Source organism: Schistocerca nitens, chromosome 1, assembly GCF_023898315.1.
Source record: "Schistocerca nitens isolate TAMUIC-IGC-003100 chromosome 1, iqSchNite1.1, whole genome shotgun sequence".
Taxonomy (NCBI): domain Eukaryota; kingdom Metazoa; phylum Arthropoda; class Insecta; order Orthoptera; family Acrididae; genus Schistocerca; species Schistocerca nitens.
In genome coordinates this window covers 1,069,754,443-1,069,826,531 of record NC_064614.1, presented here as the reverse complement: position 1 = coordinate 1,069,826,531, position 72,089 = coordinate 1,069,754,443, and positions in this window count along the sequence as shown.

Here is a 72,089-nt window from a genome sequence, read left to right as displayed (position 1 = left end):
CATTGAAGTCTGAATTTTGGTTTCGATTCGACCGATGTTTCCTCCCACTTTGTCCATCGTCATTCCTCTCTGGCGAATCTGGCCAGTTACGGTCATTATTTCTACTTCTTTTCCGCGAGTTGTGAATTTCACCACGTACTGTACTTCGCACGGTGCAATCTTGAAAGCCTCGATTGAACCGCTGAACTACCGATGAGCAATTGCTGGTAATGTAAAGGTAATTTAGTGTAGCAGTGCCTAATGATTTCCTTGGAACTGTACGGTTGATCCAAGAATCGGTTCTTCTTGACTAGGGATTAGAAGAATTTAACAGGACTGCGGAATCCTGACGCATCTAAATCCTTTCCTAACATGATCTCCTGTTTTATCCCCTCCAGTGTGTCTTGCGACCAACATGTGCTAAGGAATGCGTCCTTAAATTCTTGGTAGCAGTGACAACTCTCCGCAACTCCGCACATATGTTCAGCAATCGACTCTTCTAAGAAACAAACTGGAGCTTGTACTTCAGTGGCCAAGATTCTGGTAGCATGTGATCGTACTGTGCCATCCAGGTCTTTGGATGTTTGCCACTTTGTAGACTTAAAAATTCTGGATGGTCAAGAAAAGTTTGTGGTCGAACGGTTCGATGTATCCGCCGTACGAATTTTCCCTCTCGTCTGCAGCGCGTGATTCCATGTATCCTTGCCTCAACGACCCTCGTGCACTCTTATGGTATCGCCTCATGTTGTCAGATTCACGTAGTAACATTTATGACCTCAGTAGACGTGTACAGTTCTTTTCCGGCTCTATCTCTGACATGCTGCGTGTTACCGACGGAGCATTTTCTATTACGTGTACCGCCGCGGCAGGAGCAAATTCCTGCTGCATCGCCCATGTGCAGGGGTGTGTCCTCCCACTCGGCTCTGCTGATTTCGGCTTGTTTGATTTCTATCAGTTCGATCCGCTTAGCAGCCTCACACATTTTTTCTTGCGTTACCTGGAGTTTTTTTTTCCTTTTGGAGAGTAGTTGCAAGTGCCTTTTTTTGCACATCTCAGTTCTTGTCAGTTTAATCTATTCTTTGGCCACTGATGCGTCTTTTCGTGGTACTTGCGCTACCAACTGCGCTGTTTTGACATCGCGCTTCGCCTGGTCTCCGACCTCACGCGTTTCTACTGTCGTTTTCATAACATTCTCTAGCTCTTCCTCGATTCCTGCGATCTCTTTCTTGACTTCATCTACTCCATCTGTGACCGTTCTTGTGACTAATTTATGTCTTTCCCCCTCTCCCATCTCTTTTTCTCTGCATCTTGTCTCTTCCATTCTGTCTCTTGCCTCTTGGTTTCTGCCTCTGTCTGCCCCTTTCTGCCTCTTGCATGAATTGCATGTGTAAGTAGGCTGTTTAGGTTATTGTATTAGTAACGCCGCCACCACGTAGCGCTCTGTATGAAAATCACTGGCTGTGCTGTGTGCAGTCTGTGGCTGGTTTGCATTGTTGTTGGATATTGTAGTGTTGGGCAGCTGGATGTTAACAGTGCATAGCGTTGCGCAGTTGGAGGTGAGCCGCCAGCAGTGGTGGATGTGGGGAAAGAAATGGCGGAGTTTTGAGAGCGGATGATCTGGACGTGTGTCCATCAGAAACAGTACATTTGTAAGAATGGATGTAATGAACTGCTATATATATTATGACTTTTGAACACTATTAAGGTAAATACATTGTTTGTTCTCTATCAGAATCTTTCATTTGCTAACTATGCCTATCAGTAGTTAGTGCCTTCAGTAGTTAGAATCTTTTATTTGGCTGGCAGTAGTGGCGCTCGCTGTATTGCAGTAGCTCGAGTAACGAAGATTTTTGTGAGGTAAGTGATTTGTGAAAGGTATAGGTTAATGTTAGTCAGGGCCATTCTTTTGTAGCGATTATTGAAAGTCAGATTGCGTTGCGCTAAAAAATATTGTGTGTCAGTTTAAGCACAGTCATAATTTTTCTAAGGGGACGTTTCATATGGCGACCCTGCCAGGATACCTCACTGGAATCGTCTGATTTTTTCTTGTAGTTTGTGAAATTAGTGTAGCTTTTGTTTATTGCTAGCGCATAATTGTAGAGAGAATCCCCTTTGTAGTTGCAGTCTTTCATTGTTGTACAGTAAAACAGTTGTGGCATGCATGTAGATTTGCACCATGTATTTCGCAGCTGCGCTTGCAATTAACGAGATATTATTTTCAGTGCTATGTCAATGTGTTTTCTTATTTTGCTCTTCAAATTGTGCTTTTCTGTGTTGTCGTGTGAAATATTGTGACAATAATGGCGTGTGAAAAACGTAATACTAGGCTCCAAAGTAAACTGAGAAATGACATTGAAGACGAAAGCAGTGTGTTAGCGCCACCGTGTAATGAATTAACTAATGTTCATACTAGTAATTTGGTAACTGTGCATAGGGAAATGGAGCGGGCTGCAAATAATGGTGTAGACAATGAAACAATTAGTGAACAGGGAAGCATTATCGATCGATCGGTCGGCAACAGTTCGCCTCAGGAATCCGAAATGACAGGAGACAATCTTGCAAATACTGTAGATTCAGGTTTTGCGTCCTCGCCGTTTTCTCAAATAAGTCAAGATACATTTTCTGCTTTTAAAAATGCGAATATTGCCGGTTCAAATGCATTGCCAAATAGCAATGAGGAACATGTTTCAGACACCAGTGCATTGTTATTACAATTAACGCAACAAATGGGACAAAAGCTTCAAAAGTTAGACACAATGGAACAAAATCTTCAAAAGTTAGACACAATGGAACAACACTAGAGACAAACACAGCAACGGTTAGACACAATGGAACAAAATCAGAGACAAACACAGCAAAAGCTTCAAAAGTTAGACACTATGGAACAAAATCAGAGATAAACACAGCAAAAGCTTCAACAGTTAGACACCACACTTGAACAAGCACGTGAAAATTTAACTACTGAGTTTCATAACATTGAATCGAAATGTCAAAAAGTCTGTAACGGCATAAAAACACAAATTTGTGAGCATTTTCAACTTATTTCTTCGCGGCATGAAAATGCATTACAGAATCACGAAGCAGCCGTAAAAGAACTGCAAACCATTATTCATGAAAATCATGAGACCTTGTGGGCTAAAATTGACTCAGTTGCATCTACCGATTTGGTTACGCTACTTGCAAAAACTCAGGCAAACCTAAAGGACACAGTAGATACGATTTCAACACAAATGGACACTCTGAATCTTGGTTCAGAAAAACACACTGAGGAAATAAGTAGACTATCGGAGAAAGTAGCCTAACTTTCGGATCAGTTCACTAACTTATCTGCAAAGGTAGATGATGATCTGAATGACACAAGACCTGTAGCCATCACTGACACAGAAGAGTATGAACAAATTAAGAAATTCAAACAAAATCAGAATCAAATTAATACGCAACACAAAAGAGAAATCCGGGAAGTACAAGATCAGTTGGCACATGTAATACAAAAATTACATATTTCAGAGGACACTCGCGCTCCAACATGGGAAGAGGAACTTAGAAATACAGAAAAGCCACAAAATAATAACACAGGGAATTTCGGAAATTATGAAAGAAATTGGCAAGGTGCACCGAATTTTGAGATGGAACCGCCGACACGACGTAACAATGACCGATATGCTACTCGCCGACACGATGATTTTGACTATAAGCTGTTCATTACTACACGTAAATTCAAAACATTTAAGAATTCTGGCAACGACATTCATCCACAAGCGTGGCTCCAACAATTCTCTCGTTGTTTTCCTCCCAACTGGTCATTAGAGCACAGATTAGAATTTATGTGTGGCTAGTTACAGAATGAACCAGCTGAAAGAATGCGATCGGTCATTCACGATTGTCACAGTGAAGGAGAATTTTATCATGCCTTCCTCTCAGCATATTGGTCTCAAGCTACACAAGACCGAGTAAAACATAGCATCATAATGATGAAACATTTCGAACAATCTGAATTTTCCAGTCTTGTGAAATATTTTGAAGACATGTTGCACAAGAATCAGTACCTGTCAGACCCATACAGCCCCTCAGAACTCATCCGCATTTGATTAATGAAATTGCCTGAACATTTACGACACATTGTTTTGGCAAGACGTTGCAAAGACGACATTGAAACATTTCAGGGACTGTTACAAGAATTGGAAATTGACACTGACAATCGCGGAACGCGAAAACAGGAGCACAAAAACTACAGGCCACATCCGTCACAATTCCGCGATGACAGAAATAATAAATGGACACGACAAGGCTATTCTTACAACGTAAATCGTGACCAAAACAGACACCACCCGTATGACAACCGTTGGCAGAGTAGTAATAATTACAGGGAAAGATCATCTCTCCGCGATAGTGACTATCACAGAGACAATCAGAGAAACAGACAATATGGGAACCAAAATAATTGTTATCAAGGGAGACAGAATAACTTTAGACGCAACGGTCCAGCGCGCAGTTACGATTCAGAGAGAAATTCTCCACCACGTGACCGACAAGAAAGAAACTATGGAATCTACCGACATGACGACAGACGATATGATCGTAACGACAGACCTCAATTGCATCAGAACTGGCGGGATTCAAATAGGGCGGGGCCCTCTCTGCAAGGTGAATTTGTAGACGTTAGGTCTCCAAATCCCAATAACGACGCGCGCCAACAAAGACAATAGGCAATGACTCATTCCGCTGGCAGCCACAAAACGTACTTCTGAAACTGACGATGCAGCTGCCGTAGCTAGTAATTACGTAAAAATGTAAGACATTAGGGACATCTTACTCCAGGAACACGACGTAAAACATAACATTATTGCATATCCTGTGATTCACATTACAGTAAATGACGTAAAATTTACGGCAGTACTTGACGCTGGCAGTCCCATTTCAGTAATTAGTGAAACAGCCTATAGCAAATGAAAGATTTTGATACAGAACAAACAATGTATTTACCTTAATAGTGTTCAAAAGTCATAATATATATAGCAGTTCATGACATCCATTCTTACAAATGTACTGTTTCTGATGGACACACGTCCAGATCATCCGCTCTCAAAACTCCGCCATTTCTTTCCCCACATCCACCACTGCTGGCGGCTCACCTCCAACTGCGCAACGCTATGCACTGTTAACATCCAGCTGCCCAAGACTACAATAGCCAACAACAATGCAAACCAGCCACAGACTGCACACAGCACAACCAGTGATTTTCAAACAGAGCGCTACGTGTTGGCGGCTTTACCAATATAAGAACCTAAACAGCCTACTTACACATGAGAGCCTCAAGCTTGAGATCCACCGCTAACATCTCCAGGACTAGATGAATGAGATTCCATCATGCTGTGAAGTTTCGTTCGTGATTCTGGTCTGCCGGTCTCATTGATGGTGCGTCTCGCACCAGCAGCGGCTACATTTTGTTCTGCTGCGGTCTCCCGCTCACTTATTTATTTATTTATTTTATTTAGCTTATGGCATGTAACACATCATATAGAAAAGACATAAAAATCATAAGACACAGAAATAAAGAGTAGTCACAGTGTGTAACATATAGTCGTAGATATAAAAGTGTTTAAAAATAGTGTATATAACAAACAAAAGTTCACAAACAGACATCCAGATTTGTGACATAGTCTATTGCACTTTCAGTCGCGGTCAGAAACTCATTGGGGTCTCAGAGGGCAATCTTCCACGATGTGACGAATCGTCTGCCGGTCCGCACCGCAGTCACATCTCGGGGTGGTGATTTTACCCCACCTGTGGAGGCTGTCTGCACATCTGCCGTTATTTGTCCGAATTCGATTCAGGGTCGTCCAAGTCTTCCTTGGCAAATTGAATCCTGGTGGTTGGACATTGATGCATGGCATATTCTGCAGGTTTTGGGGCACAGATTCTCTCCACCGCATTTTCCAGAGGTTGCCATAATCCGGGTTGAGAGGATGCGTATTTTTTGCCTTTTTAAAAGAGGGGTGTCTGGAGCGCAATCTGTTCATCTCCAGGGCAGGAACATCCTTATGGATTGGCAGTTTCTCGTTGTTCAGCACTTTTCCATACTCGCGTAAGAGAGCGTTCTCTCTCCGCAGGTCCGGTGGGGGAATGTTGCTCAGTATAGGTAGCCAGTGTAAAGGCGTTGGCTTTATTGTTCCTGATATCATCCTCATTGTGTAGTTTAGCTGAGCATCGATCAAGCCTGTGTGTTTACTGTTTAGCCATGCCGGTGCGGCATATTCTGCTGTTGTGTAGACAAGTCCCAGAGCCGAAGATCTCAGTACAGCCGCGGAAGAGCCCCACGTGGTCCCACATAGCTTCTGTATGATATTATTTCGAGTTTTAAGTTTTGCAGCTGTATTATGTAGGTGTTCCTTGAATGTTAGGGTTCTGTCAAAGGTGACGCCTAGATATCTGGGGTAATTATTATGGTTTAGCTGCCTGTTTTCGAAATGAACGTTGAGCTTTCTTTTTGCTTGGGCATTGTCGAGGTGAAAGCATGTCACCTCCGTTTTTGTCGCGTTTGGCCGTAATCTCCACCTTCGGAAGTAATCTCCCAGCTTTGTTAGATCCGCAGTTAATGTGTTTTCCGTTGCCTCCATTGATCTGCCTCTTGCAGCTATTGCCCAGTCGTCGGCATATCCGAATTTTTGAGAAGTGGTTTCAGGTAAGTCAGATATGTAGAGGTTAAACATCAATAGCGCCAGAACGGAGCCTTGTGGTAAACCATTGTTGAGCTTCATTTGGTCACTTTTTAAGTCGCCCATTATGACTCTGAAACTTCTATCTGTGAGCATGTTATCAATGAGGTTGGCCAGCTTATTACATGGTATGACCCGCAGCAACTTAAATATCAGGCCTTGTCGCCAAACGGTATCATAAGCGGCTGATAGGTCAATAAAGGCTACTGATGTTTTGAGTTTTTTCTGAAAGCTCGCCTCTATGTGAGTTGCTAGGGAGAGGATCTGGTCGGTGCAACTGCGGTTGGGTCGAAAACCTGCCTGTTCAATCGGTACCACTTCAAGAATTTTTCCGCTTATTCTGTTGTAGATGATACGTTCCAACAGCTTATAGACACAGTTCAGCAGAGCGATAGGGCGGTAGTTTTGGGGCAAGTCATTAGGTTTGCCTGGCTTTAGTATCGCTATAATCTCTGCTCGTTTAAGCTGGTGTGGGATATTACCCAATTCTAAAATATCTGTTAAGAAGTTTGCGAGCCATGTTCTAGTATATTTTCCACAGTGAAGTAGGAATTCCGGGTGGATGCCATCGAAGCCAGGAGCCTTGCCACTTTTGATTTTTGACAAGGCTGCTGCAACTTCTTCCGCTGTGATAGGCTGGGTAAATTCGGAGGTAGGCGATGCCCTTCGTTTTAAGGATCTTAATTCACGTTTGACGGTCGTGGTGTGTGTTCTGTCCCTTGGTGCTCTTGAGGTTCTAACTATGTGTGCGGCCACATTGTTATGGGTTATCGGGTGGGTGTCTTTTATTTTACGTTTACTGCCTCCCAGGTTACGAAGTAGGGTCCATGCTTGCCTACTGGATTTAGTGAAATCTAGATTCTCCACGGTGTCCATCCATTTTTCCCGTCGAGCTGCGTCTAAGCTGTGCAACAGTTCGACCGCGATTTCTTGGTTGTTGGATTCGGTAAATTCCTGGTACAGGTCTTCGCAGCTCTCATTCCAGCCTGGGATGTACTCTTTCCGGTAGCCTCTGGGTACATTCCTCTTAGCCGTGGCGATGACTGCTCCCACAAATCTGTCATAGTTGTCCCTAGTCGGGGGTATCCAACCTAGACACTTGTCAAGGTTTTCTGCAAAGGTGGCCCAGTCTGCCTTCTGGAAATTCCATCGTGGGCGAGGAAAGGATTTTATGATTGGGATGTTAATTCCGACTTTTAAGATAACAGGGCGATGCTGGCTATGTGGGAAATCAGACAGAACTTCACGGGTTGCGGCCAGCGGTTGGTTGTTTTTGTTTTTAGTGACAAAACATAAATCAGGGTTATAATCTCGTCTCCATGCTGCTGATCGAAATGTCCCGCGGTCCTTAGCGTCGAAAATCAGGTGGGTGTTAGTCTCCTCACTCCAGCTCATCAGGGATTCACCGTTATGGTCGTTTCGTGCGTACTTCCAGTTCTCATGGTGACTATTAAAGTCTCCTACGTAGATAGCAGGGTGGGGATATTCTTGGAGTACTTCTGGAGGCCATGGACAGCTGGGAGGCTTATAGATGTTAACTATAGTGGTCTCGCCAATTTTGACAGCAACTTCACGTATGTTGTTGTCTGTAGATATCTTACACAGGGAAGCATTTTCTATCTTATTTCGTATGTAGGTTGCCACACCGTAATTGCGGTGATAGGTGGCTCCCAGTATCTCGAATCCAGGGATTTTTCCTCTAGAGGCCAGCTGATCTATGTTTTCCGCATGAGTCTCTTGTATCGCGACTACGTCGATTTTGTTCTGAGTGAGAACTCTTTGGAGAAATTCACATTTGCTCCTACTTATGCCTTCAATGTTTAGGTGGCAGACTCGGAGGCACGGTCCGAGTGCTCTAGTCAATTCTTCATCGTTCATTTGGTCGGTATCATTCATGATGTGTTTACCAGGAGATCCAGCACAGGATTATCTGGATTATCTGGTTGCCTTTAGTGCTAGTTCATTTAGCGTTACCCAGGGTGCACGTGTAGTATTCTACTACGGACGCGAACTAGCCTTACACCCCTCCCGCTCACTTTGGTCACATGACTGAGACATGTCGTCATACTCTGCGGGCTCTACGTTTGACATTTCTGCCTGGCCCGCAACCGCATTTACCTGAGAATTCCGTTTAATATCAGCCTGGTCAACGCTAATAATCTGACGTGGATCCATGATTAACAAAACACAATTACTTCTGCTACTCTATAGCAAATGTGCCTTGCTTATTGTAAGCATGCACTCTAATTTTGACCCAAACTAATTTAAAAGCTACACATTCCTATGTCACGCAGACTCTACTCTAAATTACGCTCCAGTGATCTACTGATTCCTAGTTCCTGACAATGAATTCTAATAACGGCACTCTTGTCTATACTCACAAACGAAAATCTCAATCTATCATAACAAAGCAGCACAACGCCGTTCGCTGTCAGAAACATACAATCAAGTGACGCAGAAGTCACAACCACAACATGAAAATACACACATACAATAATTAAGTATCAGTAAGGTGCCATCAATCCGAGATCCTGGCATGGAACGCCACAATGAAAGGTAGCCCGGTGGGGACTATTTAAATGATTGATTTCGTTGACATAATTTTAGTGTTCTAACAACGTTTATTGTTTCTTTAGCCGGCCGGCGTGGCAGAGCGGTTCTAGGCGCTTCAGTCTGGAACCATGCGACCGCTACAGTCGCAGGTTCGAATCCTGCCTCGGACATGGATGTGTGTGATGTCCTTAGGTGAGTTAGGTTTAAGAAGTTCTAAGTTCTAGGGGACTGATGACATCCGATGTTAAGTCCCATAGTGCTCAGAGCCATTTGAATCATTTTGTTTCTTTAAAACAGACATAAATTATGCTAAACAAGTTATAGTTTGAATACCATAAACAACAGGTGATTCAAGGCTACACTGGACAAGGATCCTGGGTGGCAGAGACGGTATAACTAGTGGAGTGAGTAAAGTACTCTGGCCCTAAAAATGTGGATAACGCAATCTTAATTGATCTGACGCTAAGAAGACTTTCATTGATCAATTCTACTGAAGTTTCTCTATGTAGGTGCAGCTGAGAGCAAGTGGCGATTGAGATCTGTAAGCCCTGACAATGCTGGAGCGGTCTAGCGATCAGGCAGACAGACTGAAATTAACTCTCTACCAGAACCCTGAAATCACAATAGACCAATTTGCCTCACTTATATGACAGAGCACAAACGTCAAGACTGGTAAACCAAAAACGAATAAGTTTGCCCCCGGCAAACGAGTAGTCTGAGACGTCTGAATTCACACTGTCAGTACAGTAAGAACTTCACCACAGGCTCTCCAGTCTAAACTACTCGCAAGTAAAATCATTCTTAGGACAGGTTCCAAGTACCAACCATACATGCCAGAGCCTCTACTAGAAATGCTTCCAGACCAAAGTCCCGCACCCGAGTGCTTCTCACCTCCCTAGAAAAAGTTCTGTTTTCCCGCAGAGTGCATGAACGACACCGTCTTCACCCCGTCTTGAGCCATTCACAGGGCATTAGAGGCGCTAAATCTCCCATCCCACATGACAGCACAAACGCATGTTGAACCAGGGCAACAGTGAAGAAACCTGCATCTCTGAAAAAAAAAAGAAACCACCATATACTGTTTTTTTTTTTTTAGTTTTTGCAGAGGGGGAACGTGATTTTCTCTAAAGTCGTGTCACTTCCGACACCAACAAGTGAATGGATACAATCCTAGAAATCTTCATCTAAATACCCTGTGACTTGGAGCTTGTTAGTCCTAGCAATGGGGTGTAATAAAGATTGTATCTCTAAACCTTTCTCAGACACCGGATTTTTATTATACAACCGAGGCGGCTGGGGGAATTGGTTCATTGGCCTATTTGAGCTATCGGCAAACACGATAACTTGTGAATTTGTTATTATGCGTGGCTCTGCACAGAATTCCCAATTTACAACTCCAGTGTGTGGACACGTTCTTTCATACCGTCACCCCCAGCCCAGCTTCCACCAGCGCCGTGGCAGTTATAGCGGCATTGTTCTACCCTGTATGGCAAGATTTACTTAGTGATGGGCTCGCTGCGAATTGCTTTCAACTACCAACATGTCATTTGTATGAGTTAAGGACCATAAAAATATCTCATGCTTTTGTCGCCCTACTGAGCTCCATTAACGTCTGCTCAGGCCATTAAATTTGTAGAGTTTCACTCAAGGTGCGTCAGGTTGTAATGAAATCATTAGTAACTATCCGTATGCGAAAAATAGGTGAGATAGTAACTTGTCCTCTCTCAACCTGCCATTGTAGCAGTAGTAACCGATCTAAGAACTGGATAGGACACCTGTTATATAGGCGTGGCCGACCACTGCGCGCTATTCTGCCTGTTTACATATCTCTGTAAAAATTCAAATGGCTCTGAGCACTATGGGACTTAACATCTGTGGTCATCAGTCCCCTAGAACTTAGAACTACTTAAACCTAACTAACCTACGGACATCACACACATCCATGTCCGAGGCAGGATTCGAACCTGCGACCGTAGCAGTCCCGCGGTTCCGGACTGAGCGCCTAGAACCGCGAGACCACCGCGGCCGGCTGCCCGAGGCAGGATTCGAACCTGCGACCGTAGCAAATCTCTGTATTTGAATATGCATGCCTGTACCAGCTTCTTTGGCGCTTCAGTGTGGTAGTCATGTGGTACCTAGATCTATTAATTCTCGGACTTATTCTTTGAAATCTTCACCATAGCAGTATGAGGTCTCATATCTTTAGCATACATTGCAACACGCCTGGCTAACATACTTTTAATTATATGGGTATCCTTCGATTAATGCAGTTAGTGTGGGATTTCTTCGAACGAGGTTTCTTGAAATCGATTTTTAATTACTGTGGGTATCCTTCTATTAATGCAGTTAGTGTGGGATTTCTTCGAACGAGGTTTCTTGAAATCAGTCGCTCCCGAATGGAAACAAAATAATGTACAGCGATTAATGCATGATATGCATCCAGTAGACTTGATGTTTTCGTTCACAATGAACAGAAATTTATCCCATTCTTCCTCACTTTGTATGGTTACAGACAGATACACCATGAATGAGACAAGTGAGTTGAATGTGCTCATACGCGGATAAAGAGACGTCTTTAGAGGCAAATACTACATAGAATTTGATCATGGTGTCTATGCTCGGGCGCAGTACCTAGTTTGGGATACCTATCCAGTTAGGCCTTGCTCACCCCTTCTCGAATTTTGTTCCTGCTTACTCGGTCTTGCAGACCTCTGATATGGAGGTACCGTACAATTCTTGAAGGCCGGAGCGACTGTGGTCGCTACATCCAGCGTCGACATGTCACTGGCTTGCTGGATTCCATGAGCACTTCGTTACACACTGTCGCTGAACTCTTCGCTGACCCCTGCGCTGCAGGTACGCCATTGGATCTACTTATTATTAGCTTTATGGCACTGAGCTACCCACTAAGGGAAAAAAGACGCTTCGCTATGAAATGATCCGACGGAAAAAAGTAGATGTAACGTACATGTACAGACAAAGAAATGGCTACAATTTCAAAAAAAATACATTATATATTCATGAGAAAGACCTACACAAGTTGAGCAAGTCAATAAGCTTTTGGGCAACAGTTATTTGGCTTGGCATTGGTTGACAGAGTTGTTGAATGCCCTCCTGAGGGACATTGTGCCAAGTTCTGTCCAATTGGCGCGCTAGCTCCTCAAAAACACTATCTGGTTGATGGGTCCAGCCGATAATGCTCCAAACGTTCTCAGTTGGGAAGAGATCTAGCGACTTTGTTGCTGGAGGCAGGATCTGGCAAATGTGGAGGCAAGCAGTAGCAACTTTCGCTGCCTGTCTGTGGGCGTTTCAGAAAAATCTGGTACTTTATTCAAGAGAAAGAACTTCACAAATTGAGCAAGTCGACAGCGCTTAGGACCTCTTCTGGCCATTATGCAATCGTTTATTGGGATTGGCACTGATTGGTAGATTTGTTGGACGTCCTCCTGAGGATATCGTGCGGAATTCTATCCTATTGGCGCTTAGATCGCCAAAACCTCGAGCAGGTTGAAGGTTGCTGCCGATAATGTTGTAAACCCTCTCAATTGGAGAGAGATCCGGTGACATTGGTGGCAAAGGTAGGGTTTGACAAGCGCGAAGACAAACAGTAGAAACTCCCGACAAACGCGGGAGGGCATTATCTTGCAGAAATATAAGCCCAGGATAGCTTGTCATGAAGGGCGTAGAATGTCGTTGATATAACACTATGTTGTATGGGTGCCGCTGGTATCAACCGAAGTGGTCCTGCTTTGAAAAGTAATGACACAGCAGACCATCACTCCTGGTTCTCGGGCCACATGGCGGGCTTCAGTCAGGTTGGTATACCAACGCTGTCTGGGGCGTCTCAGACACGTCTTAGTCTGGAATTTCGTTGACTAAAGCAGAATTGTCTTCACTGATGGGTCTCGCTTCGAACTGAGCCCCGATGACCATCGAAGAAGTGTCTGGAGATGCTCCAGGCAGCGACGGATTGCAAACCTGAGAGTCGCCCACCCTACAGTCAGGCAGGACAATGTCTGGCATACAATTCCCGTTCATAGCAGGATCCCTTTGGTTATCATCCGCGGAACCGTTAAAGCACAGCGGTACGTCGACGATATTCTGTGCCCCATTTGGTTTCCCTTGATGGCAAGCCAACCTGGGCTTTTATATCCGCAAGATAATGCCCGCCTGCATATGGCGAGAGTTTCTAATAATTGTCTTCGCGATTGTCTAACCGTACTTTGGCCAGCATGGTTGCCGACTCTCTCCCCAATTCACAGCGTTTGGAGCATTATGTACAGGATCCTTCAAACCAGATCGTGATTTTGACGATCTAACGGTCCAATTGGAGGCAATTCGGCACGACATCCCTCAGGACGACACTCAACAACTCTGCTAACCGCTTGATCAGTTTGCGAAGTTATTTCACTTGAATAAAAGACCTAATTTTTCTGAAATTCTTTTTTTCTTTTTGTTTTTTGTACAAATACATCACATCTACTGATTTTCGTCCCTTTCGGATAATTCCTCCGTGGTCCGTCGTTTTTTTGTGTCTTAGAGTGTTTTTTGATGTCTGGCAGCGATGGAACTTATCGTTGTGCTGCACTGTCGCCGATTGATAAAATGCTGCATCGGCGAGTCACTATCGGAGTCTTGCCACTTGTTGACGTAACGTTTGAGCTGTTCGCCGGTCGGGTGTTGTTAGCTGCGTGCCTTAGAGACTGAAAGCGGATCAGTGTGTCACCAAAAAATTCCTCTGCGTCGCGGTATTCTGACTGGACCGCGACACCTATTTACTTCAGCATAAATGCTGCATCTCTCTTCATCGACGTTATGCCCTACGTACTCACTCTTGTTTTAAGCAACAGCGTATTCCGTAATATCTGCCCAACTAATCTCCGTGCTCCTTTCCTTATGGTCTCATTTTAGACATTATTTTTCTCGTTGCATGTCTTAATTCTTTACTTGACAAATCCAACTGATCTGCACCTCTCTCCCGTAACACCACTTATTTGACACCTATAATCATTCCATTTCTTACTTCACCACTGTCCATAATTTGCACTCATACATAGCTGTGATTGAAATATAGATTTTCATTAATCCTCTTCTTGTCTAGAAGTTTCTATTTTTGAATGTTAGTAGCGACTTCTTTTTGTAGAAAGCCGTCGCCTTGTGAAATCCTTGGTGCTATTCCTGTCTCTTGATCTATTTTGCTTCCAAGATGTCGACCCCTACGATAGCCTCTTTTTCGAGATTTAACAGTTAGTTAACTAGCATTCTCTCCTGTTGCGTAGAGCATTACCTTAGATTTCCTTTTGTTTGTGTAACGAACGAAGCAAGGGCGACATAAAAGGCCGACTAGCACAGGAACAGAGGGAAATTCTGGTCAAAAGAAGTCAACTAGTGAAATGCGTCCGCCCGTTGTCTGGCAGATTCGTTTCATGGGGTACAAATTTCCCCCGCTCTGTTGAAAAGAGCGAGATGGTAACTTCAAAGAGTAACAGAAATAATTGAAAAAGAAAATTAGTTAGCACCTTTCGTGTCCCGCCTTCTTCTAGTAATTAGTTTCACTCCTTAACGACGCAGTGTAAGAGCACTTCGTGATTTTTACGAAACTAAGGTAAGTCACACCATGTAACGGAAGTTTCTGAGGCGGCGTCCTGAGGAGCGGTCACCTCTCCTGCTGTGGCGTGGTGACAGTCTGGCGTCTCTCATGGCCGTCACACGTTTTAAGATTCGTCTTTTCCTTTCATAGGGACAACTAGTCGGTTAAGTTTGAATTTTCTGGACAGAGGGAGGTCACGACACTTGCGCACCACGTCTGTCAGTTACCAGCAAAAGTTTCTTCCGCGGGGACGTCTCGTCGGTTATTTCAAATTTTTCTCCTATGAGGAGGAATTTCGATGTTGATATTTTCTCACGCCACTTATTGACAACCACGCACCTTGAGTACCAAATGCTGGTCCAGATGCACTTCTTTTCGTCGGGACGCCAGGAGTAGACAGAAGTAATTTTTTTTAGCACATTGTTTCGGTAAGGGCTTCTTAGCTTGTGTGAGTCACTTGAACTCAAAACGGTTGGAATGTAGCCATGATCAAGCGTCGTTGAATTTTGCGGACCTCACAGTAATTTTTGAATTGATTTATACCGCATTAACGATTTTCTTTCCTTTTTCGATTCACAGGTGAACTATCTTACTGATTCTTTGCTTCCAGTGATTATTCCTAACAGTGAAAAGTGATTATCATTAATTCCTTTTGATGCCCCTTTAACACTACCATCTCAAAGCATTGACAATGCAGTTAATTCTGCAACATAGGTGGATGTAGATTCGAGCATGATCCCTGGAGACAATAATTTTAGCGTCGTTACTGCCAAAACATGCGCCACACTCAGAAGTATATAAGTACGATCATTTTAACCTAATACATTTCTAATATATTGATGGTCTTTTCCTGTATGTAATTTGTATGTAAACTTTTTTAATTCAGTTTCCCATATATGTGCTTATTAGAGCAAATAAACTGGCTCAACAATTCCTGCCCCTGTTACAATGGTCAAATTAAAATTCAGTTTTCCAATGTTAAAGGAATTTTAATATGGTGACTCCTATTGGGACGATTTCAAAAGTTGTTACAGAACTTTTCCATCGCCCACAGTTTGTCATAATTAGGAGAGACTGCAGAACAATCTCACTTCTAATATGGTGTTATGCTGCGTGATGTTCTTAGGGAAGTTGATCTTTATTACTTGGTTGCTATACCTGCATAGGATCTGACTTCATACATATGAAGAAATGGTTGGCAGTAGTTAACACTCATGCCTGTGTGCTCTAGTGAAGGAATAGCGGTAAGCCTTACCTGCGTCCAAAGGAAGAGGGTGCTGATTTAAACGCCTGCAGTAAAACTGTACAGGGGCTGAGGGCCGAGGGGAGCGTTTTATCAGCGGAACCTGAGTGAAAACATTTGTGGACTGCTGACTTCCTCGGTATCATTGGATTTCGCCGGTCGGTCGGCGGTCACGTCCAGGCATGCTGACTTGTCGCCGAAGAATCACTGCTGCGGTAGTCACAGCATTGTAGACTGGCAATAAAGCAGAGGATGTGTCCTTGTTAGGCAGGAAGCCGATGAGACGACTGTGAGTTTTCTGCGAATTTCAGTGGAACAGGTCACTGGCGCCCAAACGTCCAGACTCTATTACAAAAGACATTTGTGAAGGCATGAAGCTTTTGGCGAGTTTATGGACGTTCTTTGGAAAGTTCGAAATGGACGCAACAGGAGAGATCTTTTTATGGATGCCTGTGGTTCAACCCAGGTCATGCTTTAGCAAAGACATGGCGAAAACGCGTGGGAAAGAGGCCGCGAGGCTAAATCATTTTTCTTTTTCTCCCAATTAACTGTAAAGTCTCTGGTTGGTCAAATCTGTATTTGCAGAGCAAGGGGCGCTTTCCCAGCTTTGAATGCCCCACTCAAGCTCTTGATTCGCTTGTGGTAAAGTGGGAGTAGCCTAAGACGTAAATGTGCAATGCTACTGAGCTGTCGAGGAAAGCTGAGAGATAGGGAAGAGGTCACTCTTATAATAGCACTTCGCTATTAGAGAACTGCAGATTTTTACCTAAACCGTGAGACTTGTATCCTTTGTCCTTTGCTAGTGTGCCACTTAGAGCCTGTTCCAGTCACCATCTGAATCGTCAAAGGTACTGCTTCTAGTATCATACCCACAACGAGTGATGCGTGGACGTACTTATTACACTACTGGCCCTTAAAATTGCTAAACCAAGAAGAAATTCAGATGATAAACGGGTATTCATTGGACAAATACATTATACTAGAACTGACATGTGATTACATTTTCACGCAATTTGGGTGCATAGATCCAGAGAAATCAGTACCCAGAACAACCTCCTCTGGCCGTAATAACGGCCTTGATACGCCTGGGCATTGAGTCAAACAGAGCTTGGATGGCGTGTACAGCTGCCCACGCAGCTTCAACACGATACCACAGTTCATCGAGAGTAGTGACTGGCCTACTGTGACGAGCCAGTTGCTCGGCCACCATTGACCAGACGTTTTCAATTGGTGAGAGATCTGGAGAATGTGCTGGCCAGGGCAGCAGTCGAACATTTTCTGTACCAGAAAGGCCCGTACAGGACCTGCAACATGTGGTCATGCAATATCCTGCTGAAATGTAGGGTTTCGCAGGAATCGAATGAAGGGTAGAGCCACGGGTCGTAACACATCTGTAATGTAACGTCCACTGTTCGAAGTGCCGTGAATGCGAACAAGAGGTGAACGAGACGTGTAACCAATGGCATCCCATACCATCACACCGGGTGATACGCCAGTATGGCGATGACGAATACACGCTTCCAATGTGCGTTCACCGCGATGTCGCCAAACATGGATGCGACCATCATGATGCTGTAAACAGAACCTGGATTCATCCGAAAAATGACGTTTTGCCATTCGTGCACCCAGGTTCGTTGTTGAGTACACCATCGTAGGCGCTCCTGTCTGTGATGCAGCGTCAAGGGTAACCGCAGTCATGGTCTCCGAGCTGATAGTCCATGCTGCTGCAAACGTCGTCGAACTGTTCGTGCAGATGGTTGTTGTCTTGCAAACGTCGCCATCTGTTGACTCAGGGATCGAGACGTGGCTGCAGGAAGCGTTACAGCCATGCGGATAAGATGCCTGTCATCTCCACTGCTAGTGAATCGAGGCGGTTGGGATCCAGCACGGCGTTCCGTATTACACTCCTGAACCCACCGACTCCATGTTCTGCTAACAGTCATTGGATCTCGACCAACGCGAGCAGCAATGTCGCGATACGATAAACCGCAATCGCGATAGGCTACAATCCGACCTTTATCAAAGTCAGAAACGTGATGGTACGCATTTCTCCTCCTTACACAACAACGTTTCACCAGGCAACGCCGGTCAACTGCTGTCTGTGTATGAGAAATCGGTTGGAATCTTTCCTCATGTCAGCACGTTGTAGGTGTCGCCACCGGCGCCAATCTTGTGTGAATGCTCTGGAAAGCTAATCATTTGCATATCACAGCATCTTCTTCCTGTCGGTTAAATTTCGCGTCTGTAGCACGTCGTCTTCGTGGTGTAGCAATTTTAATGACCAGTAGTGTATTTTTGAGTCGGTCGTGTTAACATTTGACATATTCTGTCACGCAGTCACGGTACGGAGTCAAATTGGTTTGACAGACCAGCAAACGGATGCACCTGCACACGGAATCCACCGGGATTTCAGAGGCTCAGAGGCAAATACCTGTGTTCCGAATTAGCCGAACGCGAGACCGTGTACTTGCATTTGTTTCTGGTGCGCGCCATTAATAACAGATTTCTGCCGTCCATGACTCCAGTCGCTGAGTGCATCATGGTGTGTCACCCTGACCAATATGAGGGTAAAGTATACGCTGCTAGGGCGTAGGACTCCAATATATGCTTCTCAGCACCCTGTTCTTTGGAAGCATATTTTTCTTTAAGGAATAGTATAGTAGCGTAGTTTTGGGGCCGTACCACGGATTGACATGTGTTAAGTCAGGTAAACGGATTAGTTCTAGTTAGTGTCGTGTGTTGATCCCCTGATGATCACTTTGTTCACCATAGACCACATGTCATTGAAAGCATTTGTCCAATAAAAACATGTTTGTGTGCCATTTCTTTAGTCATTTTTTCTGTCTTGTGATCTTAAGAATAAATAAATCTATTGTTATTTAGACAACAACTCCTCCCAGTGTTCTGATTAACATTGCCTTTGCCAATTTTATTATAGTCTTGATTGCAATAGAATCTGAGAAGCTAGCAATCACAAGCATAATGTGCTGATGTGTCAGAGACTGATTCCATCATCATCAGTGTCTCATAGTTGGCAACGGAAACATACGTTACGACCGATGTTGGTAGCAGTCGTGCGGGGATCCGGCGGATCCAATGGTGTTCACCAGCTGCGCCATGCCTTTAGCAGCTCCGACTGCGAGCGCCGTCTTCCACCGCAATAGATGATGGCTGGCGACAGCTACATGGCCCAGTATCAGTCGTAGTCCTCGACATTCTTGTCTCGATCAGCCTTCCACAGTTCGCTCGTGCATTAGTAGCTGAAGTCTCACATTACACGATGCTCTTTAGTTTCCTTCTTGTAATAGTTGGCTTTTATTGCTGTTTGTTCTTTTGTAAAGTTTCTTCGCAATGCTATGAGAAACCTACAAGTTAAGTACAACTTCTGTGTACTGCATTTACGTGTTCGCTAATCATTTCTGTTCCTGTCCAGCTTGTTTAAGACGACAGCTGTTATATCACTCTGTAGCCCACCTCTCCTTACCATTGTGTACAAAGTACAATACAACATCTGGTAATTACACATGTGAGCAAATGTAAAACCTGTACCTACCTGAAATGTATGTGTAGTAGATTAACCACTATGCCTTGTGTGAGGAGCATCTCTCTCGAGTGGTGAGTAGTAGCCCGCCAACTTAGTTGGAGTCCGTTTCCCTGGCAGCGTTTTTTCATTTGTGTGATGTCCTGGTGGAGAGGCTGGATATGTGCTTCTCTGTTTATGTTGAGGTTCTCTGGGAAGAAATCAAGATGAGAGTCCAACACGTGTATTTTCAACAATACTTTGCATCACATGACTTTGTAGTTATTAATCAACTCATCAACTAGTTCGAAATGTTCAGATCTGGAGTTTCGTAGAAACTTTAAGACAATATTTATGAAAAAGAACCATGCAGTCGATTCGTATATTTTTAACAGGCTTTCAAATCCTGAATCTTTCAAAGTACCCTAACTAATGCTCACTCCCTTAGTTTCGCTTCACTGTTATTTGGGAACTTGGTTTTTAGGGAGGCAAACGTACTCCCATCACAGTCCATTGATTTGAGAGTCTAGTATCCTTGTAGAACACATTATTGCCTAGATCACAAGTTTTGTTACATAGATAACCAGTTTCAGCCAGTTCATTGGCAATCTGCAGATTTGTAAAGGTTTACAACGAAATACAGGTTGCTACATCTTATCCAAACCAAAAGTGTTGTAATACAGTTAAGAAGATTATGTGACCTATACCGGAATATCAAAGCTGTTAAGTAACTAATCGCATGTTTGTGTACAATATAATAGTTTATGGAAGCGATCCGAAGTCAGTAACATTATACCATTGTGCTATAAGTATATTACCTACCCATAATCACAGAATGTATAACATATTACACTTTGTATAGAATATTGAGCACTCTCAACTCTCAGATACTGCAAAAAAAAAATTGTAATAATAAAAAAATAAAAGAAAAAGACCTGGGCAGAATCCCTCGTGTATGAGGATCGTGTACTTCCTTAGCCAATAACCATAAGCAACGTAACGTCATTCTGCAAGAACTGGGAACCAGCTGAAGTTGTCCCGCTGACGGAAACAGAAACAGACGAACCAAATGCAACAGTTCGTTTCAGCCTTAAGCCGTAGCTGTTGTCACAGACTATGTTCGCGTAAAGCAAATTTGTCACTTGCTAAACCACTTATGAGTAAATAAAATTATATTCTAGTAATCACTGCTTTAAGGGCCCTACACTATTAAATACGAAAAGTGTTTGTTTTTTGGTGAGTATTGGAACATTTCTCACTTAATTTGTGAATTTGGTGGATGTAAATACATAAGAATCCGTTGAAATTAAGTGTTTAACTTTTTCATTGTTGACCAACCATTCTGGAAGTGCTGCACCCACTGTTCACTTACGAGGGTCGTTTCCTTTAATGTGATGGGCGAACTCTAAACTGTATATTGCATTAAGTAGCGAGCACTCTGCCTGGTGGAAAGTTCAGCCGCCATCATGCATTAAATCGACAGCTTGTTTTAGCTGGGTTTCACATTTATAAAAATAGTTTTGAAGGCCATCATCTTTACGACAGTGACTGTTATAAGGTTTTATTAGACTACTGCAATTTCGGCCATAGGCCATTATCAAGTGCTGATATCATGGCTTTAAGCCATGTCAACGTAATGTAAGTTGACACATTTGTATGTCGTTGTCAATACTGTTAAATTCATTCGTTATTTTGTTACACAGTGCGAGCACACGAATTCAAACGTCGTAAAACAACATAATCTGTAAGTGCACATGTTCGTTAATGACTAGTCACAAATTACTAGTGATGGGTTGACGGAGATGTGCACTTACAGATTATGTTGTTTTACGATGTTTGAATACGTGTGCTCGCACTGTGTAACAAAGTAACGAATGAATTTAACAGTACTGACAATGACATACAAATGTTAGCTTACATTACGTTGAATGGCTTCAAGCCATAATATCAGCACCTAATAATGGCCTAAGGCCGAAATTGCAGTAGTATAATAAAAACTTATAACAGTCACTGGCGTAAAGATGATGTCCTTCAAAAAATTAAATCGACAAGTTACTGCAACCCTCCTGACAAGCATCTTGCTCCAGTATCTAACATCACGCTTAATTTGGGGAAGAAGTTTCTGAGAATGAACTCTGGAACATTGCATCGAGAATCATGGACTCTAGGACAGTCGGAAAAGCAGAGAATAGAAGCGTTTGATATGTGGTGCTACAGAACGATATTGATAATTAAGTGGACTGATAAGAATTGAGGGAGTACTTCTCAGAATTCGCAAAGAGAAGGAGCATATGGTGACACCTGAAGAGAACAAGGGACAGGATGATAGGGAGTGTGTTAAGAAAACAAGGAGTAATTTCAATGGTACTACACAGAGGTGTCAAAATGTATGGGATACCTCCTAATATACGTAGTGTCGGACTCGTTCTGCCCCGCGTAGTCCAGCATCTCGATATGGCATGGACTCAACACGTCGTTGGATGTCTCCTGCAGAAATGGTGAGCCATGCTGCCTCTACAGCCGTCCGTAATTGCGAAAGAGTTACCGACGCAGGATGTTGAGTAACTCTCGATTATTCGCCACAAATGTTTCAAATCAAATGTGTGTGAAATCTTATGGGACTTAAGGGGCTCCGGAACGCCCTATACTTGCAATGTTAAAATAACGCTTATAAATTACATCTTTCCTCACAAAGTATTTGAGGTAGGAAGTTGAACTTTTTACAGATTATTTATTGGAATATGGGCTACAACTTAAGACAAGTATTTTACAAAATTTTAATTCAGTTATTAAAGATGATTTTTTTTCAATTGTGATGAAAATTCACAACATTTTTTTGCAATTTTTTATTTATATATTCAAAAATATACAGGTTTTTGGAAAAAGGCTGTGTTAAATTATGCAGAAGGTACTGTGTAACATTTGCTGAAAGTTTGAAACAAATATGTTTGGAAGATCCTTAGAAAACATGTAATTAGTATGAGAAAATAAAAGTTTTGGGAATCGAGCGACAAAGATTGGATTAACTTTTTAGTGCATTCCAGGTCCATAGGATGGATTATCTTCATCCTCTGCAAACTCCTCCTCCAGCTTCCTCTTGTTCCTCCTCCTGTTTACTCTTGCTTGTATTTCTAGACTCTTTACAGCCCTGTCTGCAGCCCGAAGGCGTTCCTTGTCTAAAGCAAGCATCGCTCGTACCATGTTAGAACCTATCTTCATTCCCATATTTCTAAATACCTTTGGTTTTCCAACATTTCTCCTTTTCTTAAAAGCCTTCAGAGGATTTCTAATAACTTTACTTTTACTCATTATTATACTTCAACAAAACAGAGACTCAAGAAACATAATTAATTACGAATATTTTCGAGATAACGACAGAGTAAATAAACATGAAACAATCGACAATCACACCAGCGATATATATTGAACCATCACATCACTAAAATGTACCTGATGAACACGGACGTTAATAATAACACCATTTGAGAGCAATTTAACAGCGCCACAGTGGGTCACGCCCATGTAGAACACATTTCAAAAAAACTTTAAAAATAGTTGTAGTCTTCGGAATTGAATAAATTATATATCTATTAAAAGGTAGTAGTCTGCAGATTCAGAAAACGCAAAAAAGTAAATATTGAACTTTTCATGACTTTGAGCCTTTCCGGAGCCCCTTAACTGCGAAGGCCATCAGTCCCTAAGCTTACACACTACGTAACCTAAATTATCCTAAGGACAAACACACACACCCATGCCCGAGGGAGGACTCGAACCTCCGTCGGGATCAGCCGCACAGTCCATGACTGCAGCGCCCAGACCGCTCGGCTAATCCTGCGCTGCCCACAAACTGTTCAGAATGTTGCTCAAACAAATCACGAACAATTGTGCCCCGTTGACGTTGCACTTTGTTATCCATAAAAATTCCATCGTTGTTTTTGAACATGAAGTCCATGAATGGCTGCACTCTCCAAGTAGCCGAACGTAACCATTTCGATTCAATGATCGGTTCAGTTGGACCAGAGGACACAGTTCATTTCATGTAAACACAGCCCGCACCACGTTGGAGCCACCACCAGCTTGCACAGTGCCTTGTTTACGACTTCGTGGGGTCTGCGCCACACTCGAACCCTACCATCAGCTTTACCAACTCAAATCGGAACTCATCTTACCTGGGCACGATTTTCCAGTCGTCTAGGGTCCAATCGATATGGTTATGAATCCAGGAGAGGTGCTGCAGGTGGCGTCATGCTGTTAGCAAAGGCATTCGCGTCGGTCGTCTGCTTCCATAGCCCATCAGCACTGTACTGAAGGATACGTTCGTCGTACGTTCTACATTGATTTCTGTGATTACTTTACGTAGTGTTGCTTGTCTCTTAACACTGGCAACTGTACGCAAACGCTGCTGCTGTCGGTCGCTAAGTGAAGGCCGTCGGCGACTGCGTTGTCCACGGAGAGAGGTTATGCCTGAAATGTGGCATTCCCTTCAGAATTTTTAGCATATTGCAGCCCCGCCAGCACCTGTGATGGACTAATATTTTGAAGAAGCAGCCTCAGCTGCTCAAATTTCCCGGTCTTTACCAGGTTTCGTCTAAATTAATCTAGCCTTCTTCAGAAGCACAAAATTACTATAACATGCCAACGTAGTTGCCGCTGCCAACCCACCGCGTGGTGAAGAGACGTTGGGGCTCGGCTTCAGTTAAGTAGTTTATTTCGACATGGTACCACGGTACTATAGGTTTGTTGAATGTGCCTTACTCTGGCATGTTACAGTAATTTTTTACTTCTGAAGACGGCTAGATTAATTTAGCCGAAACCTGGTTAAGACCGGAAAATTTGGGCAACTGAGGCTGATACTTCAAAATATTAAATATTATTCTCGGCAGACTGTTGACAGTCTGCTTCCATAGCCCATCAGCACTGTACTGAAGGATACGTTCGTCGTACGTTCTACATTGATTTCTGTGATTACTTTACGTAGTGTTGCTTGTCTCTTAACACTGGCAACTGTACGCAAACGCTGCTGCTGTCGGTCGCTAAGTGAAGGCCGTCGGCGACTGCGTTGTCCACGGAGAGAGGTTATGCCTGAAATGTGGCATTCCCTTCAGAATTTTTAGCATATTGCAGCCCCGCCAGCACCTGTGATGGACTAATGTTTTGAAGAAGCAGCCTCAGCTGCTCGAATTTCCCGGTCTTTACCAGGTTTCGTCTAAATTAATCTAGCCTTCTTCAGAAGCACAAAATTACTATAACATGCCAACGTAGTTGCCGCTGCCAACCCACCGCGTGGTGAAGAGACGTTGGGGCTCGGCTTCAGTTAAGTAGTTTATTTCGACATGGTACCACGGTACTATAGGTTTGTTGAATGTGCCTTACTCTGGCATGTTATAGTAATTTTTTACTTCTGAAGAAGGCTAGATTAATTTAGCCGAAACCTGGTTAAGACCGGAAAATTTGGGCAACTGAGGCTGATACTTCAAAATATTAAATATTATTCTCGGCAGACTGTTGACACTCGGAATTCCCTAATGATTACCGGAATGATTTGTCCCATGCGTCTAGTTCCAACTACCATTCCAGGCTGTGATTTCCCGTCGTGCGACCGTAATAACGCGAGACACTTTTTGACTTGAATCGCCGAAGTACAAATGACAACTGCGCCAATCCACGGCACTTTCATACCTTGCGTACGCGATACTACCGCCATATGTATATGTGCGTATTACTATCGCACGACTTTTTTCACCTCAGTGTAGAGGGAGGTGTATATGTTAAAATCTGTTACGTAAGACAGAGATTGAAATACGTACAACAAATAACTGAGGTCATGGGGTGTAAGCGGTAGTGTACTATGAAGAGGTTGCTACAGTTGAGGAAATCCTGGCGGGGTGCAGCAAACCAATTAGAAGAATGATGACTCAAAAGGAATGTGATTATAACAGCTATCAGCTAGCAGTCGCTCCATTTCATTAAGTGGAGATCTCAGTTTCTGTTACTAGTTAAAGGTAATAAGCGAAACTGAAGCTAGTAATATAGAAGGAAATATTCGTACATGCCTGACAGTAGTTAGCAGAGAATAAAATTTTGTGGAAACACTCATGCATCAGAGATTTATGACTATGCAAATAAATTAGTGAAACTTAGCTCCTCATGGTTACATCAAAGTTCTTATTATTTTGCTTTTGGCGGAAATGTAGATGTAACCCAATATTAAATTACATATGAGGTTGAAGGTGTATAATATCATACAGAGTTTAACCGCATGCTGAGGCTTGCGTTGGTGCATGTAGACAACAAACACCAGACACCCTGAAATTCAATAAGGACTAAATTTTATTTATGTCTAGTGAACATCAGGAATTTATGTATTTAAATACTTCTGGTATTGAACCTGCTCTCTGTAGTCGGAATAGGCCGTTTGAAAATAGCCTCGAAGATGACAATGGTGATGACGTCAAGAGAACTCATTAAACAGTGACTTTTATTTAGCTTGCGCGCCCTCGCGGTAGTCTCCCTTTGAAAGGGTTGAGACATAAAAGCGAATCTGTTTTCCTTTAAATAACTCCGAGCGTCTTTGCTTTCCCTCTTTGTTTCTCCGATTTCCGTGCGATCTGAAAACGCTAGCAATTTTACGGTCTGGATTCGTATTACTTATGCATAGTGTCCCGAAATACGAGCACTGGAGTGAAATGCCATCTAGCCGGAGCTGATTGCAAGCTTAGTCGCAAACGCTGGAGCTCGCCTCCGGCCATTCCAGTTGCGTGTCGATGAACTTCCGGTTCCGTCTAACCGACTTCACAGACGCGCGTGTTCCAGGGGCTGCGACGGACCGCAATCAGTTTTAACGAGAAGCCGGACGAAACGCAACGCTTTGTCGATATGTATTCACGCATTCGATTGTAGCTCTCCTTTCCACTTTGCTAGAAACGCTGCCATGGACTCGGCTTTCTCTTCTGACACAGACCACTTCGGGTAAGTTTTTAAGGACTGTTTCATCTTATCCTATTCCAGGCATTGTGAAGCATTGCATATGTGCACTTGCGCATCGTGGATATTTCTACTGCCCCACATACCGTCTGATGCCGCAATCACAAATTAGAACACGGGAAGCAATGTAGCGTACATCACCGGCGAAATTAAACACCCCCCTCTGCCAATTGATGTATTGAATTGCTCGTATATTGCGTATCTAACACAGAAATATGGAAACCAGCATAGTATTCGCCTGAACCTCCTAAAAACTACTGACACTGTGACTGAAAACAAAATAAATAATTAAATATCATTTTGTTCTTAGCAATCTTTTCCTTTCAACGTAATTTACGCACATAAAAAAAGTTTTGCATCACCCCGGTTCCCATAACTCCTGAAGTTAGACGTTGACTGCGGATATTTTATCACAGACACAGTCCCTTTGACTGTTCAGAGATGTCACTAAACCTGCCCAAAGATGTAAACAACCAAGCGTGAGCAGCGCCTGTTAGACGGACGGGGTCCGACAGCCGATCAGTTCCAGTCATTCCACCAGGAAGGAGGTACACGGCTCGTGTTGTCTGCAGTTCAACCATGCCTAGATGGTCAATACCGCGGTTCGGTCGCTTACGCATAGTTACCTTGTACCAAGAAGAGCTCTCAACAAGGGAAGTGTCCAGGCGTCTCGGAGTGAACCAAAGCGATGTTGTTCGGACATGGAAGAGATACAGAAAGACAGGAACTGAGATGCCTCGTTCAGGCCGGCCAAGGGCTACCACTGCAGTGGATAACAGCTACCTACGGTTTATGGCACGGCGGAACCCTGACGGCAACGCCACCATGTTGAAAAATGCTTTTCATGCAGCCACAGAACGTCATGTTACGACTCAAACTGTGCACAATAGGCTGCATGATGCTCAACTTCGCTCTTGACGTCCATGGCGAGGTCCACCTTTGCCACCACAACACCATACAACGCGGTAGAGATGGGCCTAGCAACATGCCGAATGGACCGCTCAGGATTGGCATTAAGTTCCCTTCACCGATGAGTGTTGCATATGCCTTCAACCAGACAATTGTCGGAGACGTGTTTGGAGGCAATGTGATCAGGCTGAACCGCTTAAACACACTTTCCAGCGAGTGCAGAAAGATGGAGTTTCCCTGCTGTTTTCGGGTGGCGTTATATGGGGCCGACGTACGCCGATAGTGGTCATGGAAGGCACCGTAACGGCTGTACGATACGTGAATTCCATCCCCCGAGCCATAGTGCAACCATATCGGCAGCATATTGGCAAGGAATTCGTCTTCGTGGACGACAATTCGCGTCCCAATCGTGTACATCTTTTGAATGACTTCATTTAGGATGACGAAATCGCTCGACTAGAGTGGCCAGCGTCATCTCCGGACATGAACCCTATTGTACATGCCTGGGATAGATTAAAAAGGGCTGTTTATGGACGACGTGACCCACCAACCACACTGAGGGATCCACGCCGAATCGCCGCTAAGCAGTGGGGCAATCTGGACCAACAGTGCCTTGCTGAACTTGTGAACAGTATGCCACGACGAATACAGGAGTGCTTCAACGGAAGAAAATGGCTCTGAGCACTATGGTCATCTGTGGTCATCAGTCCCCTAGAACTTAGAACTACTTAAACCTAACTAACCTAAGGACATCACACACATCCATGCCCGAGGCAGGATTCGAACCTGCGACCGGAGCGGTCACGCGGTTCCAGACTGAAGCGCCTAGACCGAACGGCCACACCGGCCGGCTCAACGGAAGAGGAAGTGCTACTGGGTATTAGAGGTACCGGTGTGTGTAGCAATCTGGACCACCACCTCCGAAGGTCTCGCTATATGGTGGAACAACATGCAATTTCTGATTTTCATGAGCAATAAAAAGGGCAGAAATGATGTTTATTTTGATCTCTATTCCAATTTTCTGAACAGGTTACGGAACTCTAGGAACCGAGGTGATGCAAAACTTTTTTTGATGTGTTTATTTACACACTTCTACTTTCGTACTGGCCTTTTGAGACTGAGAGAACTTGTCTCCTTAACTCTGTAATATAACACTCTTAGAATGCATAGCGTATGTATCGATACAGCCGATCAATGAAGAGCCCGATTGTCACATATATTTTGTGCCTGTAACTCATTACTCCAAATCTTTGGAAATAAGTTACGATTTTCTATTAGTAGTTAACACTGAATTTTCTCATTTTGCGAGAATCGAAAGGCGATTTGTTTGGTTGTTAAAAACAATTCAACAGCCAAAAATCGAACCTGCGACCGTAGCGGTGGCGCGGTTCCAGACTGTAGCGCCTGGAACCGCTCGGCCACCTCGGCCGGCTGTTGGATATAAATCAATCTCTTTTCTCCTGGAATGTTTACTCTCTATGACAACATCTACTATCACGGAAGGTATTCCCTGATATCTTAATACATGCCCTATCATTCTGTCTCTCCTTCTAGTTAGCATTATCCACATGTTGCTTTGCTCACCGCTTCTACAGGGAATCTCCTCATTTCTTATCGGTCCACCTAATTTTCAGCACTCACCTCGAACTCCTGGATTCCCTTATTTTCCGATCTTGCCAGTGGCCTAGATGGCCCTCAATTCAACGCTGTGCTACAGAGTACAGGCTCAGGAATTTCATCTTGAAATTACGCCCACGTTGCGTACTAACAGACCTCATTTAGCACGAAATGCCTTCCTCGCCTGTGCCTTTGCTAGTTTACTTCATGTATGCTCCTCCTTCGTCCGTCATGTTCAATCTTGCTTCAAATGTAGTAGAATTCGTTCAGTTCGTCTATCACGTTACCACAAATTTTGATGTCAAAACTATTCCTAGTCTGCCGGCCGAGGTGGCCGAGCGGTTCTCGGCGCGTCAGTCTGGAACCGCGCGACCGCAACGGTCTCAGGTTCGAATCCTGCCTCGGGCATGGATGTGTGTGATGTCCTTAGGTTAGTTAGGCTTAAGTGGTTCTAAGTTCTATGGGACTGATGACCTCAGATGTTAAGTCCCATAGTGCTCGGAGCCATTTGAACCATTTTTATTGCTAGTCTAATTTCTGATACTAGTCATTACTATCACCTTTCTTTGTTTTACTCTAATTCTACGTTAATGCCATTTAATTCTTCATCACTCATACTTACGATAGCAGTGTCATCAGCGAATCTTTATCATTGGTATCCCTTCACCCTAGATTTTAATCTCATTGCTGAACCTTTCTTTTAATTCTGTCATTGCTTCTTCGACATACAAGATGAACAGTAGGGGAGAAAAACTACATCCTTGCCTTATGCCCTTTTCAATCCAAGAACTTCATTTTTGGTTCGTTCTTGTCGTTCCATCCTGGTTCTGGTACATTCTGTATATTATCCGTCTTTTCCTACAGTTTACATCTCTCTACTCGAGGATTTTAAATATAATGCAACATTTTAAGTGTTTACGTGGTTTTCCTAGGACGAAAACACCAATGAATGTATCTTGATTTTTTTTTAAACCATGCCTCCATTTTCCAAGCGGGGCGTCAAAGCTGACATCCGTGCCTTTGCCTTTCCTGTAGCCAATCTGATCGTCATTTAACAGGTTCTCAGTTTTGTTTTCCATTCTTCATACTGAGCCGTGCGTGGCTCTTGTTCTGCCATTTCAATTTTACATCTTGTTTTTACCTTACTGCCACCTCGTTATGTTAATTTTAAATTAGTGGTGTCACTGAGTTGCTGCCTTGCCCGCCCGTGAGCGGCAGCAGCAGTGCTTATCGATATAGGCCCTGCCGTATTATACACTCCTGGAAATGGAAAAAAGAACACATTGACCCCGGTGTGTCAGACCCACCATACTTGCTCCGGACACTGCGAGAGGGCTGTACAAGCAATGATCACACGCACGGCACAGAGGACTCACCAGGAACCGCGGTGTTGGCCGTCGAATGGCGCTAGCTGCGCAGCATTTGTGCACCGCCGCCGTCAGTGTCAGCCAGTTTGCCGTGGCATACGGAGCTCCATCGCAGTCTTTAACACTGATAGCATGCCGCGACAACGTGGACGTGAACCGTATGTGCAGTTGACGGACTTTGAGCGAGGGCGTATAGTGGGCATGCGGGAGGCCGGGTGGACGTACCGCCGAATTGCTCAACACGTGGGGCGTGAGGTCTCCACAGTACATCGATGTTGTCGCCAGTGGTCGGCGGAAGGTGCACGTGCCCGTCGACCTGGGACCGGACCGCAGCGACGCACGGATGCACGCCAAGACCGTAGGATCCTACGCAGTGCCGTAGGGGACCGCACCGCCACTTCCCAGCAAATTAGGGACACTGTTGCTCCTGGGGTATCGGCGAGGACCATTCGCAACCGTCTCCATGAAGCTGGGCTACGGTCCCGCACACCGTTAGGCCGTCTTCCGCTCACGCCCCAACATCGTGCAGCCCGCCTCCAGTGGTGTCGCGACAGGCGTGAATGGAGGGACGAATGGAGACGTGTCGTCTTCAGCGATGAGAGTCGCTTCTGCCTTGGTGCCAATGATGGTCGTATGCGTGTTTGGCGCCGTGCAGGTGAGCGCCACAATCAGGACTGCATACGACCGAGGCACACAGGGCCAACACCCGGCATCATGGTGTGGGGAGCGATCTCCTACACTGGCCGTACACCACTGGTGATCGTCGAGGGGACACTGAATAGTGCACGGTACATCCAAACCGTCATCGAACCCATCGTTCTACCATTCCTAGACCGGCAAGGGAACTTGCTGTTCCAACAGGACAATGCACGTCCGCATGTATCCCGTGCCACCCAACGTGCTCTAGAAGGTGTAAGTCAACTACCCTGGCCAGCAAGATTTCCGGATCTGTCCCCCATTGAGCATGTTTGGGACTGGATGAAGCGTCGTCTCACGCGGTCTGCACGTCCAGCACAAACGCTGGTCCAACTGAGGCGCCAGGTGGAAATGGCATGGCAAGCCGTTCCACAGGACTACATCCAGCATCTCTACGATCGTCTCCATGGGAGAATAGCAGCCTGCATTGCTGCGAAAGGTGGATATACACTGTACTAGTGCCGACATTGTGCATGCTCTGTTGCCTGTGTCTATGTGCCTGTGGTTCTGTCAGTGTGATCATGTGATGTATCTGACCCCAGGAATGTGTCAATAAAGTTTCCCCTTCCTGGGACAATGAATTCACGGTGTTCTTATTTCAATTTCCAGGAGTGTATTTGCTGAACTGCTATTACTTCCCGCTCGTCGTGTGTTGTGAGTTAGATGGGATCTGGCAGTGTTTCAGTTGGCGCGAGGCACAAGTTTAGTCGGGGAGCGGCAGCAGTGAGGTCCGGACCGCCATGACTCGCCCAATGGTTGCCGACACACATGATTGGCGTGGCGACGACTCTGGTTGGTCGTCGGTCGGTCGTCTTGCCGGACGACGTGTATTTGGCCGGCGATCGCTTATGGGTTGGCTGTGTGTGCCGACTCGTGATTCGTCCCTGTTATTGTACAGTCACTGCCGTTAGCATTGTCAAGTTCTTCGTGCAAGTGTTCGTGAAACTATGTGTAGTTTGTGTGATTTTGACTGACAAGTTATCTTAAATGTTGTCGGCGCACTGGCTATGAGGAGTCGGTCGGTTGGCGTGGAACAGTGAGGACTTCTCGGCGGAGCGTAGGTGGTCGGGGCCCGCTGGCGGTCTCCATGCGATCTCGGAGAGTGTGGCGCTGTTCTCATTGCTACGAGGTCCGTGGCTCACCGACCCTGGGCACAAAAGTTGAGTTTTGATTTAACCTACCAGCAAGTCAAGACTGTTCACATTGTGTCGTTTGGAGTTCGTTGTCGGCTGTTGGGTATTCCCGCGAGCAACAACGCGGTTTTCGCCGGCCGGAGTGGCCGTGCGGTTCTAGGCGCTACAGTCTGGAGCTGCGCGACCGCTACGGTAGCAGGTTCGAATCCTGACTCGGGCATGGTTCAAAAAATGGCTCTGTGCACTATGGGACTCAACTGCTGAGGTCATTAGTCCCCTAGAACTTAGAACTAGTTAAACCTAACTAACCTAAGGACATCACAAACATCCATGCCCGAGGCAGGATTCGAACCTGCGACCGTAGCGGTCTTGCGGTTCCAGACTGCAGCGCCACTTCGGCCGGCTACCTCGGGCATGGATGTGTGTGATGTCCTTAGGTTAGTTAGGTTTAATTAGTTCCAAGTTCTAGGCGACTGATGACCGCAGAAGTTAAGTCGCATAGTGCTCAGAGCCATTTGAACCATTTGAACAACGCGGTTTTCAAGTTGGAAAATTCTAACCACCCTCCGGTGGAGTTTCACTGTATTTGGTTATTTAAATTGAAGTCCACCAGCGGAATCTTCTGCCTTGTGGCCGTTAACGTTCCGGTTACCTGCACTGGGCGTTTACGTAAATTTCAGGCAGTGTAGTTTCCTCATCGTGTTGCTGCTGTCCAGCACGGTGTGTAGTTTGACAGCTCCGTCTGTGCTTGGTTGTGGGCGCCAATAATTCCTACGTTGTTCCGTTGAACTCCCTGTTGTGCCCTGGTCGGGTGAAGTGGAATTTATCTTGTCGGTGGGTCCAATGACTGTCGGTCGGTTGGGTTGTCGTCGGATTGTGGGTTGGGTTGTTTAGGGGAAGATACCAAATAGGTCTCATCGGATTAGGGAAGGACGGGGAAGGAAGTCGGCCGTGCCCTTTCAAAGGAACCATCCCGGCATTTGCCTGGAGCGATTTAGGGAAATCACGGCAAACCTAAATCAGGATGGCCGGACGCGGGATTGAACCTTCGTCCTCCCGAATGCGAGTCCAGTGTGTCGGATCGTGAATGGCTGGCCCGACTGCCTGTCTCACCGAAGCGAGTGTTAGTGTTTGAATTACAGGCCGACCCTCGAACATCTGGGTGCCCTTCTGTGTACTGCCTTATTGTTTCTAAATTTGTTCTTGTTGTTGGCACTTGTATGGCTTTCAGCCGGTTTTGTGTTTTAAATTAGAGTTGTTTTACTCTTAAGGCCTTCAGCCTACTGTTTGACGTAAGCCCTTTGGCATTTAAAAAACTTCTTGAATTTTTTAGTGTTCGGCCTTCAGCCTATTTGAATTTAATTTGTTTATTTCAGCCTAACTAAAGAACTGTTTTAAGATAAGGCTTGCCTTTTATGATTATGCTTGCGTTTTAAGGTTTTTAAATGAAAATGGCTTTCAGCCGGTAATTAAGTCCCAAACATTAAACCTGTGTGTTTAAAAAATTTTGTTCGGGCTCTTTTACTGTTTGATCAAATAGTATAGTTGTAACATCTTGGGTTGTCGGGTGTTCTGCCGGATATCCGCGTCGTATTTGCACGATATTTCGGTCACGTAGCTCGTTACCTTCATCAGGTGCGACCTGAGACTGCTCCTCGAGTGGACCTGGTCCAGTATTTATGCCTATGGCCTTCCCCCTCAACCAACGGCTGCAGGCGCTGCCTCTGCGGTTCGCGCACATTCCCTGCGACCTGCTGGAGCGTTGCTGCTCCGTTTTCCGTCCGCTGGGGTTCTAGGTGTTCCCTCTGCGGTCCGCGCCCACCAAACCCACTCCTGGGAGTATCATCTTCGGTCTGGGGTACCAAGCGTTCCCCTGCGGTCCGCGCCCGCTCACCACGACCTGTTGGAACGTTGCCGCTCCGTTTTTCGTCCGCTGCGGCTCTGGATGTTCCCTCTGCGGTCCGCGTCCACCAGTCCCACTTCTGGGTGTTCCATCTTCGGTCTGGTGCGCCTGGCAGTCCGTCAGGGGCTCGTTTTCCATCTCCATGTCTCTGGTTCTTCTGTTTGTGTAGTGTTGCAGCTGGTCCCGTTGCTCCTTTAACAATTCCAGAGCCGGATCCCAGGCTCTGCCTAGCTGGTATCCTGTGTCACGGTTCATAAGATCGGCAGCCATTTTAATTTCTATCGATTCTCTTATAACACTGTCCCAAAATCTGGGTGTTTGTGCTAGAATCTTGGTATTCCCATACTTCATGGCATGATCTAGTTGTAGAGAGTGTTCAGCAATGGCTGACTTAGTCACCTGTCTTAATCTAGTGTGCCTCTGATGTTCTTTGCACCTGATCTCCACAGTTCTTGTCGTCTGGCCAATGTAGGACATGCCACATTGACAAGGTATATTGTAAATCCCTGGTTTTCGTAACCCCAGGTCGTCTTTGACACTCCCCGGCAGTCCCCCGATCTTGTTGGATGGACAGAAAACACACTTGTGTTTACGGAGGATCCTACTGATTCTGGCAGAAATAGAGCAAGCATAGGGCAGATATGCCACCTTCTTTGCTTCATCTTGGTCTTCTTCAGGAACCTGTGGTATTGTGGCTAGTTGGAGTGCCCTCTCAATTTGTCTGTCCGTGTATCCATTCTTGGAGAAAACTGTTTTGAGACGTTCTATCTCTATAGGTAGATTCTCTTGGTCTGACAGGGCACGTGCTCTGTGGACCAAAGTCTTCAGAACCCCATTTTTTTGTGCAGGGTGGTGACAGCTGCTGGCCTGCAGATATAAATCAGTGTGTGTTGGTTTTCGGTACACACTGTGGCCAATTGATCCATCTGCTTTCCTCTGGACTAGTACATCCAGAAATGGCAGCTGGCCATTCTTCTCCAGTTCCATGGTGAACTTGATATTAGGGTGGCGTGAGTGAAGATGTTCAAGAAACTCATTGAGCCTGTCCATCCCATGTGGCCTGATCACGAAGGTGTCATCCACATACCTAAAGAAGCACGTGGGTTTAAATGTGGCTGTCTCCAATGCCCTCTCCTTAAAACTCTCCATAAACGTGTTGGCAACCACAGGGGACAGTGGGCTGCCCATAGCTACACCTTCAGTTTGCTCGTAATATTGGTTTCTGTACAGGAAATACGTGGATGTCAATGTATGACTGAACAGGTCCAACAGAGCACCGTCAAATTTCTCTGCAATCAGTCCCAGTGAGTCCTTCAGTTGGTCGCAGGTGAACAGCGATATCACATCAAAACTAACCATGATGTCCGAATCTGTGATGTGCAGTTGCTTGACGCGTTGCAGGAAATCTTCAGAGTTGCGGATGTGGTGAATACATTTCCCCACATATGGAAACAGGAGACCTTTGAAGTACTTGGCTGTTGTGTACGTAGGTGCCCCAATATTACTGACAATTGGACGTAGGGGCACGCCCTCGTTGTGTATTTTAGGCAGACCATACAGTCTAGGTGGCACTGGCACTTTTTCCTGTAGTTGTCTGATGATCTTATCGGGCATCCCTGTTTCCTTCAAGAGAGCTCTAGTCATCTTGGCCACCTTGTCCGTGGGGTCACACTCCAGAATTCTGTATGCAGGGTCCTCCAGAAGTTGGCGTACTTTCTCATCATAATCCACCCGCTGCAAGATGACAGTAGAGTTCCCTTTGTCTGCTGGCAGTACCACAATGCTGTTGTCTTCCCAGAGTTTCTTGAGTGCAAGCCTCTCCTCGGTTGTGATGTTCGATTTCGGCGGCCTGGCCTTGGTGAGGGCCCTGCAGGTCACTCGGCGGACTTCCTCTGCCACATTAGGTGGAAGTGTGGCTGCAACTTGCTCTACTGCACTGACGAAACCTGAAATGGGTACGTTTCTAGGGGTCGTAGCAAAGTTGAGACCCTTGCTGAGTACAAGGTTGTATCATCAAACTGTATTCCACTCAGATTCGTCACAGTGTGTGTCTCTTCCATCTGCTGTGCTTTCTTACTCATGTGGTCAAACTTTACAGATTGGCAAGATGAGGCATTCCTTCTAGCACACTCAGCTAAAGACCAGGAGGCACGGTCTACCCAATCCCAATCTTCTCTTGTTAAGGTGGCTGCCATGTACAGATGAATGTGTAACAGCACCCTGGCCACAACATCTAACCTGTGGTGCATATCTCGAATCCTCTCTCTCACCAGTGCCATGCTGGCTCTGCGTTTTATCTTGTTCACCGCTCTGGAGTTGATGTGATGTTTAATTCTGGCAAATACTGGTACCACTTCTCCATCTCGACACCTCAGCAAAAAACTTAGAGAACTGGGCAGCCCACTGTCCCCTGTGGTTGCCAACATGTTTATGGAGAGTTTTAAGGAGAGGGCATTGGAGACAGCCACATTTAAACCCACATGCTTCTTTAGGTATGTGGATGACACCTTCGTGATCAGGCCACATGGGATGGACAGGCTCAATGAGTTTCTTGAACATCTTCACTCACGCCACCCTAATATCAAGTTCACCATCGAACTGGAGAAGAATGGCCAGCTGCCATTTCTGGATGTACTAGTCCAGAGGAAAGCAGATGGATCAATTGGCCACAGTGTGTACCGAAAACCAACACACACTGATTTATATCTGCTGGCCAGCAGCTGTCACCACCCTGCACAGAAGAATGGGGTTCTGAAGACTTTGGTCCACAGAGCACGTGCCCTGTCAGACCAAGAGAATCTACCTATAGAGATAGAACGTCTCAAAACATTCTCCAAGAATAGATACACGGACAGACAAATTGAGAGGGCACTCCAACCAGCCACAATACCACAGGTTCCTGAAGAAGACCAAGATGATGCAAAGAAGGTGGCATATCTGCCCTATGCTTGCTCTATTTCTGCCAGAATCAGTAGGATCCTCCGTAAACACAAGTGTGTTTTCTGTCCATCCAACAAGATCGGGGGACTGCCGGGGAGTGTCAAAGACGACCTGGGGTTACGAAAACCAGGGATTTGCAATATACCTTGTCAATGTGGCATGTCCTACATTGGCCAGACGACAAGAACTGTGGAGATCAGGTGCAAAGAACATCAGAGGCACACTAGATTAAGACAGGTGACTAAGTCAGCCATTGCTGAACACTCTCTACAACTAGATCATGCCATGAAGTATGGGGATACCAAGATTCTAGCACAAACACCCAGATTTTGGGACAGTGTTATAAGAGAATCGATAGAAATTAAAATGGCTGCCGATCTTATGAACCGTGACACAGGATACCAGCTAGGCAGAGCTTGGGATCCGGCTCTGGAATTGTTAAAGGAGCAACGGGACCAGCTGCAACACTACACAAACAGAAGAACCAGAGACATGGAGATGGAAAACGAGCCCCTGACGGACTGCCAGGCGCACCAGACCGAAGATGGAACACCCAGAAGTGGGACTGGTGGACGCGGACCGCAGAGGGAACATCCAGAGCCGCAGTGGACGAAAAACGGAGCGGCAACGCTCCAACAGGTCGTGGTGAGCGGGCGCGGACCGCAGGAGAACGCTTGGTACCCCAGTCCGTAGATGAAACCCCCAGGAGCGGGTTTGGTGGGCGCGGACCGCAGAGAGAACACCTAGAACCGCAGCGGACGGAAAACGGAGCAGCAACGCTCCAGCAGGTCGCAGGGAATGGGCGCGGACCACAGAGGAAGCGCCTGCAGCTGTTGGTGGAGGGGGAAGGCCATAGGCATAAATACTGGACCAGGTCCACTCGAGGAGCAGTCTCAGGTAGCACCTGATGAAGGTAACGAGCTACGTGACCGAAATATCGTGCAAGTACGACGCTGATATCCGGCAGAACACCCGACAACCGAAGATGTCATTAGATCGCCGGGAAAACCTGAAGAGTTACAATATAGTTGTATGTTCGAGTGTAACTGACAGCCCCTTATTTTGGCCCTTTTCCACAATTTATTCTATCTGTTCTGTCCAGCGGGTTAAGCAGGGCATTTTACATACATTTTCAGGCATCGTTAATTGGCACTGTGTAACTTAGAGATAATGACAACTTTATTGCTTGTTATTTATATCTCTACTGTGTCAAGGCTTCAATTAGATATGCCTGAGAATCTCGTAAATGTCAAAGCTGCATTAGCAAAATTAAAGCTCTTGGCTGGTTTTCAGTACGGACTGAGCAGTTTACAGGTATAGTAGTTGTGAAAAGCAGGATTCAGAGAATTACTTGCAGACCAGAGGGCTAACTGCTCTGGAGAGGAACGAAAGGTAAGATAAGCTGCCGACGACGATGAGGTCGTAAGAGACGGAACACAAGGGGGCACTGCAGAATGATTTACGTACATCACAAACAGTCTAAATACGAGTGAATGCCATGACATCCTAATGCTTGTGTAGTGTCTCAAGCAAAGCATATCTTGTGTAATGACGAATGATAGAAGAAAAATAAACCAAATGAAAATTTTGGTATTTTCTATCGCATCTATACTTATTGTACAAAGGATGTACATACGTGTGTATGTATGTATGTATTTATGTTTGTTCCACATCACCTCCTAAACTACCGAACCGGTTTCTACCAAAGTTATCAATGGGGTGGGGGTGGCTGTGAAAAAGGAGTGTAGCCCATGACGTGCGAATACCCAGTATTTCAGAATGAGAATATTTAATGATTGGCAACAAAATTAACATAAATTTCAAACCCTTACGAACCTGTTTCCGGCTGAAAAGCCAAACAAAATGATGAAAGGAAAACAAGATTATCGCTTACTACACTTCCACATTTCTTGCAATAAAACTGCTGTATGAAGCATCACATTTTAATTTATTAGTTATTAACGACCAAATGTATTCGTGACAATTTCCAGGCAGTATTCACATACATCACGGAGTGCACCAACAAAATTATTCCATTGTGCTACACAAAGTTCAGGAGATATGACGTCATAAACACTGAGATTCGCCAGAAACTACTGCATCATGCATGATGTTAAAATTTTTTTCTTCTTTGCTACTAACTCTATTCGCAATAAAGTTTGCAAACAACAGCCATGTATACCACAGGATGTAGATGACAAATTATATTACTGTACAGAACATAGTTCAGGACATACTACATCATAAACGCTGAGCTGCGCGAAAATGCAGTTACAGGACGAAATTCTCTAGAGATACAGATGAAAAATGGGTACAAATAAGCCTGAAATATATTAAATATGTTCGAAATATAATCAACAGGCCTGCCGCTGTGGCTGAGCGGTTCTAGGCGCAGTCCGGAACCTTACTGCTGCTACGGTCGCAGGTTCGAATCCTGCTTCGGGCATGGATGTGTGATGTCCTTAGGTTAGTTAGGTTTAAGTCGTTCTAAGTTCTAGGGGACTGATGACCTCAGATGTTAAGTGCTATAGTGCTTAGAGCCATTTGAACCATTTTTTTATAATCGACATGTGTGTACGTGCGCAAAGCAGTGGGTAAAGAGCCCTGAGCCGATTTCAACCAAATTTGGCACGCACGCTAGTTAAAATCTGGACAGAAATATTCCTATTAAAACGAGTGATCAGAGTGATAAGGGGAGAGAAGGGTACAGAAGAAGACGGGCACACATAGGGGGGGGGGGGGGTGAGGAGGAGGAGGAGGAGAAGGTTAATGTTTAACGTCCCGTCGACAACGAGGTCATTATAGACGGAGCACAAGCTCGTGTTAGGGAAAGATGGGGAAGGGAATCGGCCGTGCCCTTTCAAAGGAACAAACCCGGCATTTGCCTGAAACGATATAGGGAAATCACGGAATACCTAAATCAGGATGGCTGGAGACGGGATTGAACCGTCGTCCTCCCGAATGCGAGTCCAGTGTGCTAACCACTGCGCCACCTCGCTCGGTAGGGGGTGAGGAAATGGCCAGAGAGATGGGGAGCGGGAAATTGGCAGAAAGGGGGGAGGAGGGGACAGATAGAGAAAGGAAAAACAGGAGATAGACAGAGGCAGGGGGAGCAAGAGATCAACAGACTAGAATAGGGTAAATAAGTATGTCAGTGGTGTTTGTTGTAGGATTCTAGTGTGAGTCCTTTACGAGATGTATTTTGAAAGGTTTCCACACTGACACATTTGTGCCACTCAGTCTGTTTGGTTGCTAAGTAAACATTGTTATGTGTACTTAGAGTGCGCTTGTGCGTTCCATGAATGCACTGCGACTTGCTGGTCAATTAGTGTGTGACAGCCCAAGCAGTAGGTCGTGAGTGGAATACGGCATTTACCAGTACAGGAAAAGCCGACATGCTCATGATGTATGGAGAGTGAACAAAGAATGCAGTTCTTTCTTGTACGGTGATGGCGGCAACGTACCCCAATAGTCGTCGACCATCTCGGCAATTATTTATCACCCTCTTCAATCAGTTATGTGAAAGTGATAGTGTAACACAAGACAACGTAACAGAGGGAAAAGGGTGATTACAGAAGAGAGGGAAATTAGTGTTTTTGCTGCTGTTGCTGTTGATCCGCACGTTAGCTCCCGCGTAATCGCTCGAGGAAGTGGCATGAGTCACGCAAGTGTCCTACGCAGTCTCCATCCCAATACATCTCTTACCATCAACAGTTGCATAGAATCGATTATGAGAATCGTGTTAACTTCTGAACGTGGGCATTAAGACAGGAGACTTCACATGTATCGTGCATCTTGTTTAGTTCTTGAAGTCACACTTGCCAGGTAAACAGCCGAAACACGCGCTAGTGGTGTGTTGACAATCCCCGTTGGCTTCGTCAGGTGGAACGTCAGCGTCCACGGAATGTAAACATGTGATGTGTGATGGTAAACCATTAGCTCATAGGCCCGATTTTCGTAGATGGACCGCGCACAAGTATCACAGCCTGTTAGCAGACCTTCTTCCACGGAGGCTAGAAGACGTTCCTCTGCAGACTAGGATGAACCTGTGGTATCAACATATTGACTCGTGTCTGTGGGGAAAGTTGAATGATGCTGACTACAAGGACATATCAGCTACACTCGATACGTATTACTGCAACCTGCTCGAACATCTGCGATTAAATGCTACCGCGCGTGTAGCTGTTGTTCCATACCAAATAGGAAACTTGTGTAGCCGCTGATGGTGGTCGTTTTGAACACAACCGGTGGTGGTCAGTTGTCTCGTTACTGGTTAGAATCCACGTAACTAGTATATGCACTTCTGTTTCTCTCTAGCGCGTGCTATCACAGGTATTGTACAAGTGTCGGTCTGGGAACTTTTCAAAATACGAATCTCGCAAACACTAGCACTAAAATCCTGCAACGAACACTATCAATGTGTTAATTCACCCTACAGGCATTGTTCCATTTGAAAAAGGATATGTTTACACAAAAATTCTTTATATTATTACAATCTGTAGAGTAGTTAACAATATGAGTCCCTGACTGCCAACCTATTCTCTTAAAACCACACATGAATAGCAGTTTTCATTTCTGTAGTATCTGCTGTGCAAGTTTTAGATGATGCACCCTGTATAAGAATATGACACTATTTCTCGTAATATAAGACAATGTCGTACCAGAGACAATAATAGAGCAAGATATCAAGAAAATTATACAATTGGTCAGGTTTTTACGTCCATTTGTTCCAACTCTAATCCTTAGTGCGACTTTATTCACATTGTCAAAAATGGCTCTAAGCACCATGGGATTTAACATCTGAGGTCATCAGTCCTATAGACTTAGAACTACTTATACCTAACTAACCTAAGGACATCACACACAGCCCTGCCTGAGTCAGGATTCGAACCTGCGACCGTAGCAGCAGCCTGGTTCCGGACTGAAGCGCCTAGAATCGTATTCACATGGTCACGGAACTCTATTATTCTTGGTATGACGGGTAGAAAGGTGCGATATCATGCGTCAACACCAAGAAATTGTATTAGAAGTGTGAAAGTAGAGGGAAATTTAGTTTTCATGTACAATGAATGTCTTAGGAACATCAAGCATGCTTGTTAAAGGTGACAACAGCATGGCCAACACGAAAACATAATGACAGTCAAGAAGCACTATTTTCTTTTCATTCTCTCCGTTCAAATTTCCGTTATATCCTAACATGTTCGCTATCGAATTGACATAATGATGCACCCTACATGATAGTTATCTTAAACCTAAAGTATTTCCAGATTAAATGGTGACAAATAAGTGAGGAGTTCACACTCTACTCTGTCATGCAAGATGTGTTACCAGTGCAATTGTATAAAATTAATCATTAGATATGAAGATTATTGCATCCCCTCGAAAGAGTTCTTCTGGCGAAATGGCGGCTCAGAGCGGTTCAAAGTCTCGGCCGCCCGTCCGGGTTTAGATTGGTTTTCCTAAACATAAAGGCGAATGCCGGGATGATTCTTCTGGAAAGGGAAGACCGATATCGTCCCCCCTTCTCTCACCCTGCCCCCTCCCCCCACCGAGCCAAGTTTGTGTTCTGTTTCTCATGATTTCGTCGTGCAAATGGCTCAAATGGCTCTGAGCACTATGCGACTTAACTTCTGAGGTCATCAGTCGTCTCGTCGTTGTAACGACTCCTGTTTTTCCTTTTTTCGAAAGGATTCAGATTGTGTTAAATGGTGGTCGGTCCACTGACGATACTGGCATCCACTCATCGTCTTGTCGGTGATGTGGTATTTGTAGTACATCTTATGTTTATCGTGTATATTTCCATTGGAATGGAATTACTTATGCCAGTCTGTCCTGGATATTTTATGTTGCTGTGACTATTATAAAAACATCGAGAGTTTTTATATTTTCGTGTGTCCCATTATACATTGAGCAAAGACGAATGCCATTATCGTCAATTCAAGTATCAAAGTCTAAAATGGCACTGCACGCGCAGCATAAATGAAACAGTGCAAAGTGCTGAAGTATATACGTCGAAGGCGATCAACAGAACGTCTAGGCATGTGTCTCAGCAAGTAGAGTATTGGCGTACTTTAAGGAGGCTGATTACTTTGCAACTACGCAACGCGTACAATGCTGACCCTGCGCCAGTACTCTGAATCAGCGTACTGTTTGAAAACGACAGTTACAACTGGTATCATACGATTAGTAGTTGGTACGACTGGAGGTACCACGACACTTTCAAGGCTACACTTTGCGGACACTAAATTAAACTAAAACCATACTCCGACAGAACAGGCCTTGGAAGGCCCAACGGTACCGACCGGCCGCCGTGTCATCCTCAACCCACAGGCATTACTGGATGCGGATATGGAGGGGCATGTGGTCAGCACACAGCTCTCCCGGCCGTATGTCAGTTTACGAGACCGGATCCGCTACTTCTCAATCAATTAGCTCCTCAGTTTGCCTCACAAGGGCTGAGTGTGCCCCGCTTGCCAACAGCGCTCGACAGAACGGATGGTCACCCATCTAAGTGCTAGCCCAGCCCGACAGCGCTTAACTTCGGTGATCTGACTGGAACCGGTGTTACCATAGCGGCAAGACCGTTGGCACTCTGCTAATACTGTAAAGTGTAAAGTGGAGAGAAATTTCTTTAAAATACGTCGGTCGTTCAACTAATTAGATGCCATACTTCAAATTTTCAGATTTTAATTTTTTGATCTACGTAACAACTACGTCCGTACTCCTCTACAGTTTTGGTCCGCCCTTATTATTTTGCTCCACCGATTCTTCTTCCAGCTACCAGTTAACTATTACGCTATGCTGTGGAATATGTCTCGTCAACCTGCCACCTCTTCTTGTAATAATCCATAGGAATCTTCCATGACTTTTTCATTCTCAGTATTTCTTCAGTTTGTACTTTATCTGCCTAGTTGCAACAAATTTCGATAGTTCCACATTCCAAATGATGAAGTTCTTTCTTCTCTGGCTTTTCGATGGGCTCCTTTTACATATACATGCAATGCAGTGCTCCCGAAATGCGCTTTCAGGAATCTCATTCTCATACCCATATCTCTGACCAGCAGACCTCTTTCGTTCAAGAATGCTTTGCCGCCACGCGGGCACCGTGGCAACTCCCGTCGGAGGTTCGAGTCCTCCCTCGGGCACGAGTGTGTGTGTTGTAATTAGCATAAGTTAGTTTAAGTAGTGTGGAAGTGTAGGGACCAGTGACCTCAGCAGTTTGGTCCCTTAGGAATTAACACACATTTTTAAAAATGCTTCACTAGTGCCAATGCATTGTCAATCTGGTATCTTCCTTGCATCGATGATTCTACCCAAAATCTGAAAAATAGTGATGATATATATTATCCGTCCTGTTATGGAACCTATTCAGCCTTTATAAGGTGAAATTGTCTTTCTCAATCTTCCACTTTTATTACATCCTATTGCGTTTAGTGGATGCTGTCCTTTAGTTCATTCTCCTGAAGATTGCCAACCTCTTTTGCCGCTTTACGATACCAAAGGCTTTCTCTAGTCCAGTAATTTAGGTTCAGTCTTCCAAGGGCTTGTTACATCTCATACTGTCGGAGGCTTGGTCTAGGCCTGCAACGAGGTGTCTTGGTGATCCTTGAATCTCCATTAATAATTTTATTGTGAGAATTGCATCTACCTCTATTCTACCTTTACCGTTTCCATAGTTCTCGTTCTAAGCCATCTTCCCCTTCAGTTCACTGACGGAGGATTGCAAGAATTACATTTGATATACGCGTGCGTGAGCTGTGTCCAGTCTAATTCTATTGCATCTTCACGGACTACGGGTATCGATACATAAGGGGCAAAGAAATATTCGTAGTTCCCAGAATGAAAAATTCTTTACTGAAATTTTCCATGCAGGTTGTCGCGAAACATACAGCATCTTTCTTCGAGCTCGAGAGAGCCAGGACTTTTCAGCATTTTTGTTACTTTCTACCTCCAATCAAAGAGGGCTGGGAAAGGTCGTGCCGCCCTCCTTTGTATATATACGTTGCTGCTGTTGGAGCTACCTGACATAGATCCCATACACATCAATAAATTTTCTGAATGGACTGTTCAACTGTTTTAAAAAGAAAATATGACAGATAAACGCTGTCTTTATAGAAATTACAGATATTAGTGTGACCGGTAGAAACAAGTAACGAAATCTCAAAGATGCATTATGAGAAAGTTTTCTGTATGGAAGAAATTTCCGCAGATTCTCCGTTGTTATCTGCAGTACGTGTATGTACGATATAGAAACACTGAAGTCTGTAAACGTATTGTAACGAAGAGTGGTTCTACAAGTACGGCACATTCGAGGCCCGTCTTGCTTCTTCCACATTGGTATAGTAATAATATACCAATATAGTAATAATATACTGCCATGGCAGTAATAGAGCGTACACAAAAGTAAACGCGTGGTCTTGAAACACAAATAATTCCCTTTATTTGCTAGAAATAGGATACATAGACAAATAGAAGAGTAGATGAAGCTATGCCTTTAAGCATAGAAACGCGGCCCCAAAGAAGTGCCGGCAAAGCCATCTTACCAGAACCTCCATTCCCAACTTGCTCAAGTTGCCTTCGTAATTATTAATGACTACTCATCTGTCCACTCTCCCCCCCCCCCCCCCCCCCCACACACACACACAAAATGCTAAAACTGTCTACTAAAGATAGCCACTGTTTACTTCATAACCTTAGGATCAGCCGGTTTTTGAGCGACAGAGCCAAACAGGACAGCATGGAACAGTTTTGTTATGTATTAGTATTGTACTGAAACTTGAATCTTATCGTTGTCAGCTGCGTAATTACTGATTACCACTTCTCTAGTTTCTTCGATACTTGCGTGTGTCTGATTCGATCACGTAAATTATATACTCGCAGTTTCGACGAGAGGAAGGCAGTAACTTCCGTACTATGGATTATACCATATCTCTTACACGTTTATTTCATTGCCGCTGTTAGTGTAATTACTTGATTGGAGTTAAATATCGTTTCTGCTATCTTCCCTTCTACTCCTTTAAATTAATATGTGTGTAGCTACTATTCCGAAGAAGAGCGCACTTCCGTTATTTTTGATCGGCTTTTCCGTTTCTTTTAAGTTTAATTTAAGTAGCGTTTATTCTATTTACTTGAGAACTGACATCTCGAAGCCATGACCGTGTAAAATGCAGGTTAATTCGTACAATGAAGTGGTAATAGCAACAGCCACAGCTAACAACGCTATTTATTGAGAACAAGTAGCGCCCTTATCCGCTTGGAACAAACAGGTTCATCTTCAGATGACTGTTCACTTTTAAAATTACATTATGCTGTAGATCTGGGGTTCATAGATTGTCGTTTCGTCGAAATTTCTTTGGGTGGTGATACCCTATAGCAAAATAAGATGTAAGGGAAGAGGACTTTTTATTATAATTGGACCAAACCGTAATTAACATAAACATCTTTCATGAGATAAGAACTGAATTTGTGCAAGATACATCGAAAATAATGAGTCTTTTTATTGAACCGCTTTCGAGAAAGCGTGAATTTCACCGAATGGGGATCCATATTTAATAATTACCTGAACTTTGAAAGTCAACGGCCATGCCGTAGTGGATACACCGGTTCCCGTCAGATCACGGAAGTTAAGCGCTGTCGGGTGTGGCCGGCGCTTGGATGGGTGACCACTCGGGCCGCCACGCGCTGTTACTATTTTTCGAGGTGCACTCAGCCTTGTGATGCCAATTGAGGAGCTACTCGACCGAACAGTAGCGGCTCCGGTTAAAGAACATCATAACGACCGGGAGAGCGGTGTGCTAACCACACGCCCCTCCTATCTGTATCTTCAGCTCAGGATGATACGGCAGTCGTATGGTCCAGATGGGTCACTTGTGGCCTGAAGACGGAGTGATTTTTGAACTTTGACGACACAGTTAGATTAGAGCGCCACGCCCGTAGTTAGGGATTTCTGCCTCACGGAAGTTTATATCCAAAGACAGAGATTTATGAATGCAAAACTTTAAAAAAGTATTGTGTCTGTCAGGGAAGTAACAATATGTGCTTAGATGTTTCGACAGAAAATTATCAGGGGGAAAATGTTACAGTAAATGCAATATAAATTGAATGAGCCTTAATTGTAACTAATGCTGAGAAATAATGTTTGTGGAGTATTGCGTGTGCTCTTGGAGGAACATAGACATATAAATAACTTGGATACAATGTATCAATGTTCCACAGCAATATTTATTACGTCGTTATGAATTGGCTTTCGATTTCTTATGCCATTGCCAGATAACGTAACGTTGAACAGATAGTCCACACAACTTCAGCGAGAATTCGTAGCTGTCCAACGAATATTGTACAAAGATAAGTGATATTTTGTAGCTATATCGATACAAAACACAAACATGTTGTAATACCTAAAGAGACACCGAAAAAATAAATCTTACGTTATAGTAGATTAAAATATTAAAACTACGGCAGTGTATGAAACAGTAATGTTAGTAATGGCACAGGCTGTTCTGTTGTACGGACAAACTTGTGAATGTGATGAACAGACCGAATAAAGGAAGGGGAAGAAAAGCGTCTGTGGAATATGGGTGTGGAATAGTTATAACAAGCTTCTTAGCTAATGGTGAGATGAATAATGACTGGTTGCTAATTTAATAAGGGTGAGTAGTGGAACAGTGTTTGGTATTAAAGACCAGTGCGTGGAGTAACAGTATATCAAGTTGAACGCTTTTTCACACGCTAAAGGTGAGTATTATGAAGCAGTTCGTATGCTCCTCGGTTACCAGAGCGATTATACTTGATAAATGCTGTGCATAATGTGCCTTTACAGAATCCCCAAGAACGTAATTTACCAGCACTTCTGCTTTGGCATCTGTTCGTAATTTGTATGTGCTGTGCGATAGTAGCAATTTTATATACTCGGTGGAGACTGTAAATAAAAATAGCAGTAAGATATATCCTACGACACTCGGAAAGAAAGTCAGTCAGCGTGGTAGTAACACAGGAATCAGTTCCTTGAACTTTACGGATGTGATCTGAAACAGAACTGAAGTTGAAATATCCAGTGCATCAACAGTAAATGCCTTGACTAGTTGTGAAGTAATCATTATAAATAATCAATGCGCTTACAGATTTAGACCCTAACAGCTAAACGTAAGCATAAAACTCAGGAATCATCGTATTCTAAGTTAAATGTTTTCCACAGAGCATCGGCAGCGTTCAGTATACAGTCCACAATATCCAGTCAACAATGTGTTGATGAAAATAGTAGTATATTGCGCCAATTAAACACGGGTAAAACCCCAGGGCGTCTTGGTATAAATAATGCTATATAAAAATAGTTGATTGCTATATTTCTTCAAGCACAATCTATTCCTTCGTATTCACTTTCTCACTGAACGCTAGTGGATGCATGATCAGTAGCGGAGAGCTTCCAACTTAGTGTTACAACTTTCTTACGTCAGTCACCTTAAGACGATTCCGTAATGCACTGCTAGGCCACTTAAATCCGATAAGGAAAGTCTCGTTCTCTACAATTAAGCACACAAAATTTCCTTTTGTTAATTACCGAATGTTGGTTCACTCATGTCGTTGGAGTACACCTGTTTCATCTTCGTACGTGTATGTCATTCCAACACGACGTGACATCTACAAATTTTGTACAAATTGGATGTGCACAACTGCGCCGTACGTTTCCTGAAAGTCGGAGTGAGGAAGGTGCCATGTTTCGAGGTCATCACGTTCACCTCATCTGATCCAACATCGTTCCTTTTTGTGTGGTCTTATGAAAAATCTCTTCAGTAGCGTGAGAAGGATCCTGATCATAATTGACGCTGCCCATGACACTACACGAACAGCAATGGAGTTGTTCGAATGATTGCGACAGAATTATCTGCCACATCATGGCTACAAAGAAGCTTGGAAGAAAGACTTCTAACACTATTGTTCTGAATGCAGTACTGAGTGCAATTTTTGTAAGATAAGTAGAATTCTTATAATAACGTGCCTGCTATGATTTTCACTATTGTGAGCAGACCTGTGGTAAAGTCAACATTCCTGGAATTTTTGCTCGAAACTTTCTCCTCAGTTGTTCCCAGCGCATGGTTCACTACCTCGAATTAATACATTTGCTGTTCCTCATCATGCCCGGAAATTATGCTAGACTCTGTTTATGTCGCAGTTTCATAGAAAAAACATCATCTTTTTACGAAAACTAGTAATAATCAATATGCCCACGATCTATTAAAGTAAGTTAGAGATCCTGCCCATCGATATGAACTATCATATACTGCCACGGAGTTTCATATCAGCATACAATCCTGCAGAGTGAAAACTTAATTCTGGAAATACCCCCCAGGCTCTGGCTAAGCCATGTCTCCGCAATATCGTTTCTTCTGGAAGTGCTAGTCCCGTAGGTTTCGCGGGAGAGCTTCTGTGGAGTTTGAAAGGTAGGAGACTGTAACGTCGCGAGTCAACACGCAATAGCATTTTATTGCAGTAAGCTACTTCGCAGTACGGCTCGTAGCCTTGGAGCCGTTGGCGGTGATAGAAACAGCCGCTTGTATCTTAGCGTGACTCATTCGCACCTGTCGCTAGCCTAGCCGTGGGAAGCGGTACTTGTGTCAACGTGAGTGACAGAATATTCAAGCCCCTAAGAAACTAAATAAACTATATTAAGTATTATTCAATTTAATTAAAAACCTATATTCTGCCCTTTGTTATTAAAAGGAAGATTGTGTAAAAATCTCAGCTTTCTAGCTGGAATACTTTCAGAGTTAGAGAAAATTACCTAAAACACCCCAAACCGACACTTGTAAGATTAGTCAGGATTCATAACAATTTGTCTTTTAATATCATTTGGAGTCATTACTGAAGTTCCCGAAATGTTAGGTCAATTTGTTTGAATTTTCATAATTAAAAATGTAAACTATTTTTCATTTTCGTAATATAAAATTCAGAATAGACCAGTATTTATTTAATGTGTTGTTGTGTGAGGAAATGAGAATGAGTGAGAGGATGTATATGGGACATACGAAAAAATTCAATATTATGTTGAACATTACGTAACTGTATCATGGGAAAGTCTTAAGCAAGCAAGTTGCAATGAAAAATGTAATTTCCCCACCTTGCTAATGACGTATGTCTGAGGGTACTTGCTTTTGCAAGACGGCAGCCAGAATAGCCGTTTACATTGTAATAGTTTTCTAAAGTTATTTCACGATTAGTTTTCTTTTCATTTGGTTTTGTTGAACATTTTATTAATATTTGCATGACGAAGTGACGTAAATGCAGCTGTGTATGTTGATTGGCGTAAGACAGTTTTAGCGCGAGAAAGAACTCGGAGGTTTGTTTTGACTGACTGGTCATTTTGAACAACCAATCAGCGTAAAACACTCCCGCGCATTGCAAGTAGTTATAGGCCCTGGAAAGAACGGCAGTGAGTCAGTCACTGGCTAGCTATCGGACGTGCAGGTCATGTTGGACGTGTCCGTCTACATTATGAGTAAAATGAAGAAGTTTCTGGTTTCTCAAGTCCGGATTGTACTTCTGTGAAAACAGTTGCATTTACGGACAGATTGTAAAAAATTGAGCTTGGTGAAGTGATTTGTTAGAGAGATAAACGTGTGTGAAGTTTCGGCCTTTGTATAATTCCGCGTGGCATGTTTCATACCCGTTTATGGAATAGTTGGCGAGCAATTTCTGTTAATATAAATCCACAGAAAAGGACCGAATGTGAAACTCATATATTATAGCAGAGTAATGACTGTAAATCGCGTAGTAATTCGGGTCGGACTTTAGTACATTTCTGGCTGCGTTGTGTGTGTACTGGGTTGTATGAACTGTGAGCTGAGGACAGTGATATTATTCATTAATTAGATACGGGCTGACGGCAAGTGTTTATTTTGAGCCTATAGAAATAAAATAACTCATTGCAGAATTCTGGCATTTTTCTAAAGAGATGAAGCAATCATCCTCCACCCGAAAATTGTTATAAGGTATTACAGGATAGCTTGCCACCAGAGTTTACGTGGACTTTGCAAACGTAAGTATTGACGGTGTTTTTCTTCAACGCTGCTTTTAACGCCGTCTGAACAGTATCTACGTATGCAGAGAAGTGGCTGGTGATGAGACACCGTACTGAGGTAGGTGGAACTATTGCAGTGCACTGAACGACGAGAGACAGTGATCAAACATATACACCACATCTACTAACTCGCGCCGCCGCAAGACGAGGTACTGGCGACGGAAATACAGTTGTGAGGAGGGGTCGTGAGTTGCCCTTGGGTAGAGTACTTGCCTGTGAATGGAAAATGTCCTGAGTTTGAATCTGGGTTCGGCGAACAGCTTTAATCTGCGAGGAAGTTTCATACTCTGTATTGATTGCACACTAGACTCCTGAATAGATAGACTCATGTTCAACGTTGGAGAAATGGTGTGTTAAACGAAAATACTACACAATCCACAGGAGAACACCAGAGCATTCAACAGCTGCTTTTTGACAAAATGGAAAAACACCGCATAGAGGTTGATCGAATGGTAACAGCAAAACAAGAGCCAGGATTTATACAATGAAGCGCCAAAGAAACTGGTATTGGCATGCGTATCCAAATACAGAGCTATGTAAACACGCAGAATACAGCGCTGCGGTCGGCAACGCCTAAATAAGACAAAAAGTGTCTGGTGCAGTTGTTAGATTGGTTACTGTTGGTACAATGGAGGGGGGGGGGGGGCAGGTCATCTAGATTTACGTGAGTTTGAACGTGGTGTTATAGTCAGCGCACGAGCGATGGGACACAGCATCTCCGAGGTAGCGATGAAGTTGGGATTTTCCCGAACGACCATTTCAGGAGTGTACCGTGAATATCGGGAATCCGGTAAAACATCAAATCCCCGACACCGTTGCGGCCGGAAAAAGATCCTGCAAGAACGGGACCAGCCGCTACGGTCACAGTTTCGAATCCTGTCTCGGGCATTGGCGTGTGTGATGTCCTTAGGTTAGTTAGGTTTAAGTAGTTCTAAGTTCTAGGGGACTGATGACCTCAGATGTTCAGTTCCATAGTGCTCAGAGCCATTTGAACCATTTGAAGAACGGGACCAACGACGACTAAAGAGAATCGTTCAAGGTGACAGAAGTGTAACCCTTCCTGAAATTGCTGCAGATTTCAATGCTGGGCCATCAACAAATGTCAGCGTGTAACCATTCAACGAAACATTATCGATATGGGTTTTCGGGGCCGAAGGCCCACTCGTGTACCCTTTATGACAGCACAACACAAAGCTCTACGCCTCGCCTGGGCCCGTCAACACCGACATTGGATTGTTGATGACTGGAAACATGTTGCATTATTGGGAAGTCCAGTTTCAAATTGTATCTAGCGGATGGAGTGTAAATGTGCAAAGACAACCTCATCAATCCATGGATCCTGCATGTCAGCAGGGGACTGTTTACGATGGTGGAGGCTCTGTTATCGTGTGGGGTGTGTGCAGTTGGAGTGACGTGGGACTCCTGGTACGTCTATATACGACGCTGACATGTCATACGTACGTAAGCACCCTGTCTGATCACCTGCATCCATTCATGTCCATTGTGCATTCCAACGGACTTGGGAAATTCTAGCAGGACAATGGGATTGCCCAAGTCCAGAATAACTACAGAGTGGCTCGAGGAACACTCTTCTGACTTTAAACACTTTCAGTGGCCACCAAACTTGCCAGACATGAACAATATTGAGCGTACCTGGGATGTTCAGAAGAGATCTCAACCCCTTCGCAACCTTACGAATTTGTGGACAGTCCTGCAGCATTCATGGTGTCAGTTCCCTCCAGCAGTACTTCAGATGTTAGTCGAGTCCATGCCACGTCGTGCTACGGCACTTCTGCGGGCTCGCTAGACCCTATACGACGTTTGGCAGGTGTACCAGTTTCTTTGGCTTTCAAGTGTTTAATCCCAACAGCTAAAGTACAAATACGCTAAATATGCCGGAACCCAGAGCATAATGAGGCATTACGTGATTGCGTGTTGAAACGTGAACGTAGCAGTTTGACGTTGGAATGGTGACATATTGGGCTGTTTCGCAAACATCGTTCAGACTTCGAGAGTAATGCACTACACGGGGTTGTTGCTGCTCTGTCCATGCAAGTCTATCCTCTGCCTCTTCTTCCCTGTTGAACTATCACGACATAGATATAGCAGAACGTGCCTATTGGATTCGTATCTTGGTCACCCCATACAATTTTTAACTCTACACTTCCTTTCATTGCCAAATTGATAATCCCTTGTTGCCTTAGAATGTATCCTATCAACCGATCCTTTCATTTTACTCAACTTGCGCCATAAATTTCGTTCAGTACTTCTTCTTTTCTCATCCGATGTAATCATCTTTTCTTGAGCATTTTTCTATAGCAACTAATTTCAAAATCTTCTACTCTTTTCTTGTCTGCTTATCGACCAACACTACAGGCGAATACCTTCATAAAATGGAGGGTGTTCATAAATTATCTTTGCAACGTAAGACTTTCATAACGTTAAAACTATGCTAGCTAGACATTAACAAATGGTTTTCAACATCTGGTACGATAAAGCATAAAGTTTATTTATTTATTTTTTTTTTTTTTTTTGCTTAACTGGTGATGCAATTTTTAGGCAAAACTGAACTTGAAAACCTGATAAAAACTGGGCGCCAGAGGAGAAAGGTCAATGTGTGGCTTGGTTCATATATACGACGTTCAATAACCAAGTGCAACGAAACTTTCGAACACGGTATGGAAGGGAACCACCGTCCCGACCAACTATTCTGGCTTGGCATACATCATTAATAGGAACAGTGTTCTCCATAAAAACGAGGGCGGGTCTCCCAACTGCTTCACATGCCAACGTAGACAAGGAAAGGCAGGCGTTCGCAAGGCGTCCGACAAAATCGGTGCATACGGTGGCCATAGAGCTGGAAATGGGAAGACCAGTAGTGCACGATGTCTTGCATGAGAGGTTACGACCATATCCCTACAAGGTGCTGCTGCTTAAGGCATTAAAGCCTACGGACAAAGGTCAGCACGAACAGTTTGCGTTGGATATGCTAGGCAAGACTGACGCAGACATTGACTTTTTGGAACTGATTTGTTTCTTCGATGCAGCATCCTCATGTTACATGTGCAATGGAAAGAGACAGTCCCAAGGTCAATTTTTGGTGCGAACTGATGTACAACTGCATCGTTGGGCCATTCTCTGTCATCGAGTCTGCCGTCAGCTGTGGTCGTTACCTAGGCATATTACAAGAGTTTGCTATGCTACAATAACAACATGTGCAACCTGATGTCATATTCCAGCAGAATGTGGCACGATTGCACTGGTCCCTAAATGCCCGTCAATTTCTAGATGAAAATTTTCCGGCTAGGTGATTTGGACGAGATGGTTCTATTAGATGGCCGTGACGATCCCCTGACATCACACCACTAGGCTTCTGACTGTGGGATTTTTTTAAGGATCTGGTGTACCGAATCAAGGTTAGAGACCTGCACAATTTGAAGGTGTGCATTCGCATCGCATTTGAACACGTCACTACAAAGATCTCAATCGCAGCTGGAGAGTAATGGAATTTCAACTAAACATTATCCATGCCATTAAGGGAGCACACACTGACGTGTTGTTTATGAGTTATCATATGTTGAAAACCATTTCTTAATATCTATTATGTTTTTAAAGATATTAATGTCTTAAGCCGGCCGTTGTGACCGAGCGATTCTAGGCGCTTCAGTCTGGAACCGCGCGACCGCTACGGTCGCAGGTTCGAATCCTGCCTCGGGCATGGATGTGTGTGATGTCCTTAGGTTAGTTACGTTTCAGTAGTTCTAAGTTCTAGGGGACTGATGACCCCGGATGTTAAGTCCCATAGTGCTCTGAGCCATTTGAACCATTTTATTAATGTCTTAAATTGTAAAGATAATTTATGGACAGCCTGTACTTACTAGCACTTAAATCAATGTTAGATATTAGCACATTCTCATTTTTCAAAAATACTTTTCTTGCTATTACGAGTCGGCTTTTTGTATCATTTCTACTTCCGCCAATACATTGTCCAACCAGAATAACTCATCTATTGTTTAGTTTTTCATTTCCACAATCTAATTCCCTCAGTATGGCCAGACTGAATCGATTACACTCCATTAGACTTGTTTTACTTCGTAAGAGGTATGCGCTGCCTGCAATAGGCAAGACATAGGAGAGTCTCTGACCAGAGAGCAGTATGTTGTTAGTTGTCGCTTGTCGCTAGTCTGCAGTAGTCTGCGTGTGTCTGCACTTGTCTGCAGTCTGCTCTGGTCGGGATTCTGGAGGCTGAGTATTATTGTATAAGGTAAAGAAGCAGCCTTGCGCATATCTAGTAATGTATGTCAACTGTCATCCAATTTTTTTTAAAAATGCCCTAATAATAATTTTTATAATATAAAGTAATTTTTTTTAAAAAAAGCATTCATTTCAATTTAAAGAATTTATCCAATGCATGATCATTCCTTTCACGAATCACAAATGTATAGGCCGAAAATGTTTTAGGTAAGAGCAGATATATTCGCCGTTTTTATTGAGGTAAGAATTTTTGCTTTTTTATTCAGAATACAGGGCCGTGGCGCAGCGCTGCTGTCGTCCTAAGATTTACCAGGTTAATTACTTATTTTTTTTTTTATTTCGGGGTTTAGGAATTTTTCTGTTTCGAACTTAACATTAAGTGACAAAAGAATTTTGTGGGTACATCAAATGTGAATGCATTTCTGCATGGAGATTATAAATGAGAACCAATTTTGTTCAGAGGTTACATTAAATTAGAATCACATTCATTTATTCATATTTTCTAAAATTCATTAAATTATTTTGTGGGGAGGTTACACTTGGCGACACTGCCAGGATCGTATTTCTTTATGAATCTCTGAAAAATAGTCATATATCTGCTCTTATTTACTTAAATGTAGTTTGCATCTGGCGCAATGCATTTACTAATTTGTCACTCTTTCTTTCACAGATCATCGGCAATTTATTGCTCTCTGTTGTAATTGTTTGTTCCACTTTTTGCTTTGTCTTTGTTTCATTTTGTGCTTAATTTTGATTAGTGAAAATGCCACGAAAAACTGTTAACAGTACATCGCGATGTACTATGAGTGAAATAGCCAACTCGAATAATTTGACCTATAGTATTTGCGACACTCAGTGTAATGATGATAATCCCCTAATTGCAGACAATCAGTGCGTACCGACCACTAGTAATGATTTTAATGCTAATGATGAACAAACAAATGCAATTGTGTCCTTTGTTCATTTAACGACAATTGATGACGCGGTACGTTCCATTACAATGAACGCTGCCCAGTTCGACACACCTGGTCTGCAAAATTTGAATTGTGAACAGATAAATTTTTTTCACGAAGATGAACAATGTTGTCAAAATACGTCAGATTTATTTGATTCTGAGGTAGTGACCCACAGTGCACATCCGATTGGCAAACCTTTTCAAGAATTACAGAATGACCAAATGGTTACAGAAAACGTGACAAATGTACATACACCAACACACAGCATAGAAAATAGAGTCGCTAATTTTGGCCTGGATCAAATTATGGCAGTATTGCTACAGTCGAAGAAAGAACAAGATGACAATTTCAAACAGTTGAATAAAAAACAGGATGACCTTAATCAATCGAACAAACAATGAAGAACTCCGACAGTCGAGTGAAAAACAAGACAACAATCACAAACAACTTAGTGAAAATCTCAAACAACAAATTAATGAAATTAATGAAAAACTAGACAACAATTCCAGACAGCTCAGTGAACAGATTACAGCTGTTGCCGCGCAATGTCATGATACTAAAGAACAATTACGTGAGGAAATTAAGGCTTGTGCTAGGAGCAGTAGTGAAGAAATTAGATCTGTGGCACAAGAATTAAATAATACACATGCAGCTACAACTAAATTACTTAGAGACGAAATTAGTGCAGTCGCTAAACAATGCTCTGAAAACTTAACACAGTTACGCGACGAGTTTAAATTAATGTCAGCAGACCTTTCGCGCACGCTGGATGCAAAAGTAGACGCGAAAATTGACCAACAGAACAGTCAAATTGACGAATGTTTTAATCACCACCTACAAAACAGTGAAACGCGTTACCGTAAATTTATACAGGAACAGAATAAAGTAAAGCTACAAGTCATGGAAACAATTACCGCACAGAGACAGGAAGATAAACGTAAATTGTTTACGAAAGCAAAAACATACGTAGACAACAATATTGCTACAGTATCAGACGAAAGTAATACTAATAAACAGTTGAACACCGAATTCCATGATGAAATTTCTGATCTTAAATCAAAAACAGATACACACACAGTAGACTTTCAGACAGTGACCGACAGACTTGAACAATTAGAACTAATTCAGGATCCCGATGTCATCAAAGCAGACGTTAAAAAGTTGAACAAAACCGCACGTAAAATACAAGAACAAATTAATGCTTGCGAGACTAAAAAACGATGGTCAGGTAAAAATACTGACTGAAAAATATGATGAACTGGCCAGTCGTATTGACGTTATCGAAAGTAATAATGACGCCAAATCAGACGATACTTCACCGATTTCGTTTAATCAAACACCTGAATTCCAAAATTTACAGCAGACAATCAGTGAGATAGGTTCGTCCAATAATACATTACGTAGAAAATTGTCAACTTTACAGCAAGAAGTGACAGAGATGAAAAATGTTTCAGTCACTAACACGTCACAGCATACGCCACTTTGCGAACATTTGTCAGACTCACACAGCCAGTATAATTTAGGTAATTTACAGAGAGTACGTGAGTTAGATTCCGAACAGTCACAGACAAATAGATTCTCATACAATCCTGAACCTGTTCAGACATACAGAGACGATAATTTTGATTACGAGCAATTTTTATCCGTAAAAAATCTAAGGTATTTAAAAATGACAGAGCACAGGTACACGCTTTGAACTGGATACGTCAATTTATTTTTGTACTTTCACCAGCTTTCCTGTAACGCAGAAACTAGCTTTGGCATGGATACAATTTGCTTTTGAATTTTCACCGGTATTGCCTGTAGCGCAAAAACTAAAATTTATTTGCAGCGAGTAATTAACCTCAGGGGATTCATTACGCTTTAATGAATGTGTGCCGTAGCGTGTACAGGGCCCCGAGCCGTAGTAGTGCTCTTTCATCTTTAGTTTTCTGCACTGCTGCCTTCTCTTCTACTATCCTTTATATCTATCAAAACAGCTCTCCAACTATCGATCTATCTAGGACTAAGAATGAGTAAAGAAAACCCGATATGACAAGTTTTACCGAAAGTGACAATTTTCATTAGGCGCTCCAGAACTACCAGCGTAATTTTAATGAAAGATAAAATTTTAATTATCAGTATGTGTAAAATTATTAGCAACAGCGAACACATTTTGGTAACAATAGAGGTTTTTCTCCGCAACAGCAACAAAACCAACCGGTTAGCATACCTAACCAACAATGTAATGTACAAGGTCAACCAAGCTTTAATGTTTCGCCACCTGCACGTATAGCATCAGCTCCAACAAATAGTAACGCACAGCAGCAAGGAAATAACTACGTACAGAAAACACACCATTTCAATTCCTATCGCAATGCACCGTATAGAAATGACTATCATGACAGACGTAAAAGTAATGAGCACAATTTTCAGCGTACGTTTAATAACAGTCGGTCTTACCAGCAGCAAAATCATCCGCAAAAACAAATTATTATGAATGAACCAGACAGTAGATATCATCCCGAACGTAATACGGCAGGACGAAATAACAGAACAGTTCAAATAGTCGAAATGCCACAGCATCCTCCCGCAAATAATAGCACGTCAGATAGAATTTGACTAGATACAGTACAGGTTGCATCTTCCAGTAACGCAAGCAATACTTTTGACACGCAGAATCTTGTTCACGGAAATGTTATTACTTTTGACGACATCCGACTCACACTTTTGCATGAAAGACAGAATCACAACGTATGTAGACGACATTCTTATTGCAGAAGCTAACTGGTGTGAACACAATCTGATTCTTGAACAACTGTTACGAACTTTTCGTGCACAAAGACTCACAGTTAATCTCAGTAAATCGCACTTTGGCAAAAGTTCTATAAAATTTCTTGGACATGTAATTTCAGCAGAAGGCATTGCGCCTGATCCGGAAAAACTTCAAGCTTTACGTGACATTACTGTTCCTACGACGAAGAAACAACTACGCAGCTTTTTGGGTTTAATTAACTTTTTTCGTAAATTTATTCATTACTCTGCTTTAGACACCCCTAGATTATGTCAATTGACAGGTAAAAACACTATTTGGTCCTGGGATAGGCAAGCACATTCTGAATTTGTGATCCTGAAACAAGCTTTGTTGAATGCAACACTTTTATCACATCCAGATCTTACTAGAAATTTTTCCATTGCCACCGACAGTTCTAACACCGCTTTAGGCGTACACATTTTTCAGGAAATTGGAGAAGATGATTGTACAGTAATTAAAAACATCGCCTTTGCGAGTCGCATTCTGTCACCTGCTGAACGCAATTATTCTGTTACAGAACTTGAAACACTATGTGTTGTTTGGGCATTTACGAGATTTCGGCATTTTCTTTATGGAAGACATACGACCGTTTACACATATCATAGAGCTATACAGTTTTTACTTTCCGCTAAATTTACACACGACAGATTAAGCAGATGGAAACTTTATTTGCAGGAATCTAATTTTACAATTGTTCACATTCCCGGTACACAAAATATTGTAGCAGACGCACTATCCCGATCTCTCAGCAACAATCAGCAAGACATCGCAACCAACTTCTGCAAAGCAAATTTCAGCGTCATGTACATTCAACAAGTTGCATTTGAAAATTTCATTTCGTCGTCATTACGAGACATAGCGCAAGAGCAGAGTAAAGACAACGTGTGGAAAGAAATTAAACACCTTTGGCAAGATAGGAATAATGTTACCATTAGAAACCATTACACTGTACGCAATAACATTCTATTTCGCCGCTCTCACACTGATAGCAACAATTGGTTATTATGCATTCCTGACGAACTTGTTAACAAATTAATTTGGTATACTCATTTAAGTTACGCACATTACGGAGCCAGAAAATGTTTTCTTATACTGAGACAGAACTGTTATTTTACCAACATGGAGAAACGTATTCGACGAGTTTTAGCGTCATGTAAAATCTGCCAGAAAGCTAAGTCAGATACGACTTCACATATTCCTCCATTACATCCCATTGTACCTGTTAAATTGAGACACATGGCCGCTGTAGACATTTTTGGTCCGATTCCCAGAACTAATAGAGGTTTTTGCTACATCTTTGTCGCTGTTGAACTCACTTCGAAATTTGTTACCTTCACTCCGTTACGCAAAGCTACTGCTAAAACTGTTTCGAAAGCATTTGTAAAACATTTTCTATTTTATGTAGGGCATGTGTTGAAAGTAATTTCCGACAATGGACCACAGTTTCGATCTGCTATATGGACACGTCTGTTACGAGCTAGAAACATTTCTCCGGTCTATATATCCAGGTACCATGCTTCTTCGAACCCTTGTGAACGATTAATGAAAGAAATTGGTAAACTGTGTAGAATATACTGCCATAAAAAACATATTGATTGGGACACACACATACTCTCATTCCAGGATGTAATTAATTCCATACCAAATGAATCTACTATGCTATCTCCGACTGTTATACTGAAAAATGTTGAACCACCTAACAAAATTAAAGAATTAGTAACCTTTCCTACATCTCGTCGACTACGCCACCATGAAATAATTGACATTGCGCTGAAGAACATCAAACGTGCCGCAGAGCGCCTGAGAAGACAGCAAAAACAGGTTTGTACACGCCGTGACTTTCACATTGGACAGAAGATATTAGTACGTACACATTATTTATGTAACAGAGGAAAAAGTAGATGTAGTAAATTTGAGCTTCTATATGCAGGTTCATATCGAATTCGCAGCATTCCTCACCCCAATGTAGTACACGTCGAAACTCTGAAAACCAGAAAAAGTAAAGGCAATCACCATGTCTCCAATATTAAACCCTTTATTGAATGAACATACTTAATGATTTATCACACTTTAATGCCATTTCCTGATTTTTTATGACCACTTATGCAATTATATTTACATTAACACTTACTGATGATTATCGTATTTTTTCTTCGCAAGTGCCCGGCAAAGTAAGGTTAGCAGGTCGCTTTTCTTGTCGTTACACCTCAGACCGTGCACATTTTTCCAGATAAACTTACACATTTTATGACCACTTATGCAATTATATTTATGTGACTACTTACTGATGATTATCGTATTTTTTCTTGGCAAGTGCCCAGCAAGGTAAGGTTAGCAGGTCGCTTTTCTTGTCGTTACATATCAGACCGTGCACATTTTTCATTTTTTCGTGTATGTATGATTGTTTTCCTGTTGTTTGTATGCACTATGAAATATTTATGATATAACAAACACCAGTTGACTTAGACATTTTGCCTTATGATATCTCAACATCGTGACTATTTTACATTTTTTTTTTTTTTTTTGCTGCTACATTGTGATACTCTGTGTACGTTTTTGCACCTGCACACTGTCTATGTTTTTGACATATTACGCTTCTGTCATGCTATGCTGTATGCTTAATTATATCACTAGAAACCAGTTTTTATTTAATGGGTATATGATTTAAATGCATGACGTTAATCATTGTTCATCATTTTCAGAAAGCAATAACGTGTCAAAGAAATAAATTAAACAAACCACAGTGGATTACTGTGAAATGGGAATTTCACCTTCGGAATGAACGAAAGAAGATGCAATACCTCGTCACGAACAGTAAATGGATCAGAATTAACAAGCATTAACAAGAATATACTATACACATCGTATGATAGCGGTCTTAACTAATTTTTTCTTTCAGAATACGAGGCGATTGATGCAGGCTGTCAGACAGAACTACACATCTTAGTTTTAGTGATGAAATATGCTAGAAATAAGGAACTCTATACTATGAATAGTTGTATAATGAATAATGAAGTGACTTTTTTGCGGATGATAATGAATGATGATGAATAGTGATGAAGAATATAGTAATATGAATAATGAAGTTTTTCTTTACAGGTGATGATAATAATGGAGTTACGGTGATATGAATAATGAAGTTTTTGTTTACAGGTGTTGATAGTGATAAACTTTATATGGCCACTAAACACACCACTTTTAAGTTTTTCTTTGCAGATGAGGATAATGTTGAAGTTTATGTATTCATGATATGTAGTTATTTAAGTATTTGTTGCAGTTCGTCTTGACAGTATGTCTTACGTCGCATGGTATGATGACTGAAGGTTTAGGGAAAGGACAGCTAGAGAACATATATTTAATACACATTTCATTACCTGTTAATTCGAAGTTCACTACTTTTCAGCGTAATATGCGTTTCTTCTTTCAGCTTAACAGTCCATTTTGTATTTTTTTTTTCAGGAGAAGCTATTCATGAAATTAATGTGCTATAAGCAGTTGGTCATTAAACCTGTTTTAGTACTTGCATTTTTTTTACCCATTTGTGTGTGTCATTCATGAATGTGATCACATATACTTTATTTGTTTCATAACCTTGCTACAGCTGACTCATGACGAATGATGTTACCTATCCTCATTTGCAGCAATAAGTCAAAAGCAAATATTGTTATGCCCCAGCAATTAATTATCGATCCCAACGCAATGCATTGCTAGCACAAAAAAATGTATTACCAGTCCCAAATAATGGTACCAGTTTAAGAGAGTTCTGAGTAATACTGAATGATGTTTTTCTAATCACAGACCTTGAGTAATAGTTACAGCGTGTTACATTTTAAATATGTCACTTGAATGATGAGTTCTGAGTAATAGTGAATGATATTTTGTAATAATGCATGCATGCTCTACACTCTTTAACTCCTGTTTTGAAGGATGACTTCTGATGTTTTGTAACTGACCAAGGAGTGCCAATAATTATTTTAAATATGTTGTATGTCACTTGAATGATGAAGAATGTTTCGTAATATTCAATACGTGCTGGCTACTGAATGCCACTGTTTCTTATATTTTAAATTTATATTATGTCACTTACATGCTATATATATGAATACCAGTAGCTTGACGCTACACTCATTAGCTCCTGTTTTGACTGATGACTTCTGATGATTTGTAACTGGCCAATGAGTGCCAATAATTTTTTTTAAATATGTCATGTGTCACTTGAATGATGAAGAATGTTTTGTAATATTCAGTACTTGCTGGCTAACGAATGCCACTGTTTCTTATATTTTAAATTTGTATTATGTTACTTTTATGCTATATATATGAATACCAGTAGCTTGATGCTACACTCATTAGCTCCTGTTTTGAATGATGACTTCTGATGGTTTGTAACTGGTCAATGAGTGCCAATGTTCTCTGTAAACAGATGACTTATGAACATTATTCTGTAATACTTCATACATGGTACAAAAATGTTCAATAACTGGGCGATGAGTGCCACCAATTACTCAAATCAGTTGGTAGACTAGTGTAATTATCAATGATGAGTGGCATAAGACTTAATGTCCTTCACCTTCTGACCTAATTACTAGAAATTACTACAATATCCGTTTGTCCTGTCTATCCTCATGATCATGGAGCACTATATTTGGTTTTTGCAGTAATTCTACGTTGGTGTACCTTACAAGAACGTGGTGTTGACACGACATGCTGTCCACCACCTTGAGCGATGGAGATGTTATTATGGTCCCACTGTTTGGTGTACCTAATGTACTACCAAAATGATAACATTGAATATTAATACGACATTTCAGTGTCTTGTCTGCACTGATTAATACTTCAGGGAAAAGAACTTCACGTTGTCTCACTTGGTGTTGTGCTTCTGTAGAAAGATATGGACTTTCAGTGCAGCTGCGTGCAACCTAATGTGCTACTATCAAGATGCAATCCTTCCCTTTCCTATCCTAGTTCTTGTAAAAATGGTAAAAAATATATACGGTGTGTGTGCACTTTATGTCATTTGTTAATATGATTTGTACTCATTGCGTATACATTTTGTGATTTCCTGATATGTTCTGTACTACAGTGCGTGTGCACTTTATGTCATTTGTTAATATGATTTGTACTCATTGCGTATACATTTTGTGATTTCCTGATATGTTCTGTACTATAGTGCGTGTGCACTTTTGTCATTTGTTAGTATGTTTTGTACTCATTGCGTATACATTTTGTCATTGCTTGATATGTTCTGTACTCAGTGCATGTGCACTATATTTTATTTCATGTTCTGCACTTATATATATGTATATATTCTGTGATTGTAAACTTAGTCAATTAAGAAAAATTTGTTGCTCATGGCAAGTCCAATTGACTCACCATCGCTGCCAAATTTTTGCCCCCGCCCCCCCCCCCCCCCCACCCTCAGTGGAGGGTTATGTAAGAGGTATGCGCTGCCTGCAATAGGCAAGACATAGGAGAGTCTCTGACCAGAGAGCAGTATGTTGTTAGTTGTCGCCTGTCGCTAGTCAGCAGTAGTCTGCGCGTGTCTGCAGTAGTCGGCGCGTGTCTGCGCTTGTCTGCAATCTGCTCTGGTCGGGATTCTGGAGGCTAAGTATTATTGTATAAGGTAAAGAAGCAGCCTTGCGCATATCTAATAATGTATGTGAACTGTCATCCAATTTTTTTAAAAAATGCCCTAATAATAATTTTTATAATATAAAGTAATTTTTTAAAAAGCATTCATTTCAATTTAAAGAATTTATCCAATGCATGATCATTCCTTTCACGAATCACAAATGTATAGGCCAGCATTGCACGGTGCTGTGCCGAAATTTTTTTAGGTAAGAGCAGATATATTCGCCGTTTTTATTGAGGTAAGAATTTTTGCTTTTTTATTCAGAATACAGGGCCGTGGCGCAGCGCTGCTGTCGTCCTAAGATTTACCAGGTTACTGAATTTTTTTTTTTTTATTTCGGGTTTATGAATTTTTCTGTTTCGAACTTAACATTAAATGACAAAAGAATTTTGTGGGTACATCAAATGTGAATGCATTTCTGCACGGAGATTATAAATGGGAACCAATTTTGTTCAGAGGTTACATTAAATTAGAATCACATTCATTTATTCATATTTTCTAAAATTCATTAAATTATTTTGTGGGGAGGTTACAACTTTTTTTGGCATAAGACGACGATCTTATCATTAGACACTGTTTCGTACGTTTAGAGAATCAGTGTTTCACATTAAAGGTAAAACAAGTGTTGACTGCGTCGTGTACGTGGCTTAAGAGTGAATATGACAAAACAAAAGAGACTGTGGTGTGTATACAGGCATTCAGATACCAAGACGAGTTGTGTTGCCGGCGCAGCTGCTGTCTTCATAGTCACTGTCAAGGTTGTAAGCCAGTGACGCCAATTAAATTCCAGCGTTGCTGACATCAGAATGATTCTTGGAACAAGATATAAGATATAAAGGTCACCGAAAGTAGACGGTTACTTTGCTCTTTCGTGGAGCTAACGATGTTCCCTTTGTGTGTTGCTGTACGTAATTGAACGCTGCAAGTTTTGATACTTGGATCAGTCTTTCGCCGGCCGCGGTGGTCTAGCGGTTCTAGGCGCTCAGTCCGGAGCCGCGCGACTGCTACGGTCACAGGTTCGAATCCTGCCTCGGGCATGGATGTGTGTGATGTCCTTAGGTTAGTTAGGTTTAAGTAGTTCTAAGTTCTAGGGGACTGATGACCTGAGATGTTAAGTCCCATAGTGCTCAGAGCCATTTGAACCATTTGAACCAGTCTCTCATCAGATTAATCTTTGCTTGTAATATTCTTCATTTGAGAATGTTCCATCCCTACGGTCTGATACAACCTGGAGAGCGAATCTTTTTCTGAAATACGTAGATAACGTCCATTAAAGTGAACACTTGACTTATTAAACGAATATTCAAACTTAATGAATCATTAATCGATCGAGCACCTGAGCAGGTATGTTCGTTTGGGATTCTAAGGATGGTTATTCAAATTACGAGTCCAGCATTTGCTCATCGCTACTGCATTCTATGATTCTGACGTAACACAAGGTACTTGACCGGACAAGAGTTTCCTTTGAAACAAATTAAATCTGTTTCAAATAAGGCAAAATTAATGACAGCCATTCTACTTTTCGGACGACTCATTACAGGAATTGCTAGGTATAAACACAGCATGGACGACTGTATGAAACTACCTCAATACATGATTCCCACAGATATTTAGTGACACGAAGAATCAGTATCGACACAGCGGCACAAGCTTTTTATGCTGTTTGTTGCAGATCAAAAAAAAAAAAAATGGTTCAAATGGCTCTGAGCACTATGGGACTCAACTGCTGTGGTTATCAGTCCCCTAGAACTTAGAACTACTTAAACCTAACTAACCTAAGGACATCACACACGTCCATGCCCGAGTCAGGATTCGAACCTGCGACCGTAGCAGTCCCACGGTTCCGGACTGCGCGCCTAGAACCGCCAGACCACCGCGGCCGGCTGTTGCAGATCTCTCAGTTCTTTTAACATTGCATTCTTTTGCATTGTAGAGTTCCATCCCTAAAGGCGAAAATTGAAATTAAGGATTTCTGTAGTTGGAGAAAGACCTATTTTAGTTTCGTTTGAAACGAATAGAAACGAATATTTTAGGAGATTTTTTAATGTCTTTCTCCTGATTTACAGATATTCTACACCTCCTTCTGTCCATTAACAATGTTTATAACTCTGTGTACGAAACATGCCTTGGATATTCCATGGTGTGTGTTAAATTTTAGAGCATTCGTTTATCAAGTAAAGTCCTCCTTCAATTTTAGATTTCACTGTTCGTTTTTTGGCCTGCTTACCATCAAATCCACCAATGAGAGACTATCAGCGCCCTGACACATATTAAAAGAAACGAATGTGGATAAAATCACTAAATTATGGCACACAGTGAGGATGAAACCTGCAGAACGACACTCATGTAGTCAGTCCCACTTTACTCGCTTTGACCAACACAATCACTCTCTCTCACACGCCTTAGGACAACGGATAAAGAGTGAAAGATGCTATACCATGGCTCCAGAGCTTAAAACACAAGCAAAACGACAGGGGAGCTAAAACATCGGCACAGCAAAATGTGTCCGGTAACTACTTACAAAAAGCGGGGTGGAGTTAGTCCCCCGGTTAACACATCATGACTACCTCCATAAAATCTTAGGGAAATGTTGGAAACTTTCTGGCAGATTAAAGCTGTGTGCCGGACCGAGACTCGAACTCGGGACCTTTGCCTTTCGCGGGCAAGTGCTCTACCAACTGAGCTACCGAAGCACGACTCACGCCCCATCCTCACAGCTTTACTTCCGCCAGTACCTCGTCTCCTACCTTCCAAAATTTACAGAAGCTCTCCTGCGAAATGTTGGAATATTCACCCAACTTTAAAGATCTAACCACATTAATTCGAAATTTTGCTTATTGTCTGCTACTTCCAGCAGGTCTGTGAGCAAATCCACCGCTGCCTTCTGGTCTGAAAACAGAACAGAGTCGAACAAAACGTGGCTCACAGTTGTCAGTAAGCCACAAGCACCACACGATGGAGGGTCCTCTAGCCAGAGCAAGATGCCATGAGTCATAGGGCTATGGTCAATGGGAAGACGAGTGACGACGGCATCAGCCCGTCTGCATGGCTGGAAGGAGGTACTCCACGGCCACATTGTGAGCTTTACTAGAAGGTGCTTATTGTCTGCTACTTCCAGCCATTCATTCTCCCATAGACGTATCACTTAGTATCTCAACAGCTAGGCGATACCATTGCGGGAATGGAGCACCGAAGTAACTGATATTCGCGAAACGCTTCTTTGTGTACTGCAGGATATTCTGGACTACTTTATCTACCGGATACAAGCCTTGTAGTGAATGAAAGGAACTTAGAGAATCGGAACAGACAAGGAATGTAGTACTTGAAGAGTGTCCACGTTTCATCTGCTCCAGTGCGCATAAGATTGCATACAATAAGGCGTCAAAAATAGCAAACTCTTGAGGCAGTCGGATCTTGAGAACACGATGTGGGAAAACAACAGAGCAGCCAACACAGTCGACCCATCCGCAAAGACAGCTGTAGAGTCACTGTGCTCAGTTAAAATTTCAGTGAACATGGTATTAAAAACATATGCAGGAATCCAACCTCTCCTGTACTGGACTAAATCAAAAATTACTCTGGGCTTCTACAATAACCACTGTGGCAGGCCATTAAAACCCTGGATTTGACGTTGTACTTGCTCCACACCTAGTGACTCTAGCACGCGCCACACTCGGATACCAAACGGCCTCGTTGCTCTTGGTCGATTGGATAAAAATGGTGTTGACAGAAGAAGAGGCGTTCCAGAGGCGGACGAGCAGCAGTATGGTAAGCAGGTGAATTTGGAGCTACAAGGAACTTACATGCCGAAGCCGCCAGCGTCCTGTCAGCCCTGCTGACCATCCATTCCTCTGGGAGGAGGAAGAGAAAATTTCGACGGCACCATCTCGGTCCCACGAGCAGGTGGGTAAAGCCTGATGCAACTGAGGCGCAGCAGGTTCACCAGATGTTGCACGCTAACGACTCTTCCACCTCAACAGCCTTGCATCTCATAGGCGCGCGCACACCTTGAGAGAATTTTTTTGTAGAGGTTTTCACCATCCTCACGACCCAGGCAGTCATGCCAAGGTCAACGTTTCCTGAGACTCACAACGTTCCATACCAGCGCCGCACAGTGGTTACCGAAACATGCCCAGAGCTCACGGTGATATAAGACCACTAATATAAGACCACTACTCAGCTCAGGAATCCGGGGATCGCCAAGCCTGTACCCAGCAAACAATGTGCTGAGCTCTTGAGGGCAAGCTGTTACTGTTCTAATTTCCAATTCCTTTTCTTCTTGCTCATCTACTACTATCTGCTTATAATATTTTAAATATTGTTCTCTATGACCTTATTAGATTTCCATTTACCAGTAGCTTCACTGTTCATGTCTGAATGCAAATAGAATACAGTGCTCCACACGAACTTCAACAGCCTTTTCCCCAGTTCTCACTCTCCAATAAATTGGTTTTGCAGAAAACGTACAGCTGATACGTGCGTTTCATCAACCATTTTGTGCAATATATCTTCCTTAATAGCACATCTTTTCCAATTCTTCCATCACAGCTAGGAGGCCGCCATTATCTTTTCCGTTGCCCTACATTGCTTTAAGTTACATTTCGCTCTAAACCTGAATGATGTGTAGTCATTACTCATATTTAATGAAATAGGCGTTTCTGTGTTATTTGAAATCAACACAACATATCACTTCATCTGCGGTTAATGAATTTCATCCTCTTGGGAATTTTCAAGTTACATCACACCAAACTTCGGCACGTTATAAGTTTCCAGCACGTCATGATTCAAATAGCAGGGTGCAATCAACGACACGTAACGGTGTCCACATTGGAATTGAAACACATTCATAGTTATACACCATATTTAGAAAGATAAAATAAGAAAGATAAAATGAGTAAGAAAAAATAAGTAAGTACAATCCAGCTGTGAGTTTAGTCACTGGTCTCAAAGATAAAACACATTAAAATAGATCAAGTGTCATGGAGATCGAATTTTTTTAAAGTAGGTAGTGGGATGCTGCGAGAAGAAAAGAGAAACTTTATTAAGAGTAATAGTTAAGACACCGCACAAGGCCTGATTTCAGGTCTCCGTATGAAGTCAACTCAGACTGATGAAGTCAGACTTGTTAACGACCTGCTGAGAAAGCAGCAGTGCTGCAATGATTATGCGGGGACAACACCTTCAGGCACCAAGATGGCTAGCAGATGCTGACATATAGTCTGTTTGAGAATATTCTGGAAGGATTTGGAAGAAGCTTTAGGAAGACCTTCAGAAGAATCAGGTAAAACCTTTTTTGGACAGTTACGTTATGTGATCAAAAGTATCCGGACACCTGACTGAAAGTGACTTACAAGTTCGTGGCGCCCTCCATCGGTAATGCTGGAATTCAATATGGTGTTGGCCCACCCCCACCCTCGATGGCTCTGAGCACTATGGGACTTAACATCTATGGTCATCAGTCCCCTAGAACTTAGAACTACTTAAACCTAACTAACCTAAGGACATCACACAACACCCAGCCATCACGAGGCAGAGAAAATCCCTGACCCCGCCGGGAATCGAACCCGGGAACCCGGGCGTGGGAAGCGAGAACGCTACCGCACGACCACGAGATGCGTCACCCTCGATGGCAACTACCACTCTCGCAGGCATACGTTCAGTCAGGTGCTATAAGATTTCTTGGGGAACAGCAGACGATTCTTTACGGTTTACTGGACTAAGGCAAGGGGTTGTTTTCGGTCGGTGAGGCTTGGCTCGAAGTCGGCGTTCCGAAACATCCCAATCCACTGTAAGACATTTATCGAGTAAAGCTCAACCATTGGTATGCACGCTAGGACAGGCTTGGTTAGTACATGGCATAACAAATGACAGGATTCAGACTATTGTGCATAGTTGTGATGAACACTGTAAGACTTTTTCGAGTAAAGGTGAACCATTGTGAAATAAATGTACGTGACAGGATTCAGACTACTGTACAGAGTTGAGAGGAACATTGTAAGACATTTTCGAGTAAAGCTGAACTATTGTGAAATAAATTCCTTTTAAAATGAATCCCTAAGGGTTTGTAACCTTACACACATCCTACGAAGCCAATAAATTCTTCTCTCCATTTGAAATCCTAAGAGATTTTCTCTGTCTTACTCTGTTAAACGTAACTTTGAGGACCTGAACTCACATAGTCGTCAATGTTCTGATTCCGCCCCACAAGCCACACTTTGATCACCAAGCTGTGCCAGAACCCAAATAAAATTTCTGATGCCAGGTGTGGGGTGTGTTGTGTAGAGGCATTCGAGAGTAGGGAATCAGATGACAGAATGTCAGAATGCCTCGAACTGTGTACAGGTATAAGATCACTGACTAGATGTGTGGAACAGGTCAGAAGAAACAAAACCCATCCCGGCTGCCCAGTAAGAACTTGGTGAACTTGTCCAGCTCAGTCAAGTTGCAGGAGAGCCCAGCAGAGGAAGAAATACTCGTAGAAGAAACTACAAGGGAAACCAGCAGAACCACAGGATCATCACCATATACGTAATTTTCAGGAAAGCCACAACAGCAATAATATAACGTTGTGTTTACCTAAGATGACTTCGGCTAGTAGTTCAGATGTTAGAGGCATCAGAGCGAAGGATACTCTTGTATTAGTAAGTACGTCATTCAGTGGGGCTAAGCCTGAACTTAGGGAGTTTATTGAGGATGTCAACACGGCATTCAAAGTAGCTCGAACGCATCATTAATCACTGATATTTAAATATATCATGTCAAAAACACGGGAGAAACTAGGGCGAAATGAACTCACCAGGGTAGGGCTAATAAATTGGGACAAAATGAGGAAAACTTGGAAGAAAATTATTCAGATATGCGCACTATAACTATTACACTTGTAGGATGTTTACGGCCAGACAATACCCAGGGCAAGCAATTGCCACATCAACACATTGAATAGATGAATTTCCAGAATAATTGAGACTGGTCGGCACCACAGTGAGATCTGTGGTACAACTAAATGGTGCATTAGTACTGGTATGCACGCTTGGACAAGCTTGGTTAATACGTCGCAAACAAGTGACAGGATTCCGACTATCGTACAGAGCTGAGATGAACAACTAGGCTAGGTGATGCAGTGGAAGTAGCGTTGCGAGATGAAAGTACGCTAGTGTCTATGAAAGGAAAAGAATCCGTTCATGAGAGAAGCTGATAAGAAGTTGTTACAGTTGTGGGCAAATGATTCA